Consider the following 72,089-nt stretch of genomic DNA (forward strand, 5'->3'; position numbering starts at 1 on the left):
GGGATGGCACAGGAGCTCTGAAAAAAACCATGCTATCCAGAGCCAGAGACAAAGCATCTGTCTAAAACTTAGGCTTAATCAGTACAATCAAGAACCATCACCTACCCACAGACACCTCTGCTCTATCCCACATCATTGCTGAGTAAGATGCAGTGTAACACTCCTAAAAGAATTACAAGAGCAAGAGAGATCTTCTCGAAGACAGAGAGGACAGAACAGATATTGAGAAAACTCTGTGAACCAGCCCTCACACTAAACAGATGAAGTAAAAAATGATGTCAGTCTTTGACTTAAAATCTTTTAATAGTCAGCCTTATAGTCCACCACTTCCCCACATGCCTCCTTGGTCCCCAGACTACTTGCAGTTCTGAAGGATAAAATATTTTAGGCACCCATGTTTTATATGTTATTTTCTCTCTCGGGATTAACCTGTATGTATGCCGGGCACCTTACCCTCTCTTTTCACTACCTCATTCTTCAGGTGTGGAAGAACACATTGTGAAACTGCAAGCCCCAAACGAGTGATGAGTGTATCTTATTTTTTTTACTGTTAAGTAATCCCTACTATTTATCAAATTATAGGTGATCAGTACATATTAAGTGAATTGTAAGCCTGTGTTTATCAGTTTTCATATGTACAAATAAAGAGCTGTCATATTCTGAAATACATTTCAAACCACTTGTTAAAATCAATATAGAAACCTCTTTTTAAATTGCACTGTGAAATTTCCATAGGAATTTGGTTGTTAGGTTACAAGGAATCCTCCAGTGTATGTAACTAGAGACTTCTAATTCTTTCCGCTGGTACAACCTGAGGAGTTAATTTATATTCAAGGCTATAGATCCTCCTGCTGACAGATGTCATGAGAGTGTCAGAACACTTCAACTGAACTTCATCAAACGAGGTGGCAGATTGGTTTATCTAAATTGAAGGTTTTTTTTATCCTTTACCTTTTAATTGTGGATCCCTCTTAAGGTGTTTTATTATAATTGTTCACAGCTCGTGTTGCTTTATTGATTAAACTGCTGTGAAGCTCTTGGTGAAAGTACAGCATAAGCCATGTGATAGAAGCCTTTTAAAGTTATTGTTATGCTTGTAGTCAGATGGCTGCACTTGTGATGGCTGTGACTGAGACACAAATAAAACGTTTTTGGGAAACTGTAATCACATTAGTCTTGACATTTCGCTTCTTCCCCCTGAATAACTAATGGAGTCTTTCCATTTCTAAAAGAAAACTTCCAAATAAATATTATTTTCCTTCTATTTATTTTTTTAAAAAAGACTTCGGATTCTACAGAGACCTAAGAGCTTATAAGCAAGCTCTTCTTTTCTTCATATTTGAGTTCCTACTATGCTTGACACTAAACCCTATTTCAAGAGGTTCAGGCATAGTTCCTCAAAGCATATGTGCTATAAGTAATTAGATTTTTTTTTTTTTTAGAAAGCACATAGAGAACTAAAATGCGTGGCTCAGAATGAACTTGTTCTTGGTGATATAAAATTACCAACTTCATTGAGTGTGAATAAGAAGCCAACAAAAGAGATGGACTGTGAATTCCTTAGACTTTGTAACACTGTAAGATATTCTACACTTTCTAAGCCAGTACAACAAAACTTTACACAGTCTTGAGAGTCAGATTGCTGGAATTTGTGTTCTTGGCAAATTATTTAACTTTTTATGTCTCCATTTCCTCATCTATAAAAGGAAGCTAACAGTAGTACCTAACCAATATGATCGCTGAACTACTTCAAGTAAAGTATTTAGAACAATTTAATCATTCAGTAAATGTTACTTCTTAAATAGATTTTTATTGTCCATATTTCTCCTCTTCATTCAGCTTACTCTTCATGAATAGACAGAACACCTACCTACAAGAGGCATTATGAGACATAGAAGAAAAGACAGAGAATTTCTGTCCATTGGAGTATTCAATTTCTCATTGAATATGTAACACTGTTCTGAATGCAAACTTGCTAGAATTAAAATATTGGCATCATTTCCCTTGGGCAGAAAAAAACTGTCAGTGGAAGCATTACTAAGTCAATAGCTGATAACTGTGTTGCATATGAATAGTGTTTCTGTTTAAAAAAGACATTCATACTGAGTCAGTAACATTGATGAATAAGTTAAGGCTGTGGCTGGTCAGTATTTTCTTGAGAATTGATGTTACCATTTGCTTTGTATTCAGAGATTATGTGTAAGTAACATTGAACTACTTTTTTGCAGCTCATTACATGTGCAAGTGCATACACATAGTCAACTGAAAATGAAATATTTAATTTTCTCTGGTATACCTATTATGGATGAATCTGACCAGCATTAATTATTGGGGCCATTGTAACATCAATATTCAATTTGCCAATGTTAGGACCCTTCTCAGGAATGAAATAGCCATGATTTATCTCTCTAAATTAAAAAGGTTGAATGGTATTAACTCATCTACATAATTCATTTTAATTAAATGCATATTCTTGAATAGTTTCTTAATGGCTATCTGATGCCTCATTAATCTTAAATGTAACATCCTGAGATCCTTTGGGAGGTCATGTGATAACTCAAAATTCACAAACTTAATGTGTAATGCCCAAGCAGATTGTCTATTAGACAATCTATACAGGCTGAGTATATACTGGCCATGATAGTCATTTCTGATATAGTTAGATCAGGAAAATGTTAAAGAGATAAAAGTCATGGATTCAAAAGAGCTGGTTTTTCTATCATCACCACTTTCAAAATTCTGTTTCAAAATACCAGAGCAAAATATCATAGGGCTGCCTATGCTAGTTTTATTTATCTTCTGTGAGGATAATTTGTGGAAGTTTAGGATATACTGAGTTAACCCAAATTGAATTAGATTTGGTTTGTGAAATAGGGGTTTCCTGCACACATCAGACTATGAATTTCCAAAAGCAGAAATGTCAGTCCATTTTGTGTGTTTCTGTAAAACCAGAAGCTAGAAAATTCCCTGACATATAGGCATTCAACTCCATGAGTGAAACATGAAAGTAGTATTCCATGGGAAGTAATTTGAATAACATTCCTTACATCCATTGTTATGTCTTCCCCTGCAACCTCTGGTGGAATCCATACATCAATTGTGGGGCATCAAACTAAAGAACATGATGGATGACTACATAAACCCACCATCATTACTAAGGAAGAAGAGATGTGACCTGCCAAAATAAAGTAATACAGAATTCTTTTGAACTCTTAAAATAGATGAATTAATCTTTAAACATCTGAGACAAATGTACCTTGCATATTCCTTCAATTTTTTTACAGTGTATGTAAGATAAAACCACAAGATACTGTCTCTCATTATTTTGGCATAGATTTTTCCTACATTCTAGCTTCTTTATTACAAAGAAGATACTTCTGAAAGAAGAAAAACAAGTCTTTGAAGTTTCTCTGATATGTCAGCTATTATTAGGGAAAGCATGAGAGTGAAGCAGAATGCACATACAGCCACATTTCCAGGAGAGCTTCAGAGGATCTGGAGACAGCCAGTCACAAACACTTTGCTATTTACTGATGATAAAATGGCCTTCCTGTAAAGTTTGAGCAATGCATGAGGCACTCTGCTTATTGAAGCACTTTTACTTCATTAATTAGGCAATGCTCAAGGCAATGGTGAGCTGATTCAGAAGCATGATCCCCATTTTACAGATAATGAGCTTGTGACACCGTGAAGTAGGAGCAATTTGTTCAAGGTCATGTGACTAGTAAATTGCAAAGACAGGATAAAAAATTGTGGTCCCTTTAAATATGTATATTGGTAAAGCTATGGATAAAACATAGAAGAGGGTTGTGGTAGAGAAGGAACAGAACTGTATAGGAAGTAGAGATTGATATAGAAGACTGGCGATATGTCATTGATCTTTGTAAAGCTTGAGTGACATTCTAAGGAGGAACTTATGTTGCAAATAGATATTTTAGCCATTCACACACAAAGAACAAAACAGTGAGACTCAAGAGATATGTTTTCTGAATGAAGCTACTCAAAAGACCATGCTTTTAAACAAATTGTTCTTCAGTTTATTTAAGTGTAATAAAAATAATAAATATTTAGGTAGTCCCTACAGTGTGCTAGGAACAGTTATTACTGTTTGCAAGTATTAACTCATTTAATCCTTTCAGCAACCTTATGACATTACTCTCCCCATTTTGCAAATTAGAAGATTGCGGCATAAAGTGATTACTAACTTGTTCAAGGTCATATAGCTGACACTTGAACCTAGGTAGTTTGTCTTCTTACTACTATACTCACCTGCTTCTAAATGACTGAGTTACCCTCTTGCCCATCATCTTGGATCAAGAATTTAATTGAATTGGGCAATTTTAGGGTAAAATGACAGGTTGGAGGCTGATTCTCCTAAGTTCCAGTGCTAGCTCTGAAATGTATTATTTGCATGGTTTTGACACAGTTTTCTCCTTTGTTGGGAATAATAACAGTATGCATAGACTTATTAGAAGACTTAAACAAAAGAATGAATACAAAAATGAGATTAATTCTCCACCTAAAATTGGTTCAGATATTGAAACTGATGACATCACACACAATCAAAAGGTTGTCTAAAAGTTTACTATGCACACAGTGGGATTTTCTGGTGAAAGCAAGACAGGCTCAAGTCAGTTTAGGTGTCTTGAATGAAATAGACAGAGTGGGTTCAGTTTTTACAATAACTGAGAGGTGGGACTGAGCTCTGGTGGTTTGCACATCTTTGCCATTGCACAGGGAGAAGGCCCGGAGGCTTTCTTATTGTCTTGCCCAGAGTTGGGACAAAAGAGGAAGTGGGAGGGCAGGCTTGTAAAATGTGAGTAGTCAAACATCCAAAATAGTCTTTCTCTTTACTACAGCCATATCTATCTCCATCCACTAATTTGATATTGCATTTCATTATTATTTTGATAAAAATATTTTCTAATTTCCCATGTGAGTTCTTTCTTTGACCAATGAGTTATTCAAGGATGAATATCTTACTTTCCAAATATTTGGGGATTTTCTTGGCATTTTATTCTTGATTTCTTATTATAATTTAATTCCACTGTAGTCAGAAAGCAAAACTTTGTTTCAATCCTTTGAAACTAATTGAGATGTGTTTTATGGCCTACCATGTGATACATGTGCACTTGAGAAGAATGTGTATTTTTATGCAGGTGTGTGTGGATTTCTATAAATACCAACTAGTCTAGGATGTTCACAGTGTTGTTCAAATATTCTTTCTGCTTAACAGCATTTGTGTCATTGTTCTCTCAGTTACTGAGAAGAGCATATTAAGACTTCCAATATGATTATATATTTGTCTGTTTTTCCCCTTTTGCTTCATGAATTTGAACTCTATTTTTTAGGTATATGTACTTCTAAGATTGAAATGTCTTTTTATCAATTGATCTTTTTATTTTATCAAATATTTATTTATACTGTATTTGTTCTTCTACATTCAATTTGTCTTAGTCTTTATATCTATACTCTTCTTGTTTCTGCATTTTGAAGATGATATGCCTGTATGTGTGTGTGTGTTTCAAGGGTTTTTTGTGGGGGTTGGCAGAAGGGGGGGAGATACCCTATTTTCAGCTTCTGGAATTTGTGTATTGTCTGTCTGTAATTTTAGAAAAATTCTTGATCATTATTACTTCAAATATTTTTTTCTGTTTTCTCTTTGTTCTCTTTCTGGTGTCAAAATCATGTATATGTTATACCTTTTGATATTGTCTTATGGTTCTTGGATGTTTCATTCTTTTTTTTTTTTTTCATTCTTTTTTCTCTGTATTTCAGTTTGGCATGTTTCTCTCATCCTATCTGCAAGTGCACTGATTCTTTTCTTGGTCATGTCCAGTTTTCTCATGAATTCACCAGACAAATTTTATTTCTGCAACTGTGTTTATTTTTATTTTTTATTTCTAACATTCCTTCTTGATTCTTTCTTCAAGTTTCCATCTCTCTGCTTACATCGTCCATCTGTTCTTGCCTCTGTTGGACATGTCTCTTTCTGGATATTAGCTCGTTTTGATTCCTTTGCATTCTTAGCTCTCTGAAAATTTATTTTTCAGTGTTTGGTAACTTGTTCAGCTTATTTATATTTTTATGGTTGGAGCAACATTATTACATTTTAAATCCCAATTGAAAATAGAAATCCTTTTATCGTTTAAAACATCTTCCTCCTCTTTGGCAGGTGCCATCAGCTAGTTTGTAGATAACCTTTATCATATGCAAATAAAACATTTCTACATCTAGATTTTTTACACACATCTATGCAGAATAAAAGATTAGACCGTGGATGAAGAATCCAGGCCTGTGGAAAGATCTTAGCAATTTAACTCAGAACTACTGCTGGGCTACCACTCAGGATTCATCCCAGCTCATGCCAGTTGTTCAGTTTGGCTAGGCAAGCATACTGCTTTTTATATGAGGTCAGGCATAGGTCCTAAGGCTTTTGGTGTTACAGTCTCAAGGAGAATTATATGAACACTGGACGGTGAGCAGTGAGGGAGAAGTAAAAGCATGAGTTCCTGTCTAGATCTGAACAGGAATAAAGATCAAAACAATATCTGTTTAGCAATCTGCTTAGAATTTCTCAATGTCTAACACCCAGGGAGAAGTGTTAGAAAATGACAGCCCCTAATAATGAACAGCCTTTAGTTTTAAAAATGCACAGCATGACTATGCCCACTCTACCCATCCATGAACTACTCACTGTATAATTACCTTTTATGTGGATGCTTTTTTCATATCCTTTCTCCTCAAGCACTTCTATTTCCTAGTGCTTAGGAGATCTCTTGACCCCCCCCAAGAGAGTGCTGCCCCTACCCCACAAAAAGAGTGTGTGTGAGTATATATTTTCATGAGGAGGCAGTTTCTTATATCTTTTTAAAGTACATTTTATTTTTAAAAGTTTTAGATTTACATAAAAATTGTGAATTAGTGTCCACATACTTAGAATTCAGTTACCCCTACTAACATCTTATGTCACTATATTTGCTACAATGATAAGAATTTAATTAAGGCCAAACTTTATTCAGACTTCCTTAGTTTTCACCTAATGTAAAAATCCTATTCCAGAATTTCCATTCAGGACACCACATTACATTTAGTTGTCATATCCCCTTAAGTCTCTTCTTGGCTGTGACAGTCTATCAGACTTTCCTTGTTTTTGATGACCTTGACAGTTTTCAGGTATATTTTAGAATTTCTCTTCTTTTTACCCGCCTATGAACTTATAACTGGGGTTATAGGTTCTAGGAAGGAAGATCACAAAGGTAAAGTGCCCTTCTCAGTTTACCATCCAAGGATACATAGTATCAACTTGACTTATCATAACTGATGCTGACCTGGGTCACCTGAATGGGGTGTGTTCATCAGGTCTCTCCTCTGTCAGGCTCCTCTTCCTTTTCCCCCTTCACACCCTGTACTCCTGTGGAAGAAGTCCCCATGGGCTGCCCACACTTAAGCTGTTGGGAGTTATGTTTCTCCTGAGGTTTGTGTCGTAGCCTCCGTTTGTTTTTTTACATCAGTATGGACTTTCATATATTTACTGAAACTTCAGGTTATAATCTGATACTATTACATATATTTTGTTGCTCAAATTGTTTCAACTTTGGTCATTGGGAGCTCTTGGCTTCTGTGTTCCTTTGACTTACCTCCACTGTTATGGTTCTTTTCTTTTCTTTTTTTTCTTCAGAGTATCCCGTCAGTGGAATTTGTCTGATTTTCTTTCCCCCATGATTAAATTGGGGTTATAAGTTTGGGGGAAGAATTTTTTTTACATAAGTATCTTTATATATTTCTATATATAATGATTTGTATCTCTATTAAGCTAAACATGATTTCATATTGATGTCTTCAACTCGAATCTATGGCCACATGAACCATTCTTGCCTCTCATTCTATTGCTTATTTAAACTTCTACTTCAACTGTGAGAAAACTGGGTCCCACAATTCACCATCCCTTAACTTAACTGTTCAAGTCCAGTATACATGTATAGCAATATTAGAATTGTTAACCCATATCTGTACACATATGTCATATGGTGAGGCATAAAACACTTCAATACATTTCAAAGGATTGAAACATGCTAAGTATTGTTTTCTGACTGCCATGATATTACATAGAAATCAATAAAAATACCAAGAAAGTCTCAAAATATTTGGAAATTAAGCAACTCTGGGTAAGTCACAGGTCAAAGAAGAAATTACACAGGAAATTAGAAAATATCTTCAATGAATAATAAGAATACAAAATAAAGAAAAGAATAGAAAAAGGCAGAAAAGAAAGAAAGAAAGAAACTCCTGTGCTTTACAAGATTGGCTTTATGTTGGGGGCACGCTTTCAGCACTTAGACATGCAGCCATTTATGACTCTCCCTTAGTCTTTACTTCCTGCTTGCATGGAGACTACAGCCAGAGATGAAAATTTAGGGTCTTCTCAGATCTTCTCTGAATGTGTAACCTGCCCTGGACTTGCGTATGTGCATGGGTTCCAAATACTTCAGCCCTTTTGAATGCCTGAATTTCCCAAAGAAATTCTTTCTCCAGCTTTGCTTTCCAAGATTTCAACACTCTTGTCTGCCTCCACTCTAATATTTTGCCCCAGGAGGTAGCAAGTTGTTCATTCATCTTAGAATATTTGAGGAATAACAAATGAGTCTTCCCTGAGTAAATTCTGAGATAGAAGACACAAAGACATGCACCCTTAGTCCTTAGGTGCCTTCCAGGCAGGTCAGAGCAGACAAATACCATTCTTCAAGGACAAGCTCTGTTCTGCTCCCTCCAGAACCAGAGAACAGGGTCATTGGCATGTGTGTTGCTGTCTTCAAAATTGTGACAGAGGTGAAAAGGAGAGTGTGGCAAGGGAAAGTATAAATGATGTAAAGCTTTCTTATTATTTTAAAGTTGCTTTGCTTTTGTCTCAGCATTTTCTTGCTTGCTGTAAACCTTAGACAATTTTCTAGAATTCTGACAATGTTGATTCTGATTTTTGCTTTATTCATAGGTATTTCCTTGGAGGAATGGGATTGTGGAGTTACTCTATTTTTTGCCAGTACCACTATTTATCCTCTTTTGGTAAGGTGGCTGTTAAAATCTTTTGCCCATTTTCTAATCGTGTTGTTCATTTTCATACTGTTGAGTTCTTTATTTTTGATACAAGTTCTTTCTCAGGTATGTATTTTTTGAACTGTTTTCTTCTAGTATTTGGCTTATCTTTTCATTCCCTTAACAGTAACTTTTAAAGGGAAAATTTTAATTTTAGGGAAGTCCAACTTTTCAATTTTTCTTTTATGAAAAAATCACACTTTTGGTCGTGTATCTAAAAATTCATTGTCAAACCTAGATTGGTAGATTGGTGATTTTCTCTTATGCGATCTTCTAGAAATTTTATAGCTTTCTACTTTTTAAACTTTTTAAAAAAGTGTTGTGTATGTATTATTTTTTATGGAAGTATCATTGATGTACAATCTTACACTGGTTTCAAATGACAACATAGTGGTTCAACAGTTACCCACATTATCAAATCCTCACCCCCTCTAGTGCAGTTACTATTTATCGACATAGAAAGATGTTACAGAATCATTAACAATATTCTCCATGTATAGCTTTTCATTTTACATTTGAATCTATGACACATTTTGACTCAATTTTTTTTAAACTGTAAGGTCTTTGTTTGGGTTTATTATTTTGCATGTCATGTCCAGTTGTTCTAGCATTATTTATTAAAAGAATGCCCTTTCTCCATTGAATTGCCTTTGTTTCTTTGTCTAAGGTCAGTTGACTATATTTATATGGGTCTATTTGTGTGGTCTCTATTCTGTTCCATTGGTTTGTATCTATTCTTTAATTAATATCTCCTATCCTGATTACTGTAACTTTAGAGCAAGTCATGAAATCAGGTAATGTGAGTTCTCCAGTTTTTCTCTTATTTTTGTGTTGGATCTTTTGCTCTCCATATCAATTTCACAATCAGGTTTTTTAAATCTACATATAACTTTCCTGGAGTTTGATTGGGATTGTGTTGAACTTAGAGTTTACATATGAAAATTTTATATCTTAATACTCTAGTCTTCCAATTCAAAAATATGAAATATTGCTGGATATATTTGTATTTCTTTTGTCAGGATTTTATAGTTTTCTGTGTATGCATTCTATATACATATTTTATTGTACTTCATTTTTGAGGATGCTATTGTAAATAATGATTTTTTTTAAATCTCAAATTCCAAATGTTAATTGCTGGGATATAGAAAAACAATTGAATCTGTATATTAACCTTGTGTCCTGTGATCATAGTACACTATTTCTAAGAGTTTTTGTTAAGTTTTTTGGATTTTTGTAATAGTTAATTAGGTTGTCTGCTAACAGAAGCAATTTTTTTCCTCCCAATCTATAAAGCTTCTTTTTATTTTTATCTTATTGCATTAGCTTCTAGTATGCAGTTGAACAGGAGTGGTGAGAGAGGATGTATTTTACGTTTTTCATGCTTTTAGAGGAAAAGCATCTGGAGCCTCACAGTTAGGTATGACATTAGTTGTAGGTTTTTGTAGGTGTTCTTTATAAAGCTGAGAAATTTCCCCTGTCTTTCGAGTGCTTCAAACTTTTATGATGAATGGACATTGGATTTTGTCAAATGCTTTCCTGCATCAGATGATGTGGTCAGCTGACTTTTCTTCTTTAGCCTGTTAATGTGGTAAATCACAATGATTTTTTGCTTTGAACCCAGCCATATATAGCCAGAATAAGTCTGGCTTGATTGTGATGAATAATTCTTTCTATGGATTGTTGGATATGATTTGGTAGTATTTTCTTGAGGATTTTTGCCTTTATGTTCAGAAGAGATAGTGGTGAGATAGTGGTTTGTAATTTTCTTTTCTTGTTAAATCTTTATGTAATTCTGGCATCATGTGATGATGTTCTCATAGAATTAGTTTAGAATTGTTTCCTCTGAGTTTCTTGAAGACTCTAATTAGTATCATTTATTTCTGAAAGAAAAATGCCCCAGTTAGATTTTTTTAAATCCTTTAAATTTCCATGATATCTGTAGTGATGGCCTCTCTTTCATTCCTGATATTAGTAATTTGTGTCCTCTCTCTTTTTTTCTTAGTTAGCCTGTTAAAAGGCTTGTTAATTGTATATTTAATTCTTCTTTCTATTTGTCTTTTGATTTGAGATATTTCTATTGACCTATTTAATGATCACTGATTTTTTTTATTTGGCTATGTCTAGTCTTCAGATGAGCCTCTGAAAGACATTGTTCACTTCTGTTACTGAGTTTTAGATTCATAGAATTCCTTTTGAGTTTTTCACAGAGTTTCCAACTACGTTTTCTTATTACCAATTCATCCTGCATACTGTTCACTTTTTTTCATTAGAGCCTTAAATTATTCATCATAATTATTTTACATATTCTTTCTGATAATTTCAAAATCTGTGTCATGTTTGAGTCTGGTCCATATGGTGCATTAGCTGTCAAAGTGTGCATTTCCTTGCCTTTTAGCATAGCTTGTATAAAAGCTGGACATGATTTATTTGGTAATAAGAATTTATTACCAATACATAGATCTTTAGTGTGAGTTTCTTTCTTTTTCTTCTATTGTCTTTTGACTTTCTTAGGACCTTCTCCTTATAAAACCTTTGTCTTTCAGCTTGCTCAGCTGTTATCCAGTTATACTGAAGCCCTGTGGTTATGAAGGGAAGATATGGGGGACTGTGGGGGACAGTGAGAGTTCTATAGTCTTTGGATTAAATTTCATATTTTCAGTGGGTTGTGACCTTTACAAGTGTTTCTCAGCTTTAATTTTTATTTTTTCCTCCTTTTGGTTGAGACCAGAAGCCTGGATGGGGATAGAATCTAGGAAATAAACTTTCCCCAGGGGGATGAGGTTCTATCTAGTACAGTCTTGCCTTTGGAGAACAGGCTTTTGGTAGGGAGAATCCTCTTGCCGTCTTTCGCGTTGGTTACTCTTCCATCGCCCCACCCACCCACCCAAAGCCATGAGGGATCTCTCTTGGCTTTTTTCCCCTGGGGAACTTAATGTGGTTCCTAAGGTAAAACCCATAAAAGTGTGTGGGTCACCCCCCCCAAGACTGTGTCTTCTAGGAGTTTGTAGTATCATGCTAGTTCATAATCAGCCTGCAGGAATTTATCAAGACTACCATTTATGTGTTCCTATCAGTTTATGTTGTCAGTTGCTTCTGGTTTTGGTAAGCAGACCCAGCTGTAATTCTCTGTGTTTGCCCATTTCTCCAGTTTTTGGGGTGGCCATTTGCCTTATGACCTCAACTCTCTCATAAGTCCAAGAAAAGCTGTTGATTTTAGTTCTGTTCAGCTTTTTTCTAATCGTAAGCATGGAAGTAATTACTTCAAAGCTCTTTGCATGTTTAAGCTAAAAGTGAAAACTAGTATGTGTGTTTTTGAGATGGAAGAAGGGGGCATACTTTTTTACAGTTTTCTCTGCTATAGAGTAAGGTTTTAAAGTCTAAACTTGGGAAAGGGTAAAAAGATTGGAAATAATGTTCTACAAGGCAAGGAATTTATGGCATCTGAAGCAATGCTCTTTGTATTATTTCACTAGAGATTCATGGCTATTGGCTTTATTTCAATAGTTCTGTGTCTACATTGAATTTATACATATCTAATTGCATTACTGAAAATATTTCTCAGTAAATGTCATAATCCCAAAATTAAGTCAACAATAATTATAAAGTGAACTGTTTTGTTAATTTTCTTAGATCAAACTCATAACTTACATTTCTACTTCACATAAACATAATCTACCTCACAAAGATAAACAACCTGCAATATGTTTTCCTTATAGTCATTTTAATTTCATGACTTTGAGTGCCAAAACATAGAACGAAGATTTTATTACTGTAAGTGGTATATCAGTGAACATAAAGGGAAATGAATAAACTGCTTCTAAATTTGGCCTACTTTTCTCCCTTGCCCTAAGCAGTCCCTGTTTCAATAACATCAGATATCTAAAGGGACTCATAAGAATAAAAGGCGTGCACTTTCTTCATAGCTCAACATGTAATGTTGGGACCCTTCATTATCTCAGATGCAAAAGCTGTTTGGGGATTTCCAAAGCAGTGTTATGAAGATATTCAAAATCTGAATATGCAGCTAAAATGCTATGTGGGTCTCTCCAGGACAGCAGGAGAGTGGTGCTGCAATTGAGCTCAAGCTGTCTCTAGTGATGGCAGTATGTGCATGGGGATATGGGGATGTGACAGTGTGCATCTATATGTGTAGTCAAGCTCTTAAAGAAAGAAAGAAGCTCATGTGTTAAAAACTGAGTAAAACGAGATACGAACATATGGGTAATCAAGGAATTACTTAATGAATTTACTCTTAATTTAAGATTTATGTTGGCGATGCAAATTTATTTATAGGTTGGACCTGAAATCTGGTGTGCATCAAATCTGAAAAATGTCTTCACATGGATTATCAGTTCAGTTTTTAGGAAAATTATGTACATACTTTTGTGCATATAAATTTATATAACAGTGGGATAATTGAAGTTCCCATGATCATCAATCTGCCTCTTATCACAAAGGCGAGCTAACTATGCGTAATGAAAGCATTTCTGGTATCCAAAGAGTGGGAAGACGTATCAAGCACAAATAAGTTTTACTAGTGAAATGGACACTTTTTGAGCAGTGAAAAAGTCTGCAGTATGGAGAGACTTATCAAGCTATCTCTTGAAATTAATTCATTTGATCTAGGAGTATCAGTTGAAACTAAAATAAATATTTTAAATGGTAAACAGGAAGAAATGGGTTAAGATTTTACAGGATACATAATGAAAAGGCTAGAGGCTTCTAAAAAGAGTCAAACTAATCTCATTGTCAAGGCTGAGGTGGCTGCTTTTTAGAAAGTACTGCTTAAGGCATACATGAATAAAAATAGGAAGCAAAGATAACCTCAAAAATAATATTTTTAGCATTCTAAATATATGAGATGATTGTAGAATGTAGGGGAAAATTTTGTGATTCAATATATGTTCTTGAGAATCTTAAACAATATGACGTTAAGTTGCAGAAGAGTCTTCCTTTCTTGCCTTGGGGTAGTAAGTCTAGATTACCTCAACATATTTTTGTCAGAGAAATGTATTTTAAACAAAGGCCTGCCTACATGTCATATGTATTAGTCCATTTAAAAAAAATAACATATTAAGCATAGTCTCAATTCTTCTGAACTCCCTTTTTGTATCTTGGCATATAATCTTAACAGGAGGGTAAAATACAGTGTGCTTTAATGAAATATATTAAAATGTAGAGCTTCTAAAATATAGAGCTGCTCAATAAAACGAAGCAGTTTGCTCAAATAAAAACAAAATGTCAAAGGAATCTATTTCATAAGTTTCAAAGCTACTTCTATATTTTAAGCTAGAGTATATTTTCTAATTTTCTTTTGGTGATGGGTAATCCAATATTTACTTGCTGGTTGGAATGATAAAGGGTGTGGTACTAGAATGATACTGATGAGGAAATGAGATACTCTAAAAAAAGTAATGAGAAATTCTATGAATCTTAGCCAAATCAAAATTTGTGATTCTACATAGATCATCACTGTATATTTTATACTTTTACATTTCTACCATGAATGGATGGAGCCCTCTGATTAATTCCACATTATTTTATAACACCAAAGGGTGAATCACAGAAGGATTGTCTATTGAAAGCACAGAATAAAATTTTTATCTTCATTATATTTTAGAACCTTAAAAGTAGATGAAGACAAGGATGGTAGCATTGAAACCAACGTTACTGACTGGCTCTAACCTGCTCCCAGCCTTCCCGCACAATCCAGGCTTTGAGAGAGAAACTGGAGAGGATTCTTCATGTGGTCCACAAAATGGACTTGTATAAATAGGCTTTTCAAAGTGACAAAAGGGAAAAATTACAAATTGATGATACCTAATCTTTTAAGCTCTTTAAAATCCCCAGGAGTTGATCTACTGCCAACAGAAAGACTTGGCATTACATGTTTTTGTAGATACTTGTATCCTCTGTAACATAAAATAGGAACTAAGATGATATATTTGACTTAAGAAAATGTTATTGACTTGTATTTCAATATATATTGATATATATTTCCTATGAGGTTAATTCCTAAGTCTAGAGTTATTCGTAGCTGTTTTTTGAGCAATGATTTCAATAGCAGCATTGTAACGACTTGAATAATTGCTTATCAATATTCCTATTTCTAAGCTGTGATGATTGTTCTCTCTCTGAGCTATGTCCTTAACTGATATCTGGCCCAAAGTATAATTACCAGGACTTCAAAAAAAATGTATCAGGGGGTTTACTTTTTTCACTTGAGTGTCTAAATGTTTTTCTTTAGCAGCCTCAATATTTTCAGCATTATTATAGTTTTTGTGTTAGCAAACATTTCCTGAGTCTCAGTTTGTGACATCATTTTTTTCCTGGAGCTTAGGGTTGATAAAAATGACTATAGCTTGTTTCCTGCTTACAAAGATTTTGGAATTCTGTAGGCAAAACCAAACTTAGTAGTATTATTAGACAGTAAATATTATCAGCATTTGTGTGCAGATTAAATGTTTAAGTATAGACATTAGTATAGGAGTCATTTATTTATTTTTCATATTTTATTTTGAGTCTTTGTTTAGAACTTTTCTAGTCCTCATAAAAGTTACAAAATTATATTATGAACATCTGTGAATCTTACCTAGGTGCACCAAATACAAAATGTTGTCCATTTTGCTTGTTTTATTTCTTTTCTTGTCTGTGCATCTGGCTCTTCTGAAGCATTTAAGAATAAATTGGAGAAAGAGAAAATAATTCACATAAAAAATTCAGCATCCAGCTCCTAAAAACACAAGTATTCTTCTTATACCACAAGACAATTGGCACACTCAAGGAATTTAATATTGTATACAATTATTATTGAATATACAGTCCAACAAAATTTTTCCAGTTTTCTAAATGCTGTCCTTGTAGCTATTTTCTAATCCAGGACTTAATCAGTGATTGTACATTGCATTTCATTGTCACCTCTCTTTAATCTCGTTCAATGTAGAACAGTCCCTCAGCTTTCTATTTGTCTTAGGGCACTGACATTGTAGTAGAGCTCAGGGTAGTCATTTTGCTGAATGAATCTCAGTTTGGATTTGTCTGATTTTTTACTCATGAGTAGATTCAAGTTAAACATTTTGAAAGATAGTATTTGTAGGTGATGCTCTTATCTTCTCAGTGTGTCACATTAGAAGTATGATGCAGTACTGAAAGAGCATGCCAGGTGTGAAGTGCTTAGTGGAAATAAATTCAGGAGCACTGGGAGGCTGGAGAGGAGGTAGAATGAGGGGTCATATTTGATTCAAGATACAGTATGACTTACATTATGGAATTAGATGGACAGGTAAGTATTTGACACAAAGGGTAGAAGAATGGAAGAACAACATTTAAACCAGTATTGAAATGGCTAACTAGTTGAATTCCACACAAACCAATGTGACAGGGCATTGTAAACTTCATAATCTTTTGAGCTGGACTTTAATTTTTCTCACTAAACCCATTGAGATGGTTGGACTCTTGCCACCACTGAAATCTTAATTCTGGTATTTTTATAGTTACAGATACAGGACTGAGTCACGATCCTGAACACAAATGTTTGCTTCCCCTTCCTGCTCCCAACTTCTGGAATTGTAGTTAATATTTACATATTTAATGGTTCAAACTCGGTACAAATTGGAAAAAGACAAAGCTGGAGGGAAGTTGAGTTGGTGGGAACTGTTGGAGTGTGTATCTGCAACAAGAAATTTCAAATAATTTGAGAAAATGAAAGCCGATGTTCTAGTATTTCCCCTATTAAAAACAACAATAATATCAACACAGCCAAGAACAAAAACTAGAGCTCTTTGTACTTAAAACCCTTTCCACTTAGTCCTTATATCTTTCACAGTACAAATTCTTGGAAGAGTTGTCCATAATTACTCTCTTCACTTCATTGCCTCCCATTCTCTCCTTGCCCTACACAGTCTTTCAGCCATAGCATTTCTCTAAAACTGCTGTGCTCAAGGTGTTCAGTGACCATGATCACATGACCGACGATCACTTTCCTGTCTTCATTTTACCCAACTTCTCAGCAACCTTTGATACTTGAATGCTCCCTCCTTCTTGAAATTTTTTTTCATTCTTCTCTCGATTGTTGTGAAATCATGTTTTATAGTTTCCCTCTTTCTCCATTTGCAACTCTTCCTTGTGTTCCATTTTTGGCACCCTCCTTCCCGCTACGGAGTCATGGAGTCTGCCTGCTTTCCTCCACCACTACAGCTATTGTTCTACTCCAAACCACTATCATCTTGGATTGTAAGATATCAAGTGTCTGTTATGCCAAACATGCTCTCTCATTCCCCTAATAAAATTTCTTAAAAGACAACCCATCAAATACAAAATAAATCCAACATCCACCAAGAGTTTACAAGGTCTAGCATCCTCCTCCTGCACCATTTGATTGCAACGTGTAATAGTCAGGGCTCTCCAGAGAAATACATAGTAGTTATGGGGGCTGAGTAGTCCCATGATTTGCCATGTGCAAGCTGGAAAACAAGGAAGGCCGCTGATATAATTAAATCCAAGTCTATAAAGGTTTGAAAACCAAGGGAGCCAATGGTATAGGTCCTGAAGTTTGAAGGCTCAAAACCAAGTGCTCTGATATTCAAGAGCAGGAAAAGATGGATATCCCAGCTCGAGAAGAGAGAGAGGGAATTGCTGTTTTTGGGACCTTCAATAGATTGGATAATGCCAGCCCACACTGGTGAGGGCAATCTTCTTCATAGTCTACTGAATCAAATGCTAATCTCTTCCAGAAAGATGCTCACAGACACACCAAGAAATAATGTTTTGCCCATCTATGTGGGCATCCCTTAGACTAGTCAAGTTGATACATAAAATTAACACCATGCTTACAGTATCAGTGGCCTTTTCTCTCTAACAGCTCAAACCTACTTTCTAAAGCAGAACCTTCATATGAGCTATTTTTTTGCACTAAGTGTTCTGCTCAGAGCTTCTCAAAGCCCAAACTCCTTGTCACCCAAGTCTTACCTTAACTATTATATTGTCAGAAAGGCCTGCACTGACTACTTAACCTAAAGATGTTCCATGGTCTGTTTAAATACTTTCCATGTAACACTTCATTTAATCCTCTTAATAACCCTTTGAAATAGTTATTAACATTCTTGTCCCTATTTTGCAGGTAGGGAAATGCAAGGTCAGAGCAGTTAAAGCAATTTTCTTAAGTGGCAAGACTGTCAGCTATTGAATCGGAATTCTCTATGAGGGAGATTCCTGAACACTAACTTCTAACCATTGTTTTGCTGCCAAGCGATGTCATCTTTTCTTATATTCATTGTAGCATTTAGACTGATGTCTCCTTGTTTATTTGTTTTTTGCTCACTGCTTATTACTTATTGAACATAATCTTCATGATATATTTTTAGTCTTCGTTACCCTAAACTATCAACTAAAATAATTCCTGGAACAAAGAAACTGCCAGATCAGTGAGTCCCATCAATGGGAGGAAATCCCAGTCCAAAACATAAAGAGGATGATGGCTGTGAAACCAGACAGTTTCAGGTGTACCGATTGGAAAACACTGAGAGGAAACTTGGGAAACCTCTCAGCTTCTGAGTAAAAAAAAAGTATAATTGGAATGATTGGCTAGGCTGAATCCTCCTTACTTCTCAGCTTCATTTTTGAAGCAAAAGCCAGCCACACATCTGTCCCCCATGAGCACTCAGGCTGGCAATTGGGGTAAATTAGTTTAATCTGAAATATAAAAAATGGCTTCTACTAGTGATGCTTTTTATTGCATGGCATTCTATAACTTAACATGTTTTTACATGAAATTTTATTTAATCTGCCTAGTAACTAAAGGAGATAGACATTATTATCCTCATTTTATGGATACAGAACAGAATTACAAATTAAGTTCCTTATTCAAATTGTTGGCACATGGCATACCTGGGACTTGAACTTAGATCTTCTGTTGTCAAGTTCTGTGATTTTTTTAAACTATAATATAGCCGCTCCTCTCATGATTAATTTCTTACTTACTATTTTCACCTAGACTGCCTCTTCATAATAACATCAGTGAGAGTATATAGTCAGCTTTTAATTTGCTTTTCTATTTCATTAATTTTTTTCCTGTTTCTAATGAATTTTGGCTAAATTTTCTGTCACAACTGCTTGTTAAATAGAATTGATCATTAATATAATGGAATCAATATGTTCAACGTATTACTGAAACATACTTTTAGAGAGTAAATTCAGAATATTAATCCATTTCTTGAATAATTTACTGAGGCATAATATGGGGTTATTAGAAGTACAAATCCAATATTTGTTTAAAAAGATGACATGATGTTGTGGACGGCTTGGCAATAAATTCTCAAAATATGTGTATTTGGGTAATACAATATTGAATGTTGAAAGAATACTTTGAAAGCAGGTATAAGATTATATCTTTTGATACAAAAGCTGTGATTAACAATTCTGTTCAAAGCAAGGAATTAGACAAAGACTTTAAAAGTGGAGGCATACATATGAGATTTTATGATACAAAAGATTTGCTGATTTTCATCCCCTAGTTTAAATGAAAGATCTTTGCTTGAACCATAGACTGCAGCAGCAAATGGAATCTACATCTTCCTGCCTGTTATCCTCAAGGTGACTGTGTCTATACCAGGGACCACTTCATACCATGTTACAGGCACCATGGTGATATCAGTGTAGGAGAGAAGCATGGACTTTTAATTCAGTCAAACCTGAGTTAATTTGAAAACCACTTTTGCCTTTCAAGTTCACTGACTCTGAACTAGTTTCTTAACTTCACTGAGCCTGTTGCCATTCATAAAATGGAGATCATAATACCATTTCAAATGATTCCTGTGAGAATGAATTTAATAATGAAAGTATCATGAACTGTGCTTGGAATAGTAAGTGTTCTATCAAAGAAAACCAAGTTCCCTTCCTTCCCTACCAACTACAATGCATCCACCATAAATTAGGAAACATGCTGGGCAGGAAAGCATTTAATTTAAAGTTCAAAACAGAAGTTTTCATCTCTCTCTCTCTCTCTCTCTCTCTCTCAAGTCTATTGCTCTGTATTTCATCACTGTATTTATCATCTATCTATATATTTTCTTATAATAATGAAAACTTCCTTCAAATGAAATTTCAATTAGAATGCTAATAAGTAAAACAGTGTAAATGCTCTGATTGACAACTGGTTTTCCAGAAAAAGCTCCACAGACCTGCATGGCACTATGGGGCAGTTCGAAAATCACTGAGCTAAATAAATTCTATGGGTCCTACATCCATTCCAATACAGCAAAGCTTTACAACCTTAGTTTCTCAGACTTCCTTAGCTTATAGAGACAATTGTCACCCGATTACATGAACAATGGCTCAAATTTTATTGGCTCACACATTCAACTTTTTAATGAAGGAACTTACTACCCTTTCCAAATTAATTTTCATGGATATCCAGGAATAAATCACATGTGATAATGGTATGAATATTGTATTTTTTTAATAAGTCATATTCATAGACCTATATAATTAACAGTACTATATTATATACTTAAAGTTGCTAAGAGAATAAATCTCTGAAGTTCTTGTCACAAGAAAAATAATTGTAACTATGTAAGATGATGTGTGTCACCTAAACTAACTGTAATAATCGTTTTGCAATAGATACATATGTCAAATCAATATGTTACATATCTTACACTAATACTATGTTATATGTCAATTATATTTCAGTAAACTGGAAAAAATAATGCAGTAATCAATACAGTTTCATCCAAATAACACCCTAATGTTTTCTCACTGCCTTTCACTCCTTTGCATCTGTTTAAGAAGAAGCATTTACACCTCTCTGGGGGGAGGGGAAGATAATGCCTAGAACACAGATATCATTGCTTTGGCAGAACTCAAGTTTTTAAGTCTCATGGACAGAAAGTTCGATTTTGTTGAGAGAGAAAAGATTTTTCTCAAAAATATCACAGGTTTTAGTGTCAATAGCCAATCCTAAATACTTACAGCACAGTTATTATAATGCACTGTGGAGTAGAAAGGACAAGGTTTTACTCTAGGGAAGTTCCTAGTAGGAAGGATCAGGAAGAAAGAAGAGAGAGAATGAACATGAAGATAGGATGCAGAAACACTCGGTCTACACCTAGTAACAAGTTAACATAAACACGGAATGTCAGGTGAGCTAGGGTACATGCCGAGAAAGGGAGCACAGACATTGAGGTTCCTGGGCCACGTAGAATGAAGTATCCTTCCTGGAGGCTAGCATGGAATCTGTGTCCCTTCCCTGATTCAGAGAAGGGTAATAGCAAGGGGTGAGTGTAGTAGTTGAAAGGCTCCAGAATGACTGTTTTTTCCCTAGTTCCTGAACTATGAAATGGACAGTGACTTGACTATTTCTGACAAACCCCTTGACCATAGTGAATATCCTGGAACAGGACAAGGCAAATGCTTGGCCGAGGGCAGCCTGAAGCTGAAAAGCAAAGTTGCACTCCTTTTTAGGAAGTAGAGACAGTTTATATTTTACAAAATCTGAGACACAGTATGCAAACATGTTTACAATGTACTCATGTACTCTATTCACCTTCTTATCCTATTGCCGTGCTGACACCAAGGCCTCCTAGGGCATCACCACTGTGACTACCAGTAGATGACACCACGTAGGTATCAGTCTCCCACGAATCCCAAATGTGGAGCCTATGATAACCAGTCACTTACTAAGTGACAGTTAACATAGCATAAAGCAATTGGGAGGCTCCCTGGCACTTCATGGAGAGGAGGAATACCTATCTTTTAGGTTACATTTATGGCAAGCAAACTTTACAGAATGTATCAGAACTATTCTTTTAAGTTTTCTTAATCACAGCCCTATTATGCTCCTCCCAGGACAAATGCATGAATTCACACATCCACAAGATGGATTTAAGTGACTGCAACCACATCCAGACCTATTCCTTCTCTCTAATAACCAAACTTTCTTTCTGGATAAAATCCATCATGCTTGCCTCTTTTTCCCAACATGAGCTTTCCCTGGGTTGAGGGAAATGGGGTGTCCTTTAAACTTCTAAAACCATCTTGCAAGTTAGCTAGACAGGTAACCTAGTCATGATCCCAGGTGCATGTCCACTCCAATTTGGGGTTTGGAGTTACATAACAGCATCATTATTAATCTCTATAGGAAAAAAGGTGTCATGATGTCTGGAGAAGAGTCTAGACATTGATTTAGAGAACCCACATTTCTTTCATGTTCTTCTACATATGAGTAGTATGACATTTGACAAGTCATCCATCTTCCTGAATCTTAGTGTTTTCCTATAAAATGCATAATTGTATTGCCCTGTATTCTGTAGGTTTGATGAAAGTAAGATGATCATAAATTATGGGAATATACTTTGCAAAGTGTTTATACACATATGAGTTTTTTTTTATTACTGACCTTATCTCACAGCATACCTCCCATGTAGTCAGAAGTCATGTACCAATGCAGATACCCTCCCAAAGCACTGATGGAATCCACAGATTTGACCATGTCATGAAAATGTGTACACCTTTAAGGTAATTGACATATAATCCATGTACATGATGTTTTTCTTCTACTTCTTAAATATGGGTTCTTCCATTTAAACCTCTATATGTATTCCACAGTAAGTAGGAACAAAAGAAAATATCTTTGTTGTGGCTTAAAACAGATAATTACTCTAGATATGTTTTCCCTGCAATTTGAACATTCATGAGCAACAAGACCACTGAAATCCAGCTAAGCATTATGATAGCTTTTTAGAAGTAATATTATGAAGCAGTATTATAGTGAGTCTTAGTTCTGCTTGGAATACTACATTTGCATGGAGTTTTTATATTGAAATGGAATGTGTGCACATTACAATTTTTTCCCCACATTAAAGAACAGAACATTCTACCTCATTTTCATCTGCTTCACATCCCATCTATGCACAGAGATCCTATTGACTTAAAAAAAAATGATCCAGAGGGCACTGCATTAGATGAACTTTACCAAGATAGGCCTACACTTTCAAGACACTATTCAAATTTTTCTATGTTACTGTGTCTGTCCTGTCATGTTTATTAGTAAAGAAATGGTTTTAGTGTAAATCAGGAAATTCTCAACTCATTCTTAAGAAGATCCATAACCCATATTACATCTGTAAATTGGTCAATTTGATCAATCTTACAGTGAATTATAAAATTAGTGGACAAGATCAGTCTACTACCACCATATTTTGACTACATAATTGTACATACAGAAGACTCATTTTGTTTATATCCAAAATGTCAAAACTGCCTCTATTGTAGGTATAGTAGATAGAAAAAAAAAGCCACAGTTTTAACTTCCTGTATATGCCCTTTGTACTGACTATAGCTCCTCTCATTAAGATACAGAGTCTCTATTTCCCTTCTCTAAAATCTGGACTGACCTTGTGACTTTGGTCAATAGAATGAGGCAGAAGGGATATGCCTTTTCCAAGCTTAGTCCTCAAAAGACCTTGAGCATTTCTGCTCACTGCCTTGTGCCACTAACTAACTAATATGTGAATCAGCTGTGCTGGCATGCTGGCGAAGGAGAGACTATATGGAGCAGAGCTGATCTGTCCTAGCCTGGAGCATGTTGGACCAGCCAATTCAAGCTGACCCGTGAGCTGACTGCAGTTGCATGAGTGAGACTAGCCAGGATCAGTAGAGTTGACAAGTCAATCCACAGACTCATGAGCCATATAAAATAGTGCTGTTATAAGCCACTTAGTTTTGGGGTGTTTTAGTATCAGCAACAGACAACTGTTATAGAAGGACTCATACTCCATCTAGGAGAAGTTATCTCTCACAGTCCTGAAGCCATGATTGAAATTTCATTTTCTCTAAAAAGATATTAAACTCAAGAAAAAACTTTGATGATTTGACAAATTCAAGTATGAAAAAATAGTGTTAAGAATGGTAATTTATATATTCATCTTGAAACTAGTCAATATCAAAATGGCGATTAAACTGATATCTTTCAGCTTATGAATTAATCACAAAAACTTGAAAAGAAAAGAGCAATGAGAAAGTTGACCAGTTTTTGCACAATATTGTCTTTGCACGATAAGTTGGTAAGAGGTAAAGATGCTCTTGGAAGGAATTTTCTACCTGCAGTGTGACATGTCTACTTAGAAATCTGACCTGCTGCTGGTGATCAAGTTGTAAACTTCACATTTTACCTACAGCCCAGGGACCTGTTTTCAACAGTCAAATGTTCATGCCATTTAGGTAAGTGGCTCAGGTGGCCAAGGGAAAAGTACAAGGAGTCTGCTCCCGAATTGCTTCCTTCCACAGTTTCCCAGATACAAAGCATCAGAGCACAGGTCTAGAAGTTTACAAAAGGGCCTGTGAATTTGAATAATTATTAGAGAGAAGTATCTAATTCTCTGTAGAATTAGCACTTGCAAATGTCTGTCATCCCTATATGACCACATATGAACAAATGATGAGTGATTGTTGATTATGATAATATTAGCTGATTTTGATGATACATGATACATTCTTACACAAAAAGGAATGAAATTGTAGCTGCAACTGTGACACTCAGGAAACCACAGTAATCCTGGTTCTCAAATTCTGGTGATTTGAGGGAGAAAAAAGTTACTAACAATGTCTTACCTTGCCTCAGAACTTTCTTAACATAATTGATCTCCTGCATAAAACTAGCTATCCAAACTAGCTGAGGAAGAGAAATTGCATCTAGTTATAGTCTCATGAGTTAGTAACAGGAATACACTTTTCAAAAGTAATGATTACCTGAGAGCTATTCCTTGAGAGCTTGCACGCAATGGCTCACGTGTAACAGCTTCAGGAGAAGGGGGGCTTCTTGAGAAATCTTTCCTCATCAGATATCGGAGCCCCTTGTGGTCTTTTCCTCTCAGCTGATGGATATTGTGAAAGATTGAGGGAAGGGATTGTCAGAGAACAACTTCTAAAAATACTGTTTATCCCTGAAAAGACTTCCTGATATGAAAACAAGATAGTGAGCACGCAGAGTAAGACGCGCTCAGTGCAGGCTGTCTTGATGAAGCAATCATTCAGCCACACTGTATAGTGAGGGTGTGTTAGTGACTGATGAAAATTTAAACACATTTTCACTTAAAAAAAAAAGCAGAGTGGCATTTCTGCCCAGGGGTGACTTCCTTGCAGGGCACATTTGGACACATCTGGAGGCAATTTTGATCACATGATCTGTGGGTGCTCCTGGCATCCAAGGGGTAAAAAGGCCAGGGAAGCTGCCTGACAGTGCACACACAACCCCCGTGACGGGATCGTTGTCCAACAGGTCAGCAGTACCCCTGCTGAAGAATTCCAGTTTACAGCGTATGTTGTTGTTCAGCGCAAATTCCACATCTTTGGTTTAGCATCTGATAACGCTTCCACATTCTCAAGAGGACATACTTTACAGCGTTTAACAGTGAACTCAGGAATAAAACTTTCAGTTTTTAAATCCTGTTTTTAATTGTTATGAAGTGTATGACCTTGGGAAAGTTCTTTGTCCTCTTTATCCCTTGGTTTTTTAGGCTGCAACATTTAAATAATAATAATGAATACCTCACAGAGGTACTGTGGTGATAAAGAAAACATTTAAGTCAAATGCATAAAAGTGCCCAGCAAATAATAACAACTCCATTCATAGTTATTACTGTTATTATTATTAAATTAGAATAATAAAAGCTGGTGAAAATGTAGATAACTATACAGTAATGTTTGTATTCTATTTGAACTTATTTCTCTATGAAGGTTCAACGTGAACCTCAGAAGTTGCAATGATGCTAAACAATTGTCCAAGTATCTCACATATTCAATGGCAAATGCCACATGAGTTCACTTTTTGATTATAGTAAAAGTGAAGCTTTCTTTGTTGAATGGAGGTATAATCAAACATAAACAAAAAGTTGTTAAGATTACTGCAAATCTTTTTGGAGCTAAGAGTGTAGCAAAAAGTATATATAATATCTATGTGGGATAGGTTGAAAAAGAATTTTATCGAATAACTTCAACACATGAGGCTGGATGCTTTATGGGAAAGATAGAGGATTGCTCAGAAACTTCTCTTGTTGCTGGGGAGAACTCTAGCAAAGGCAGAGCTGTGCGCTGAGAAATCCCTGAGCACGACCAGGACCGGTGACACCGATGAACTGTGTGGCTGATCTCTGGGGAGAAATTTCTACCATGACTGGGTGTTGCTCTAAAAATACATATCCAGTACATGGCATTGGCTTGGGGTCCTGGCAGTGCTGGCACCTGTTAACAGGAGCCTGGAAAGACGGTGACCCATGTGTGGTAAAGCATCCAATAAACTGTCTCCTGGGATAGCATAGAAAGCAGGTAATGTAGTTAATAAACTTGTGGCTTTCAGTGCTAGGTTGAGAAATGAGTTGTATGAATAAATGAATGAATTGCTACCCTGACTCTTTAGTTCAAATCCCTAATCTTTTGAATTATTATCTTTGTCTCCCAATTAGTCTCTGTACTATTAACTGCATTTCTATTATCAAATTTATTTTTCACTCGCAGGGAAAATAATCTATTTAATATGCAATTATTACCTTGTATTATACTATATGCAATATTCCGTAGCAAGTCATACAATAATTTGACCTCTGCTTGCCTTTCCTATTTTCTACTCTTTTCCCACATGTAACTCTCTCTTCAGACACATTTAATTCCTTTCATTTCCAGTTCTAAGTGAGAAATTTCCACAGGTTGAAATTATCTTCCTCCATTCTGTCTGGAACAGAGTAGCTACTTAATAAATAGGTGCCAACTTAAGAAACAATGAATTAAAATATGGATCTGAAGATCAAAGAGGAACCTACCACACTCATTGGAAATACCAGTCAGATGCCATAGAAAAATTATTGTTTGAAATGGCTCATATTTAGTGTGCCATTTAATAGGTCACCTAGAATCTTGTCACAATGCTGATTCTGATTCAGTAGATCAGGAGCAGGCATGAGATGAATTTCTAACTACTGTTCTTGGGTGATACCAAAACTGCTGGCCCACAGATCACACTTGGATTAACAAAATCTGAATAGCAGAATTTCCCATAAAAGTAGGAAAAACATAGATTAAAGAACATTTAAAAAGTCACAGAAATAGAAAGTTATAGGTTGCTTTTATCCACAGTGAATTATTTCTATTTTGTGGTCATTTAGGATTTCTCTAGGGATATTGAGGCAATAATGCTGTAAAAAAAAAAGTTACAGCCATATTAGAGGATATCCTCAAACTTACGGTGAGAGAAGTTGGTGGCGACAAAAAAATTACTTCTTTTTTTTTTTTTGAGTAATGAAACTGCAGTGTATATGCATTTATGTGTGTGCATGAGAATTCACTTTTGTTATCTGTGTTGTGAAAAAGAAGTCAAATGGAAAGAATCTTGGCATAGTATCAAAGACGAATCAGACCTAACAGCACCAGAGGGATGAGTTGCTGAAATTCAGTTTTGACGTTCAGTATCCCAAGAGTATCTTCCAATCACTGCAGTGTAATCTGTGAAGCCAACACACTGCTTCCCCTCCCCTCTTCCTCGTGAATTTGGATTCAGTGAAATACCAGTTTGGTTGCAAAAACTAGTTTATATTGTTTTTATGCCTGTTTCATAGAGAAATATGATTTTCTTCTTGCTTGAACTAGTTAGCTGAATTAGAAACGGGTATAAACAAACAAACCTGCAAAAACCCCATTCATTTGCTGGCCTAGTAACAATTTTACATTTGCTCTGGTTAGGAGGAAAGAGCTCAACAATTACACTGAGTTTATTTCTGCTTTCAATTTACTTTTTGGTTGAATCATTCAATACCAACGCCAGACAGAACATCCAGAATAGATTTGGAAGCATGCGCATATACAGTACTACACTCCAAAATCTCTGCACTGAGACTGGGTAATTTGTGGGAGCTTATCTGGTGGCTGTAGTTTGGTGGGGAAATACTGGTGGTCTCTGTGATTCAGTGCCTGGATGTCCATTAGGAAACATGCATGCAGATGCTGCTGAAGCTGTGGAGGGCTGGTAAATGAAGGGAACTTGAGGGGTTGGCATCATATAACAATAATCCACACCCTCCACCTTGTACTATTCATTTAAAAATAAATCAAAGCACTTTTTTTTTAATGCAGCTAAAGCCAAACTTAGCTATTTAATATTCTCTGAAAACATCTTCAACAGGAAAAACAGCCTGGAAATCACCTCAGCAAGGTTGTTGGCTGTGTTACAGGAAGAAAAAATTAACCGATTGTGTGGCATGTGTGTGTGTGTGTGTGTGAACATTAGTTGGTACTCATACTGAAAACAGAATCAGGATGTATGTAGTTGGCTGCTAGAGAAAGAATGTCTGTGTTGTCCACCCAAAAGTTGTATGTAAAACCTTAATCCCCAATGTGATGGATTAGAGGGTGGATCCTCTTGGAGATGATTGGGTTGTAAGGGTGGAGCCCTGGAGAATGGGATAAGTGTTCTTATAAAAGAGACTATAGAGAGAGATCATTTGCTATCTTTCCACTATTTGAGGACAAAGTGAGATGGTTGTCTATGAATCAGGAAGAAGGTTCTCATCAGACCCTGAATATCCTGCACTTTGATCTTGGACTTTCTATCCTCCAAACTGTAAGAAATACATTTCTGTTATTTATAAGCCACCCAGTCTATGTCAATTTATATTAGAAGCCTGATTTGATTAATACATTGAACAATGGGTCAAAACTAAGAATTCACACGTATACATGAACTTCCTTTACTTAGTTTCTAGACTACAAGCATCCTGAACTTATGATGCTGTCATAAATATTTTTTGACTACTCCTACAATTTGCATAATACAGGGCTTGCATGTAAAAAATGTTAGTGGAACTGCATGAAAACAAATTACTAATCATATATACCTTCCTGGGAATTAAAATCCAAATGATTTTCTTCATCACTCTCTAAGTTCCTACGAGGTCAATGTAGGAGTAAAAGAATACAGGCTTTAGAGACAGGCTGACTGTTCAAACTCCAGTTTTCCATTCACTATATTTTATGTTACACTGGGAAAATTAGTTAAATTCTCTGCACCTGATTTTTTCACCTGTAAAATAGAAATAATAATTTTTTTTGACAAATGTCAGTATGAGGATTAGAGATAAAATAATGTAAAGTGCTAACATAGCTCCTGATACACAGAAGGTATTTAGGAACTGTTACATTGAGAATAACCTTTACACCTTTAATATTCAATAAGACCAAGTCACCAGTTCACAGCCAGCAGGGCATTAAAAAAAGAAAGTCATTTCAACCTTTCTTTTTCTTAGTTTATTCAAAGACACCTAAAGCTAAGTTGGGGTGGGAAAGTTGAAAGCTATGAAGGGAAGAAGAAAAATAAACATTTGAATCAGGGCATGTTGTGAGCTCTCAGGAGAAATAAATCCTGGTGGTGATGACCCTGCTCCCTTCTGGCTGGGGATGGCTGCAAGCAAAACACATTTTAAAAGCTTTTCAGTGGGAAAAACAAAACTACAAGCAGTAAATGTGTTGACAGTGTACCTCCAAGGTCAGCATAATGATTTTTCAAAATTTCTGCCAAATTTATATAGGGAAAAGAAAGACCGTGACTCTAAGATCCTCAGAAACCTTCTTACAATTCCAGAATCATCATCCTCTACACAACCTTTCTAAATTTTAGGAAGACAAAGCAAAAGTCACTCTTAATTAAATGTTTGATGCCCTTCCTAGCTAAGCTAATAGGTTTAGGACAAATTTCTGATACAATCGTTACATATTGTATTGCTGTAGGGTTTTTTTCCCCCCACATAATCAATGCGCATATCACATTGATGTTTATTATAAAATAAATAAGTAAGTAAATAAATAAATGTTTATTACAAAATAAATGGTCTAGAGTATGATTCTGATTATTCATATGATTACAAACTTGTGTGGGTTTTCATGCCTTTGCCTATATGACATATGTTAGCTCAGGCCATATTTATTCAATGCTGAGTTCCTGATCAGGAACACAACATCCAATTCTAATGCTTTTATTTTATAACTTGGTTTCTAGGAATGCACTGAGGCAAGAAGCATGAAATGGGTTTTCCTGAAACATATAAACAAAAACATAAACATGCAAACAAAATGTCTAATAGAAATTTATAGATGGTATCTGATTTCTATGGGAAGTGACAATTTCAGAGGTAATTACTGTGTAAACCTATAAAGTTATGAAGAAGTAAGTGTGAATTTTGGCTATTTTTTGATGTGGTATCTTCATGTATACTTATAATTTGATATGATTTGTGGTCTCATTTATGATAACACTCTTATTAAAACTGAAAACTGATTCCTCCATGTAGTCAAACTCTAAATTTTCACTATTAACATGATCGAGTTCAAATATCTATTTTAAATTTACAATCATCATTTTTACTGCTATATAACTTAGAAGAAAAAACCCAAATATGGAAATTCTTAAGATAATTAGTGAAACCTGTGGGCATTTGGAAAACTATAACAAAAATGAGGAAATCATTCCATTTACTTCTTGGCTTTTCTGAGTAAATTCAAGATTCAACAGTATCAGAATAATGTTTAGAAAATATATTACTTTATTTGAGAATAGTTTAATTGAAAAAATTTCCTGATTTATAAATTGAATTGATTAAAGATAACTTGGAAAATAGTTCAGACATTTTGATACTGAAAGGGAGGATTTTATTTTTGAGATTTAAAAAGAAATTCACATGATTTAAAATTACTGATTCATAAATTCTTTGAATATTAGAATGTAGAGGAATTTAGACATCATCTAGTCAAGCCCTGAACAATATATTTTTATATTAATCACATAGAAAAATAATCGGCCTCTTCGGGAACATTTCTAGTGAAAAGGGGTTCTCTACCTCTATTTTTGGAAAGCCCTGTTTACATGTTCTTCCTCATATTGATTTGATATTAAATTCTGTGTGACTTATAACTGTTCATCTTATAAAAGATAGACTATCATGGGCACAGTGTGAACTTCAAACAAATTTTTACCTATGAGAAAATCATTTTTACTTTGTTCTGCAAGTTTCACACAAACAAAAAACTGATTTGTTTTCCATGACAGGGCTTCACTGGCTCTAATATGGCCACAAAGTGTTTTGTCCAGGATAAACACACTTGGAAAAGCAAGATATGAATAGTTTGATAGATAAATCAGGAGATTTACATTTCTGGCAGTAGAGTAGAGGAGTCAGCAGAAATAACCTTTGGAAAAAACACTACAAGACACTGTTAAAAAAATCACTGAGCAGAGAAGAAAAACAAGTATATAATGAGATCTAAAACACTGTGAAAATACAGAGTTGGAAGACGGATATATGAAAGTCATAGGTCCCTTTTGATTACAAGTTTTCTGCTAAACCCTATTGTTCATAAGCAACAGTTTAAACTGTAGAGGCTGTGGAATTATAATGGGGTAGGTTGGAGATAAAGTCTAAGAAAGCCTCTCATGAAGAGAAGACCCAAAAGGGCCATCCATCTGTGCAGAGGTAAATGAAAAATAAATCTATCCCTCCTCCCTCACATGCGACATGATTGAACATGAATAAAGTGCTTTATGCTAAGCAAAATAAGTTAAAGAAAGACAAAATACTGCATGGTATCATTTATATGTGGAATCTTTTTTTAAAGTTTAATTCATAAAAACAGAGTAGGAGAGTAGTTGCCAGGGGCTGGAAGGGGGGGAAATGGGAACAGATTGATAAAAGGGTATAAACTTTCAGTTATAAAATGAGTAAGATCTGGAAGAAGATTAAAGATGGTGGTGTGAGAGGTGAGACAGAGGCTTCCTCCTAAAACCACATATAATATGAAAATATAATTAATACAACTAACCCTGAGAGAGTAACAGGAAAGAGGACGGTGCCAGACTGCATACACCTGGAGAAAAGAGCGGACCTCACCGAACAGGGTAATGTACCAAAGCTGTGGCCCAGTCGGACCCAAGCCCCTCCCCCACCCCAGCTCACTGGTTGGAGGAACAGAAACTGAGCAGGGAGGGAGTGGAGGCCTGAGACTGCTGAATACCTAGCTCTGGAGATCTGCTCTGGGAGCACAAACCTACATTTTATTGTGCTTTCATCATATTCTCATAATTATAGGGTTGGAAAGCTGGGACAGGTGGAGTTCCTGGGGAGACTGGGATTCCGGCCGTTTGTGGAAAGCAGGGATCCATATCTGGCTGCTCTGGGACAAAAGCTTATACCTGTGTGCTCAGCCCACTTGTTCAGGCAGTGGCGACAGGCATAGCAGCCGGGAGGTGGGGAACAGCTCTTTCCTCCCCCCAGGCACCAATACCACTCCCCTGTGACCCCCGACATTGCTTCAGTGGCTGAGCAGCTCCACAGAGTAAAGATTGTCGACACTAGAGGGAGCCATATACAAATAAGAAATGCCAAAGGAACCTGGTCCAGAGTAAAATTATTAACACAACTCCTGATAAAGACTTAAATGACATGGACCTTGTGACTCTTTCTGAAAGGGAGTTCAAAATAAAAATCATTAACATGCTAATGGAGGTACAGAAAGATATTCAAGAACTTGGGAATGAATTCCAGTCAGAGATCCAATCACTAAAGAACACACTGGAGGGTATTAAAAGCAGGCTGGATATGGTGGAGGAGATGATAAATGAAATAGAAACCAGAGAAGAGGAATACAAAGAAGCTGAGGCACAGAGAGAAAAAAGGATCTCTAAAAATGAAAGAATATTGAGAGAACTGTGTGACCAATCCAAATGGAACAACATTCGTATTATAGGGATACCAGAAGAAGAAGAAGAAGAGAGAGAAAGGGATAGAAAGTGTCTTTGAGGAGGTAGTTGCTGAAAACTTCCCCAATATGGGGAAGGAGATAGTCTTTCAGGCCATGGAGATCCACAGATCGCTCAACACAAGGGACAAAAGGAAGACAATACCAAGACATATAGTAATTAAAATGGCAAAGATCAAGGATAAAGACACACTATTAAAAGCAGCCAGAGAGAAATAAGGTCACATACAAAGGAAAGCCCATCAGGCTAACATCAGACTTCTCAGCAGAAACTTTACAGGCCATAAGGGAGTGGCATGATGTATTTAATGCAATGAAGCAGAAGGGCCTGGGACCAAGATTACTTTATCCAGCAAGATTAGCATTTAAATTTGAAGGAGGGATTAAATAATTTCCAGAAAAGCAAAAGCTGAGAGAATTTACCTCCCACAAGCCATCTCTACAGTCTATTTTGGAGGGACTGCTATAGATGGAAGTGTTCCTAAGGTTGAATAGCTGTCACCTGAGGTAATAAAACCACAGAAAAGAATGTAGAACAGGAAATTACTAAGCAAATAGAAAATTAAATTAACTATCCCAAAGTCAATCAAGGGGTAGACAAAGAGTACAGAATATAATAGTTAATATATAAAAAATGGAGGAGGAAGTAAAAGGTGGATAAAAAGCAAAGAACCTTTAGATTGTGTTTGTAATAGCATATTAAGTGAGTTAAGTTAGACTCTTAGATAGTAAGGAAGTTAACCTTGAACCTTTGGTAACCACAAATCTAAAGTCTGAGATGGCAATAAGTACATACCTATCAATAATCACCCTAAATGTAAATGGACTGAATGCACCAATCAAAAGACATAGAGTCACTGAATGGACAAAAAACTAGACCCATCTATATGCTGCCTACAAGAGACTCACTTTAAACACAAAGACATACACAGACTAAAAGTGAAGGTATGGAAAAAAGATATTTCATGCAACTAATAAAGAGAAATAAACAGGAGTTGCAGTACTGGCATCAGACATAATAGAATTCAAAACACAGAAAGTAACAAGAGACAAAGAAGGACATTACATAATGAAAAAGGGGTCAATCCAACAAGATGATATAACCATTATAAATATCTATGCTCCCAACACAGGAGCACCTACATATGTGAAACAAATACTAACTGAATTAAAAGGGGAAATAGAATGCAATGCATTCATTCTAGGAGGCTTTAACACTCCATTCGCTCTGAAGGACAGATCAACCAGACAGAAAATAAGTAAGGACACAGAGGCACTGAAAAACACATTAGAACAGATGGACCTAACAGACATCTACATAGCTCTACACCCAAACACAGGAGAATACACATTCTTTTCAAGTGCACATGGAACATTTTCAAGAATAGATCATATACTGGGCCACAAAAACAGCCTCAGTAAATTCAAAAAGGTTAAAATTGTACCAACCAGTTTCTCAGATCACAAAGGTATGAAACTAGTAATAAATTACACAAAGAAAATGAAAAATCCTACAAACACATGGAGACTTCACAACGTGCTCTTAAATAACCAATGGATCAATGACCAAATAAAAACAGATATCAAGCAATATATGGAGACAAATGACAACAATAATTCAACACTGCAAAATATGTGGGACACAGCCAAGGCTGTGCTAAGAGGAAAGTATATTGCAATACAGGCCTACCTCAGGAAAGAAGAACAATCCCATATAAGCAGTCTAAACTCACAAGTAATGAAAGTAGGAAAAAGAACACCAAATGAGGCCCAAAGTCAGAAGAAGGAGGGACATAATATAGATTAGAGCAGGAATAAATAAAATTGAGAAGAGTAAAACAATAGGAAGAATCAATGAAACCAAGAGCTGGCTCTTTGAGAAAGTAAACAAAATAGATAAACCCTTAGCCAGATTAATCAAGGCAAAATGAGAGTCTACATACATAAACAGAATCAGAAATGACAGAGGAAAATAACATTACAGACACCACAGACATACAAAGAATTATTAGAGACTACTATGAAAAATTATATGCTAAAAAACAATTACCTAGAAGAAATGGACAACTTTCTAGAAAAATACAACATTCCAAGGCTGGCCAAGGAAGAAACAGAAAATCTGAGCAGACCAATTACCAGCAACAAAATCGAACTGGTAATAAAAAAAAACTACCTAAGAACAAAACTCCTGGTCCTGATGGCTTCACTGCCATTTTTTCAAACATTTAGTGAAGACCTAATACCATCCACCTTAAAGTTTTCCAGACAGAAGAAGAAGATGGAATACTTCCAAACTCATTCTATGAGGCCAGCATCACTCTAATACCAAAACCAGGCAAAGACACCAGAAAAAAATAAAATTACAGACCAATAACCCTGGTAAACATAGACACAAAACTACTCAACAAAATATTAGCCAACCAAATTCAAAAATACATCAAGAAGAATATCCATCATGATCAAGTAGAATTTATTCCAGGGATGCAAGGATAGTACAACATTCAAAAATCCATCAACATCATCCACCACATCAACAAAAAGAAGGGCAAAAACCACATGATCATCTCCATAGATGCTGAAAAAGCATTTGACAAAATTCAACATCCATTCATGATAAAAACTCTTAACAAAATGGGTATAGAGGGCAAGTACCTCAACATAATAAAGGCCATATATGACAAACCCACAGCCAACATCATACTTAACAGCAAGAAGCTGAAAGCTTTTCTTTTAAGATTGGGAACAAGACAAGGATGCCCACTTTTCCCACTTATATTCAACATAGTACTGGAGTTCCTAGCCACAGAAAACAGACAACACAAAGAAATAAAAGGCATCCAGATAGGCAAGGAAGAAGTTAAACTGTTCCTGTTTGCAGATGACATGATATTGTACATAAAAAAACCCTAAAGAATCCACTCCAAAACTACTAGATCTAATATCTGAATTGAGCAAAGTTCCAGGATACAAAATTAATACACAGAAATCTGTTGCATTCCTATACACTAACAATGAACTAACAGAGACACAAGTCAGGAAAACAATTCCATTCACAATTGCATCAAAAAGAATAAAATACCTAGGAATAAACCTAACCAAGGAAGTGGAAGAACTATACCCTGAAAACTACAAGACACTCTTAGGAGAAATTAAAGAAGATACCAATAAATGGGAATACATCATGTGCTCATGTATAGGAAGAATTAATATTGTCAAAACAGCCATTCTGCCTAAAGCAATCTATAGATTCAATGCAATTCCTATCAAAATACCAACATCATTCTTCAACAAACTAGAGAAAATCATTCTACAATTCATATGGAACCACAAAAGACCTCGAATAGTCAAAGCAATTCTGAGAAGGAAGAATAAAGCAATTCTGAGAAGGAAGAATAAAGCTGGGGGCATTACATTCCCCACCTTCAAGCTCTACTACAAAGCCACAGTAATCAAGACAATTTGGTACTGGCACATGAACAGACCCATAGACCAATGGAACAGACTAGAGAGCCCTGATATAAACCCAACCATATATGGTCAATTAATATATGATAAAGGAGCAATGGATATACAAAGGAGAAATGACAGCCTCTTCAACAGCTGGTGTTGGCAAAACTGGACAGGTACATACAAGAGAATGTAACTGGATTATTGTTTAACCCCATACAGAAAAGTAAACTCGAAATGGATCAAAGACTTGAATGTAAATCATGAAACCATAAAACTCTTAGAAGACAACACAGGCAAACATCTCCTAAATATCAGCATGAGCAACTTCTTCCTGAATGCATCTCCTCGAACAAGGGAAACAAAAGCAAAATCAACTCATGGGACTACTTCAAACTAAAAAGTTTCTGTACAGCAAAGAACATCATCAACAGAACAAAAAGACATTTTATAGTATGGGAGAATATATTTGTAAATGACATATCCAACAAGGGGTTAACATTCAAAATATATAAAGAACTTACATACCTCAACACCCAAAAAGCAAATAACCCAATTAAAAAATAGTCAGAGGATATGAAGAGACAGTTCTCCAAAGAAGAAATTCAGATGACCAACAGACAAATGAAAAGATGCTCATCATCACTAATCATCAGGGAAATGCAAATTATAACCACAATGAGATATCACCTCATAACAGTAAGGATGGCCAGCATTGAAAAGACTAAGAACAACAAATGCTGGCAAGGATGTGGAAAAAGAGGAACCCTCCTACACTGCTGGTGGGTATGTAAGCTAGTTCAACCATTGTGGGAGCAATATGGAGGTTTCTCAAAAAACTAAAAATAGAAATACCATTTGACCCGTAATCCCACTCCTTGGAATTTACCTAAAGAATACAACTTCTCAGATTCAAAAAGACATGTGCACCCCTATGTTTATTGCAGCACTTTTTACAATAGCCAAGATATGGAAGCAACCTAAGCATCCATCAGTAGATGAATGGATAAAGAAGAGTGGTATATATTTACAATGGAATACTATTTGGCCATAAGGAAGAAACAAATTCTACCATTTGCAACAACATGGATGGAGCTGGAGGACATTACGCTCAGTGAAATAAGCCAGGTGGAGAAAGACAAATGCCAAATTATTTCCCTCATTTGTGGAGTATAACAATGAAGCAAAACTGAAGGAACAAAATAGAAGCAGACTCAGAGACTCCAATAATGAACTAGTGGCTACCAAAGGGGAGGGGTGTGGGAGGGTGGGTGGGGAGGGAGGGAGAAGGGGATGGAGGGGTACTATGTTTAGTACACAGGCTGTGGGGGGATCATGGGGAGAACAGTGCATCACAGAGAAGGGACATAGTAGAACTCTGGCAACTTGCTGCACTGATGGACAGTGACTGCATTGGGGTGTGGGTGGAGACTTGATAATGTGGATGAATGTAGTAACCAGAATGTTTTTTCATGTGAAACCTTCATAAGATTGTATATCAGTCATACCTTAATAAAAAAAAAGAATAAGATCTGAGGATTTAATGTATACCATGGTCACTATAGTTAATAACCCTGTATTGTATGATAAAAATTTGCTAGTAGGACAGAACTGAAATATTCTCACAAAAGAAAAGGTAAACATTTGAGGTGATGGATATATTAAATAATTCACCTCGATGGGGGAAGATCCTTTCATAATTTATATGTATGTCAAATCATCATGTGTGCTTTAAATATAACAGTTTTATTTATCAATTATACCAATAACTGAAATTAAGTAAAAAAATATATACATAATTTTAGAATAACTAATGCCATCTCATGAACATGATTCTCACATGTTTAAATGAAAATGACCGATTTGACTCTTCATCAGTAAACAGGAATACTAACAATATGAAGTTTTTTCTCCCCAAGGAATGGTGATACATTTCAGATACATCCGTTCTTCTTACCTAGAAGTCATATAAAAATTGAATTCTTTTATCTTGTATTATGGTACTCCATGGCAAAACAAAATTGCCTTCAGTGAGATTAAATCTTGGTCTACTTGGCTCCTGTTCATGAGCATTTTGGTTTCCGAATACAACAAATGAAGTAACTTATTGGTTCTCTCAAACCCATTCCAATCTCTTTTTCTGGAGTGCAGAGGCTAGAGATACAACATGTACTGTTTCCAGTTTCCTTGTCGCTATTATTCCACATGTGATCTAGGTTTGGCAGGTCAGGTACAACACTAATACAATATTGGGGTTAGGATGAGTCATGTGGGAAGCGAGGGGGTTTTGGGCACCCAGTTTCTAGGCATGGATTATGACAGGGAGCCTCCTTGGGGCTCTGCACCACTGTGGTATGAACAGTCATTTTTGGAGGCCTATTCAAGTGAGTATTCTTCAGCCCTCTGAGCAATTTATGCACTGTGTCTATCTATACCCAGCCTTTTGTACTTTTCCAAGTGTGGGGTCTTTTGTTCATAACTTCTTCTTATGTGCGACGAGGATATATCTGGGTAGAGAATCTACAAATTAAACAGAAAACTAAATGCAGTAACACTTTTACTAAGGCCAAAATAGTCAGTTCACCAATGATCTAGACATTTCTATTTAATTACATGGACTGGGTAATTCTTCATTTTTCTAATTTTATTATTTTTATTTTGGTATCTTTAATCTACAATTACATGAGGAACATTATGTTTACTAGACAACCCCTATCACCAAGTCCCTCTCCCATACCCCCTTACAGTCTCTGTCCATCAGCATAGTAAGATGCTATAGAGTCACTACTTGTCTTCTCTGTGTTGAACAGCCCTGCCTGTGTCCCCCCCTCATTATACATGGTAATCATAATGTCCCCTTTCTTTCCCCATCCCTCTTATTCCTCCCTTCCCAAACATGCTCCCCAGTCCCTTTCTATTTGGAAACTGTTAGTCCATTCTTGGATTCTGTAAGTGTGCTGTTGTTTTGCTCCTTCAGTTTTTTCTTTGTTCTTATACTCCACAGATGAGTGAAATCATTTGATACTTGTCTTTCTCTGCCTGGCTTATTTCACTGAGCATAATACCCTCAAGCTCCATCCATGAAGTTGCAAATGGTAGGATTTGTTTTCTTCTTATGGCTGAATAATATTCCATTGTGTATATTTACCACATCTTCTTTATTCATTCATCTACTGATGGACACAGGTTGCTTCTAATTCTTGGCTATTGTAAATAGTGCTGCAATAAACATAGGGGTGCATCTGTCTTTTTCAAACTGGGCTGCTGCATTCTTAGGGTAAATTCCTATAAGTAGAATTCCTGGGTCAAATGGTATTTCTATTTTGAGCTTTCCGAGGGACCTCCATACTGCTTTACACAATGGTTGAACTAACTTACATTCCTACGAGGAGTGTAGGAGGGTTCCCCTTTCTTCACGAAATTGCCAACATTTGTTGTTTGTCTTTTGGATGGTGGTGATCCTTACTGGTTTGAGGTGATATCTCATTGTGGTTTTAATTTGCATTTCTCTGATGACTAGCAATGTGAAACATCTTTTCATGTGTCTCTTGGCCATCTGAATTTCTTCTTGGGAGAACTGTCTGTTCAGCTCCTCTGACCATTTTTTTTTGGAAAATTTGCTTTTTGTTTGTTGAGGTGTGTGAGCTCTTTATATATTTTGGATGTCAACCTTTATCAGATCTGTCACTTATGTATATGTTCCCCCATACTGTAGGATGCCATTTTGTTCTATTGGTAGTCTCTTTTGCTGTACAGAAGCTTTTCAGCTTGATATATTCCCACTTGTTCATTTTTGCTTTTTTTCCCCTAGCCTGGGGAGATATGTTCATGAAGAAGTTGTTCATATTTATGTCCAAGAGATTTTTTGCCTTGTTTTTTTCTAACAGTTTTATGGTATCATGACTTACATTCAGGTCTTTGATCCATTTTGAATTTACTTTAGTGTATCAGGTTAGACAATGATCCAATTTCTTTCTCTTATATGTAGCTTTCCATTTTTGCCAACACCAGCTGTTGAAGAGGCTGTCATTTCCCCGTTGTATGTCCATGGCTCCTTTATCATATATTAATTGACCATGGACGTTTGGGTTAATATCTGGATTCTCTATCCTGTTCCACTTGTCTGTGGGTCTGTTCTTGTGCCAGTGCCAAATTGTCTTGAATTACCGTGGTTTTGTAGTAGAGTTACCCACTCCTTTATTCTTCCTTCTCAGGATTGCTTTGGCTATTTGGCATCTTTTGTGGTTCCATATGAATTTTAAAACTATTTGTTCCAGTTCGTTGAAGAATGCTCTTGGTGTTTTGATAGGGATTGCATCAAATCTGTATATTTCTTTAGGCAGAATGGCCATTTTGACAATATTAATTCTTCCTAGCCCAGAGCATGGGATGAATTTCCATTTATTAGTGTCCTCTTTAATTTGTCTTAAGAGTGTCTTGTAGTTTTCAGTGTATAGGTCTTTCACTTCCTTGGTTAGGTTTATTCCTAGGTATTTTATTCTTTTTGATGTAATTGTAAATGGAATTTTTTTCCTGATTTCTCTTTCTGCTGGTTCATCATTAGTGTATAGGAAAGTAACAGATTTCTGTGTATTAATTTTGTATCCTGCAACTTTGCTGAATTCCAATATTAGTTCTAGTAGTTCTGGAGTGGATTCTTTAGGTTTTTTGTGTACAATTTCATGTCATCTGCAAATAGTGACTGTTTGACTTCTTCTTTACTAATCTGGATGCCTTGTATTTCTTTGTTTTGTCTGATTGCCATGGCTGGGACATCCAGTATTATGTTGAATAACAGTGGGGACAGAGGGCATCCCTGCCTTGTTCCCAATCTCAGAGGAAAGGCTTTCAGATTCTCTCTGTTAAGTATGATGTTGGCTGTAGGTTTGTCATATATGGCCTTTATTATGTTGAGATACTTGCCCTCTATACCAATTTTGTTGAGAGTTTTTATCATGATTGGGTGTTCAATTTGTCAAATGCTTTTTCAGCATCTATGGAGATGATCATGTGGTTTTTGTCCTTCTTTTTGTTGATGTGGTGTATGATGTTGATGGATTTTTGCTTGTTGTACAATCCTTGCATCCCTGAGATAAATCCCACTTGATCATGGTATAGGATCTTCTCAATGAATTTTTGAATTCCGTTTGCTAATATTTTATTGAGTATTTTTGCATCTATGTTCATCAGGCATATTGGCCTATAATTTTCTTTTTTGGTGTGGTCTTTGCCTGGTTTTAGTATTAGAGTGATGCTGGCTTCCTAGAATTAGTTTGGAAGTATTCCCTCCTCTTCTGTTTTTTGGAAAACTTTAAGGAGAATGGGTATTATGTCTTCTCCATATGTCTGATAAAATGCAGTTGTAAATCTATATGGCCGGCGGTTTTGTTATTGGGTAGTTTTCTGATTACTGATTAAATTTTTGCTGGTAATTGGTCTGTTTAGATTTTCTGTCCCTTCCTTGGTCAGTCTTGGAAGGTTGTATTTTTCTAGGATGGTGTTCATTTCTTCTAGGTTATGCAGTTTCTTAGCATATAGATTCTCATAGTATTCTCTAATAATTCTTTGTATTTCTGTGGGGTCCATCCTGATTTTACCTTTCTAATTTCTGACTCCATTTATGTGTGTAGATTCTCTTTTTCTCTTAATAAGTCTGGCTAGGGGCTTATCTATTTTGTTTATTTTCTCAAAGAACCAGCTCCTGGTTTCTTTTAATTTTTTCTATAGTTTTATTCTTCTCAATTTTATTTATTTCTTCTCTGATTTTTATTATGGCCCTCTTTCTGCTGACTTTGGGTCTCACTGGCTCTTTTTCCAATGTCAATAATTGCAAGTTTAGACAATTCATTTGAGATTGTGCTTCCTTTGTTAAATAGGCCTGGATTGCTATATACTTTCCTCTTAGAACTGCCTTTGCTGCATCCCACAGAATTTGGGGCTTTGTGCTGTAGTTGTCATTTGTCTCCATATGTTGCTTGACCTCTATTTTAATTTGCTCATTGATCCATTGATTATTTAGCAGCATGTTGTTAAGCCTCCATGTATTTGTGAGCCTTTTTGTTTTCTTTGTACAATTTATTTCTAGTTTTATACCTTTGTTGTCTGAGATGTTGGTTGGTAGAATTTCAATCTTTTTGAATTTACTGAGGCTCTTTTTGTGGCCTAGTGTGTGGTCTATTCTGGAAAATGTTCCATGTGCACTTGAGAAGAATGTGTATCCTATTGCTTTTATATCTAGAATTTGATAGATGTCCGTTAGGTCCATCTGTTCTAGTGTGTTGTTCAGTGCCTCTGTGTCCTTATTTTCTGTCTGGTGGATCTGTTCTTTGGAGTGAGTGGTGTGTTGAAGTCTCCTAAAATGAATGCATTGCATTCTATTTCCTCCTTTAATTCTGTTAGTATTTGTTTCACATATGTTGGCGCTTCTGTATTGGGTGCATATATATTTATAATGGTTATATACTCTTGATGGACAGACCCCTTTATCATTATGCAATTTCCATCTTTATCTCTTGTTACTTTCTGTGTTTTGAAGTCTATTTTGTCTGATACAAGTATTGAGACACCTGCTTTTTTCTCCCTATTGTTTGCATGAAATATCTTTTTCCATCCCTTGACTTTTAGTCTGTTTGTGTCTTTGGGTTTGAGGTGAGTCTCCTGTAAACATCACATGGATGGGTCTTGCTTTTTCATCCATTCTATTACTCTGTGTCTTTTGATTGGTGCATTTAGTTCATTTACATTTAGGTTGATTATTGAAAGATATGTATTTATTGCCATAGCAGGCTTTAGATTCATTGTTACCAAAGGTTCAAGGGTAGCTTTTTTACTATGTAATTGTCTAACTTTACTCACTTATTAAGCTATTATAAACACAGTCTGATGATTTTTTATTTCCTCCCTTCTTATTCCTCCTCCTCCATTCTTTATATGTTAGGTGTTTTAATTTGTACTCTTTTGTGTTTCCTTTGACTGCTTTTGTGCATAGTTGATTTTATTTTTTGCCGTTAGTTAGTACTTGTTTGGTCTGCTTTCTTTGGTGTCATTTTATCTTATCTTATTTTATTTATTTATTTTTTTAAATAAATTTATTTTGGTATGATTAATCTACAAGTACATGAAGAACATTATTTTTACTAGGCTCCCCCCTTCACCAAGTCCCCCCAACATAACCGTTCACAGTCACTGTCCAACAACATACTATGATGCTGTAAAATCACTACTTGTCTTCTCTGTGTTTCACAGCCCTCCCTGTGCCCCCCCACTATACATGCTAATCATAATGCCCCCTTTCTTTTTTCCCACCCTTATCCCTCCCTTCCCACCCGTCCTCCCCAGTCCCTTTCCCTTTGGTAACTGTTAGTCCATTCTTGGGTTCTGTGCCTCTGCTGCTGTTTTGTTCCTTCAGTTTTCTTTTGTTCTTATACTCCACATATGAGTGAAATCATTTGGTACTTGTCTTTCTCCACCTGGCTTATTTCACTGAGCATAATACCCTCTAGCTCCATCCATGTTGTTGCAAATGGTAGGATCTGTTTTTTTCTTATAGCTGAGTAATATTCCATTGTGTATATTTACCACATCTTCTTTATCCATTCATCTACTGATGGACATTTTAGTTGCTTCCATATCTTGGCTGTTGTAAATAGTGCAACAATAAACATAGGGGTGCATCTGTCTTTTTCAAACTGGAGTGCTGCATTCTTGGGGTAAATTCCTAGAAGTGAAATTCCTGGGTCAAATGGTATGTCTATTTTGAGCATTTTGAGGAACCTCCATACTGCTTTCCACAATGGTTGAACTAATTTACATTCCCACCAGCAGTGTAGGAGGGTTCCCCTTTCTCCACAACCTCGCCAACATTTGTTGTTGTTTGTCTTTTGGATGGTAGCCATCCTTACTGGTGTGTGATGATATCTCATTGTGGTTTTAATTTGCATTTCTCTGATGACAAGCGATGTGGAGCATCTTTTCATGTGTCTGTTCGCCATCTGAATTTCTTCTTTAGAGAACTGCTTATTCAGCTCCTCTGCCCATTTTTAATTGGATTATTTGCTTTTTGTTTGTTGAGGTGTATGAGCTCTTTATATATTTTGGATGACAACCGTTTATCACATCTGTCATTTATGAATATATTCTCCCATACTGTAGAATACCTTTTTGTTCTATTGATGGTGTTCTTTGCTGTAGAGAAGCTTTAAGCTTGATATAGTCCCATTTGTTCATTTTTGCTTTTGTTTCCCTTGCCCAAGGAGATATGTTCAAGAGGAGGACACTCATGTTTATGTCTAAGAGATTTTTGCCTATGTTTTTTTCTTAGAGTTTTATGGTTTCATGACTTACATTCAAGTCTTTGATCCATTTCAAATTTACTTTTGTGTATGGGGTTAGACAGTGATCCAATTTCATTCTCTTACATGTAGCTGTCCAGTTTTGCCAGCACCATCTGCTGAAGAGACTGTCATTTCCCCATTGTATGTCCATGGCCCCTTTATCGAATATTAGTTGACCATATATGTTTGAATTAATGTTTGGAGTCCCTGTTCTGTTCCTTTGGTCTTTGGATCTGTTTTTGTGCCAGTACAAAATTGTCTTGATTACTGTGGCTTTGTAGTAGAGCTTGAAGTTGGGGAGTGAGATCCCCCCCCACTTTATTCTTCCTTCTCAGGATTGCTTTAGCTGTTTGGGGTCTTTGGTGTTTCCATATGAATTTTTGAACTATTTGTTCTTGTTCATTGAAGAATGCTGCTGGTAGTTTGATAGGGATTGCATCAAATATGTATATTGCTTTGGGCCGGATGGCCATTTTGACAATATTAATTCTTCCTAGCCAGGAGCATGAGATGAGTTTCCATTTGTTAGTGACCTCTTTAATTTCTCTTAAGAGTGTCTTATATTTTTCAGGTTATAGGTCTTTCACTTCCTTGGTTAGGTTTATTACTAGGTATTTTATTCTTTTTGATGCTATTGTGAATGGAGTTGTTTTCCTGATTTCTCTTTCTATTGGTTCATTGTTCGTGTATAGGAAAGCCACAGATTTCTGTGTGTTAATTTTGTACCCTGCAACTTTGCTGTATTCCAATATTAGCTCTAGTAGTTTTTGAGTGGAGTCATTAGGGTTTTTTATGTAGAATATCATGTCATCTGCAAATAGTGACAATTACTTCTTCTTTACCAATCTGGATTCCTTGTATTTCTTTGTTTTGTCTAATTGCTGTGGCTACAACCTCCAGTACTATGTTGAATAACAGTGGGGAGAGTGGGCATCCCTGTCTTGTTTCTGATAGCGGAGGAAAAGCTTTCAACTTCTCGCTGTTCAGTATAATGTTGGCTGTGGGTTTATCATATATGGCCTTTATTATATTGAGGTACCAGCCCTCTATACCCATTTTGTTGAGAGTTTTTATCATGAATGGATGCTGAATTTTGTTGAATGGTTTTTCAGCATCTATGGAGATGATCATGTGGTTTTTGTCTTTGTTTTTGTTTATGTGGTGGATGATGTTGATGGATTTTCGAATGTTGTACCATCCTTGCATCCCTGGGATGAATCCCACTTGGTCATGGTGTATGATCCTTTTGATGTATTTTTGAATTCGGTTTGCTAATATTTTGCTGAGTATTTTTGTATCTACATTCATCAGGGATATTGTCTGTAGTTTTCTTTTTCTTGTGGTGTGTTTGCCTGGTTTTGGTAGTAGGGTGATGTCAGCTTCATAGAATGAGTTTGGGAGTATTCCCTCCTCTTCTATTTTTTGGAAAACTTTAAGGAGAATGGGTATTATGTCTTCTCTGTATGTCTGATAAAATTCCGAGGTAAATCCTTCTGGCCCGGGGGTTTTGTTCTTTGGTAGATTTTTGATTACCGCTTCAATTTCTTTGCTGGTAATTGGTCTGTTTAGATTTTCCGTTTGTTTCCTGGTCAGTCTCAGTCTTGGAAGGTTGTATTTTTCTAGGAAGTTGTCCATTTCTCCTACGTTTCCCAGCTTGTTAGCATATAGGTTTTCATAGTACTCTCTAATAAATCGTTGTATTTCTGTGGGTTCCGTCGTGATTTTTCCTTTCTCGTTTCTGATTCGGTTGATGTGTTTTGATACTCTTTTCCTCTTAATAAGTCTGGCTAGAAGCTTATCTATTCTGTTTATTTTTTCTAAGAACAAGCTCTTTGTTTCATTGATTTTTGCTATTGTTTTATTCTTCTCAATTTTATTTATTTCTTCTCTGATCTTTATTATGTCCCTCATTCTGCTGACCTTAGGCCTCATTTGTTCTTCTTTTTCCCATTTCGGTACTTGTGACATTAGACCATTCATTTGGGACTGTTCTTCCTTCTTTAAATATGCCTGGATTGCTATATGTTTTCCTCTTAAGACTGCTTTTGCTGTATCCCACAGTAGTTGGGCTTTGTGTTGCTGTTGTCATTTGTTTCCATATATTGCTGAATCTCCATTTTAATTTGGTCTTTGATCCATTGATTATTTAGTAGCATGTTGTTAAGCCTCCACGTGTTTGTGAGCCTTTATGCTTTCTTTGTACAGTTTATTTCTGGTTTTATGCCTTTGTGGTCTGAAAAGTTGGTTGGTAGGATTTCAATCTTTTGTAATTTACTGAGCTCTTTTTGTGGCCTACTATGTGGTCTATTCTGGAGAATGTTCCATGTGCACTTGAGAAGAATGTGTGTCCTGCTGGTTTTGGATGTAGAGTTCTGTAGATGTCTTTTAGGTCCATCTGTTCTAGTGTGTTGTTCAGTGCCTCTGAGCCCTTACTTATTTTCTGTCTGGTGGATCTGACCTTTGGAGTGAGTGGTGTGTTGAAGTCTCCCTAAATGAATGCATTGCATTCTATTTCCTCCCTTAATTCTCTTAGTATTTGTTTCACATATATTGGTGCTCCTGTATTGGGTGCATATATATTTATAATGGTTATATCCTCTTGTTGGACTGAGCCCTTTATCATTATGTAATGTCCTTCTTTATCTTTTGTTACTTTCTTTGTTTTAAAGTCTATTTTGTCTGATACTAGCACTGTAACACCTGCTTTTTTCTCCCTGTTTTTTGCATGAAATATCTTTATCCATCCCTTGACTTTTAGTCTGTGCATGTCCTTGGGTTTGAGGTAGGTCTCTTGTAAGCAGCATATAGATGGGTCTTATTTTTTTATCCATTCTATTACTATGTGTAATTGGTGCATTCATTCCAATTGCATTTAGGGTGATTATTGAAAGGTATGTACTTATTGCCATTGCAGGCTTTAAGTTTGTGGTTACCAAAGGTTCAAGGTTAGCTTCTTTACTATCTTACTGTCTAACATAACTCACTTATTAAGCTATTATAAACATGGTCTGATGATTCTTTATTGCTCTCCCTTCTTATTCTTCTTCCTCCCTTCTTCATATGTTGGGTGTTTTCTTCTGAGCTCTTTTTAGGAGTGCTCCCATCTAGAGCAGTCCCTGTAAGATGCCTTGTAGAGGTGGTTTGTGGGAGGCAAATTCCCTCAACTTTTGCTCGTCTGGGAATTGTTTAATCTGTCCTTCATATTTAAATGATAATCGTGCTGGATACAGTATTCTTGGTTTGAGACCTTTCTGTTTCATTGCATTAAGTATATTATGCCATTCTCTTCTGGCCTATAGGGTTTCGGTTGAGAAGTCTGATGATAGCCTAATGGGTTTTCCTTTATAGGTGACCTTTTTTTTTCTCTCTGGCTGCCTTTAATACTTTGTCCTTGTCTTTGATCTTTGCCATTTTAATAATTATGTGTCTTGGTGTTGCCATCCTTGGATCCCTTGTCATGGGAGTTCTGTGTACCTCTGTGGTCTGAGAGGCCATTTCCTCCCCACGTTTGGGGAAGTTTTCAGCAATTATTTCTTCAAAGACACTTTCTATCCCTTTTTTCTCTCTTCTTCTTCTGGTACCCCTATAATGCGGATATTCCGTTTCGGTTGGTCCCACATTTCTCTTAAAATTCTTTCATTCCTGGAGATCCTTTTATCTCTCTCTGCATCAGCTTCTCTGCGTTCCTGTTCTCTGTTTTCTAGTCTATTAATGGTCTCTTGCATCTCGTCCTTTCTGCTTTGAAGTCCTTCTGGAGTTTTTTTTATTTCTGTGTTCTCCCTCCTTAGTTCTTGCATATTTCTCTGCAAGTCCATCAGCATGGTTATGATTTTTGTTTTGAATTCTTTTTCAGGAAGACTGGTTAAATCTGTCTCCCCAGGTTCCTTCTCAGGGGAAGATGTAGAAGATGTCGAAGCTGTCTGGGTTAGTCTTGTCTGGATCAAAATTTTTGCCTTTTCATGTTGATAGGTACAGTGGTATGCTATTGACACATCTGTCAGCTGGGAAAGCCTAGACTTTTTCCCTTTGCTCCTGGCCTTTCTTTACTGGGAAAACTGTGACCCCTAGCGTCTTGTGCTGGGCAGTTGCGTGTAGACTGGGTCTCTGTATCTTGCCTGGCTGGTATGGAGTAAGCTCCCTTGCTGTGGGTGTGCCCAGCCTCGTGCGGCTACTCTGCTATGGCGGGACTCTGGAGGGGTAATGGACGGGAGGCTGTTTGGCTGTTTACCTCCGTGAGGGGTCTCAGAGCTGTTGCCCAGGGGGTTAGTGCACCCGTAGTTTCCTGGCATTTCCAGTTGCTGGACTGTGACCTGGGATGCTTCTGTCCAGCAGTGGTGTCCCTGTCCCTTTAAGACTTTCAAAAAGCACTCATTTTTCTTTGTCCCAGGATTGCTGGCTGCAGGACCCGCTCACAGGTCTTACTGTCCTGCTTCCCTCGTTTCCAGCACCCCACGCATGCACTGTGTGTCTGCGCTCTGGTTTGGATGTCTTGGGCTGGGTGTTCAGCAGTCCTGGGCCCCCTGTCCCTCCCTGCTCCTACTCCTCTCCTCCCACCGGGTGCTGGGGTAGGGGGCCTCGGTTCCCACTGGGCTGTGGCTCGTATCTTACCCCTTTCACCAGGCACTGGGTTCTCACAGGTGTGGATGTAGTCTGGCTGTTGCCCTGTGTCTTCTGTTCTCTCTTTTAGGGATAATTGTATTTGTTGTATTTTCAAAAATATATATGTTTTTGGGAGGAGATTCCCACTGTCCTTCTCATGCTGCTATCTTGGCTCCACCCTGGTGTCATTTTATTTTCTCTGGTGACATCTATTTAGCCTTAGGAGTGCTTCCATCTAGAGCAGTCCCTTTAAAGTATCCTGTAGAGGTGGTTTGTGAGAGGCAAATTCCCTCAACTTTTGCTTGTCTGTGAATTGTTTAATCTCTCCTTCATATTTTAATGATGATCATGCTGGATACAGTATTCCTGTTTTAAGGCCCTTCTGTTTCATTGCATTAAATATATCATGACATTCTCTTCTGGCCTGTTAGGCTTCTGTTGAGAAGTCTGATGATAGCCTGATGGGTTTTCCTTTGTAGGTGATCTTTTTTCTCTCTCTAGCTGCCTTAAATACTCTGTCTTTGTCTTTTATCTTTGCCATTTTAATTATTATATGTCTTGGTGTTGTCCTCCTTGGGTCCTTTGTGTTGGGAGATCTGTCGTCTTCCATGGTCTAAGAGACTATTTCTTCCCCCAGTTTGGGGAAGTTTTCAGCAATTATTTCTTCAAAGACACTTTCTATCCCTTTTTCTCTCTCTTCTTCTTCTGGTACCCCTATAATGTGAATATTGTTGCTTTTGGGTTGTTCACACTGTTCTCTTAATATTCTTTCATTCCTGGATATACTTTCATCTCTCTCTTCCCAGCTTGTCTGTATTCCTGTTCTCTGATTTCTATTCTATTAACGGCCTTTTCCACCTCATCCAGTCTGCTTTTAAGTCCTTCCAGGGATTGTTTAATTTCTGTATTCTCCCTCCCAACTTGATCCTTTAGCTCTTGCATATTTCTCTGCAGGTCCATCAGCATGGTTATGACCTTTATTTTGAATTCTTTGTCAGGGAGATTGGTTAAATCTATCTCCCCAGGGCCTCTGTCAAGGGTTGTCTGTGTGATTCTGGACTGGATCAAATTCTTCTGCCTTTTCATGGTGATAGTGGTAGTCATAGGCAGGTAGTGTATCTGTTAGCTGGGAGAACAAAGTCCCTTCCTGCTTGCTGGTTGTCTTGCCCTTCTCTGTTGCCTGTGCCAGTTACCTGCACACTGGGAGCAGGCTCCAGCTTAATTTCCTGTGCCATGGCGGTGTGGTGGGTGCAGCCCAGAGCCCTGTGGGGAGAGACAGGTTTGCCGGGTGTGCTCTCCTGCGAGAATGGTGCTCCTTCGTGCCTCTGCCTCCATTGGGTAGCTGCTCACAGGCAGCTGCCTGGGTCGGGCCTGGGCGGCTGTGCACTGAGGAGGCTTTGGGATGCTGCTGTGGGTGTGCTGCTCTCAGGCTGCTCTGCTGGAGCTGCGTGGGATGAGGAATGAATGGCAGGCTGTTTATCGCTGTGAGGGGCTTCAGAGCTGCATTGCTACCCAGTGGTTAGGGTGCCTGAAGTTCCCTGTGATTCCCAGCTGCTGGGCTGAGTGTGCGGGGATTGTTCCATCCAGCTGTGAGGCCCCTGTCCCTTTAAGACTTTCATAAAGCACTCACTTTTCTTCTGTCCCAGGGGAACCCACTGCGGGGGCCCACTTACAGATTTTACTTTTCCTCCTAATATCCAGCACACCATGCAATGTGTCTCTGCACTCCCTATGTAGATGACTAGGGCTGGTTATTTAGCAGTCCTTCACTTCCACTCCCTCCCCACTCTGACTCCTTTCCTCCCAACTGGGAGCTGGGGTGTAGGGAGTGCTCAGGTCCCTCCAAGTGGTGGCTTATATCTTACCCCCTTCATGAGGTGCTGAGTTCTCACAGGTATAGATGTAGCCTGGCTGTTGTACTGTATCTTCTGTTCTCTCTGTTAGGTGTAGTTTTATTTGTTGTATTTTCAAAAATATATATGGTTTTGGGAGGAGATTTCTGCTGCCCTACTCATGCCGCCATCGTTCCCTCTTTAATACTTCATTTTATCAAATAAAATACACTATTTTAACACAAACAACATATGTGGAAATCTGTTTGAGGAACGCATTTTATATTTACCTTACTTGCGAAGAGGAAGTGAAGGTTAGTTTTATTAGCCTTTGGTAACTATAACAAAAACATTTTTAAAGTGTTTTTGAACCTTGTTTATTTCTCAGTGTGAAATGATTATTCTTTCTTTATGAATGTGAATGGCTAATACAATATGTTGATTTATGTTTCCTATTGTATCAGTGCTATTCTAATAATACGTGGGAAGTTCAACTTTTATTTACTGGCCTCCTTTCTTTGACTGCTTTGCTGGTTTATCCTGTTAACTGAGCTAATCTGATATTGTCAGAAAAAAAGACAAAGTTAATGTTGACAGATGTCCATGAATTTTATATTACACCTAAGACAATACGAACACCCTGCTAATCATAGCAAGTTTTCTTCCCTGTTTCTATATGAGCTGCATCTATATATATGTTCCTCTTCTAAGTCATCTCAGTGTCAATTAGTTGGTGTAATTTTCATGCAGGAAAGTATATTCATGGCAGAAGTATTATCACAGTTGAACTAAAAAAAAATGATTGTTAGCGATGCAAAGAAACGTAACACAAAGTAAATTTAGTTCAACAGTCTGATGACCTTTTCCCCATGACCAGTATGTTCTTTTTACTCATTTCAATATCCAAACAAGTGTGTAGTGTCCAGTAATCAGTACAGCTATCTGAAGAAATGTACAGCTCTGAATTTCAAGTACTATATTTGATTAGCATCTAAAATCTCAGTTTATCCCTTATTTGATTGGCATTTCCACCTTATACTTATTTGAACAATTAGAATCTCAACATACATAATTCTAGAGTAAAAAAAAAAAAAACCAAACAAAGATCTATTTTGTAAATTAAAAGGGTGAGGAATTTTACAACTGACCTCTATTTTTCCTGAAATGCCCTCGTAAACCTATGTGGGTGTTTAGTTGTGGGTCCATTCAGGCAGAAAGGGAAAAAAATAAAAGGAAATTACTTAATAATCTATTTTAGAAAAAACAAAAGATTAAGCTTTGAATGTGTCTCTAAAAATGAACTAGGATCAGCAAGCATTCTTATGTTATCTAAAATAGTTTCCTTAAAGCTTGAGTATTTCAAATATGTCAGATTCCACCCCCTTGAAAGTTTCTTCTTATTAAATCAATGTCTAAAAGCCAAGGGATGCTAGAGGACAGCTCTACAAAGAGCATTCTGGATAACTTTAATTAAATCTCTGTTCTATGCTTTATGTTGATGAATATTTATAAATTCTCCTTTTGTTAAGGAACACTGAACCCAGGAAAATTCTTTTTTTCTGAAAAAAATTTTTAACTTTTTTTTCCCTTTGGACCAATGTTAGTATGTGTTGTATGCAAGACTTTAAACAGACCTAGTTTACTTAAGTTCCATATAAACTATTGGAGTGATGAGAAAATAGGTGTTTTGCTTCAAATGATAAAGCTTTATAGCAAGAGAACCAATAAATAAATTTATGTTTTTAAAAGCTATGTTTTAATAAAAATTAGTTTGTTTAGTTATATGTTTAAAGTATATCAATAAATGATAATGTCATAAAATGAGCTAGAGATGCTGATATTAATAGGTTTTCCCTGGTTTATTAAAAATGGTAAATGACACTGAAAGTGGAAAAGGAGCTATTTTTAGCAGCAGCTTCTGTTTCACTCACACTCTGGTCACGGGTTAATGTGCACTTTTTTCAGGTGAAGCTAACTTAATCCAGCATCACTTTCTCATTTCCTAGGAAACAGGACAGTGGTCAGTAACCCCATTAGCTCTGAGTGCCATATGTGGGCCTACAAAATGGCCATTGGTGTCATTGTTTTTATCATAGAAAGGCACAGTTAGAAACGAAGGAATAAAAGAAAGAGAAGCAAAGGTATACAATGACAAGAGATTGGTGGAAAAGAGTAGATGGTAGGGAAAAATTTAATATTTGGGAGAACCAATAACAACTGACTTTGGGCTACTTAGATTCCCCAGAGCTAACACTTACATTTATAATAATTAGTTCTGCTAAGTAATCACTATTTTTGAGCCTGTTGTAGGCAGGTAGAAGTATGTTATATAAAAAAAGATGAAGGATAGCATTCTTGCCTTCAAATGTATAGTTTAGTTAAAAATGTCCTTCTAGCTCCTAAAAAAAAAGGCGGGTCTTTCATGAAAATATCTATTGAAACTAACACATTTGATTAGACTGCAAAATCCACTTTGAAGCTTTGTCAAGTGTATAGTTAACATTTTTGTGGATCACAGCTGTTAGTCCCCAGAATTAATTCTGGTGGGGCATATATCTAAGTACAGCACTATCCGAACAAAATGATGCTTATTCCATTGAAGATATTGTGGCCATTTTATTTCAGACCAAATGTAGAAACAACATGGCAAAGCTGGTCATAATTTTTCAATATTTAACCACTGGTTAATTCTCATTCTCTGCCTTACCTTAAAGGGCTAATTTTAAGAATGTTTAGAGGGAAAGAAAGATGTCACCTTCCAACGTGAGTGTTATGAAGGAATAAGTGGTGAATTTATAAAGCACTTAGAATGGAGAGATCAGAACTTCAAACTATTCTATATTTTATGCATTGCACTCTATAGCCACAGTATCAGTACAGAATCCCAGGCTGTGGACATAATCTGTTATTGCTTATTAGTTTGTTGTGGGTAATTTTGTAAAAGGAGTCTTAACGTGACAGCAACGAAACACTGTGGTTGCTACCAGCACGTTTTGGCAGTCTCTGGTAATATTGGTTCTGGTCCTAGCTCTGTTTATATTTTGAACAATGGGAAATAGGATGATTGCTCTTATCACAAACAACAGAAGGACACAGAGAGCCAAGCTGCACATACAATGGCGTAATTGTATTAGAGATGTGTCATATTAGTAGAGCTGATCTAATGCAGCTGATCAGTAAACTGGGTCCAGTATGTTCATTCACATTTTCCGTCTGATAATCTCTTGGTATTTTTTAAAATCAAGTATTTTCCTTTCTTTATACTTCCAGGCTATTTCTCCAAAGTACAATAGCATACACATACTGAATTTTTACCTGATCTAGATTTTTTCTTTCTTAGGGTTCTCTCTCCATTATTTGTTCCATTCTATATTATCTATAGAAAATTACAATTTCCCCACATTTTCTTAATAAGTCCTTTTTAGATTCCTATTAATTCTCCTCCCATGTTAAAATTGACCTCCACTACCATTCATTAAAAATGAAGAAGTGTAACAATTTTACCTTGAAATTCAGTTGCTTTCAGAACTTTCAAATTTCCCCCTCTGGGAACCTACAGACATTTTCCCACCAAAGCCAAGGGGCTGGCAATAAAGTTCTCCTCTGGCATGAAAATGAGTACAAAGACTAATTATCATCAACCCAAACCCCATAATTTTTCTCACTGCATTTCCTAACAAACCTTAACAGTTCTTGGGCAAGGGAGTCTTTCACTGCGAAATATCTGCTGGAAATCATTTTGTTGGCAGAGTTGTACCATAAGACTAGGTGCACTCTCCCTGTCTGTCATCGGAGTGAAAGGGTGCATGAGGAATATAATACCAGGTGTGGCCTCTGTGCCCAGGTCATCTGCTCACAGTGACAGGCTTGTCCCCAGCAGTCTTCTGTGTGTTGCTAATTGGTATAATCTCCTATTTCCCAGGCCGGCATACTCTCCTTGTTCTCCATACATGTCCCTTCAAATTCCTAGGAGGCACCTTAGAAAAGTTCCCCTTAATTTGGTGAGAAAATATTTCTTTTTTGGTATATGATCTTTTCAGACCAGAGAGATTACTATTATGTATACCTATGTACATTTAGTCATTTTAGCATTAACCCATACTTAGAGGATTTCTATCTATGTTTGATGGAACACTTTATATTATCCTGAGCTTGAACTGAGCATCAATAGGACATTCCTTAAAACTGGTAAGAAAAGTACAATAAATTAGTGTTTATTGAGCAGAAATTTTACATCATATATTTTTACATATATTATTTCATTTAATTCTCAAAACAACTTTGTGAGGTAGACATTACTATTCTTGGTTTTACACATGACAAACCAATGCTGAGAAGTAAATGATGGGATCGGACCTAAAAGTCCCTGCTTACATGACCACAAAGCTCAAGACCCTTTCTTTTGTTACCAAGAAAGTAGCAGAAATTTTCTTGCCATCCACGTGAGAAGACCAAGTTGCATATCCTTTCACTAGGAAACAATTCCCATCTCACTTCTTCACTTGGCAGATTATCTTGGTTAGTAAGGCCTCTCATCCTAAAACTGTTCTAACAGGTATCCACAGAAATCAGCATCTCCTAGTTTTACCCAGCCTTCTTCCAACAACTTTTATGTTCCTAAGCAATGAGGGATCTATTTCCATGTTTGTTCTAAACTAACATTAGGAAATTTTATTCTTAATTGAGTTACATATAATTTTAGGTTGAACATCGCAGCGCGCAACCTACCTTATGTTAAAATCACAGCAGATAACATTTCTGGAGCTTATTGACACTATTATTTTAAAATAAGTCATAATTTCTGTGCTACCTATGTAATTATAATTCCCATTTATTTTGAATACATACATGCTTGCAGGATCAGATTTAAGTAATCATACATTAGATGAAAAGGTAACCTTCTGATTTGACAAAGACTCAAATATTTCAGGAATTATTGCAAGAGGGATTACCTTCAGTATTAAGAACTACAGCTGGTTACTGGGTGTCCATGTTCATGCCAGGCATGGTCCAAAACAATAAGTACCTTATCTCTAATCCTTTTAAAACCCTGCAAGGCAGATGTAAATAACCTCATTTGCTAAATGTGGAAACTCAGGCTTAGTTTGTTTAAATAACTTGTGTGAGGTCACAGAGCTAGCAAGTGGCAGAATCAAAAAGCAAACATAGTGCTGGTTATGAAACTCCAACATATGCAGTAAGACATCCAGGTAGGTCTTTTCAATTGGTTCCATCTTTCGTCCAGGCCTTCAGTGGGAGTCAGGGACACTGGAGCCCTGAGGCCCAGAGTCAGGGATAGGAATGTAAAGCTCTGTTGAGTTGTGTACCCCAGCTTCATCTACAATAAAACACATGATACTTTCTGACACTTTATTTGGTCTCCAGTGTTTGTCTTTAACATGGCAGATGGTGGTAAGCATTTAGCATCTGCAAAACTCTACAACCAAAATCAACTTTTCTAATTCCAAACGTCAGCCTTTTTCATTACCCTGTCCTGTCTCAGTGAAATTTAGTCTTTTTTACTTTTTTTTTTTCATTTCAGGTGAGAATAATTATGATGGCATAATTAAATCATATTGAAATATATAGAATAGTATAACAAAAACTCATATCCTCATAATTAAGCTTATCAAATTTTAGCTTTTTGAGGTCACATATTTTATTTAAAAAGTAACTTATAGAGCGTGGAGCCAAGATGGCGGCATGAGTAGAGTAGTGGAAATCTCTTCCCCAAACCATATATATGTTTGAAAATTCAACAAATAACAACTATCCCTTAAAGAGAGACAAGAAGATACAGGACAACAGCCAAGCTACATCAACACCTGTGAGAACCCAGCGCCTCATGAAGGGGGTAAGATACAAACCGTGAACTGGCAAGACCCAAACGCCCCTCATTCCAGCTCCCTCTGGGAGGAGGGGAGTCAGAGCGGGGAGGGAGAGGGAGCCCAGGACTGCTAAACACCCAGCCCTAGCTATCTGCACATGGAGCACAGACACACAGTGCATGGTGTGCTGGATACTAGGGAAACAGGACAGTAAAACCTGCAAGTGGGTCCCCACAGCTGGCTCCCCTGGGACAAAGAAGAAAGAAAAGCAAGTGCTTTTTGAAAGCCTTAAAGGGACAGGGATCCCACAGCTGGATGGAAACGTCCCGGGACAATTAACCCAGCAGCTGGGAATCCCAGGGAACTCCGGGTGCCCTGACCCCTGGGTGGCAGTGCAGCTCGGAGGCCTCTCACAGAGAGAAACAGCCATTTCCCCTCTGATGGTGCTCAACCATAGTTGAGCAGCCGCCTGAGAAAGCAGGGCAGAGCTTCTTGCACTGCAGTTGGGCAAGAATCAGAAACCCCATCTGTGTGCCACCACACAGCACAAGCCACTAGGGGTCGCTGTTCTCCCAGGAGAGGAAGGCCACAACTAGCAAGAAGGGACATTCTCCCAGTCAACACATGCACCAGCTCCCCACAACTACCTCTATCGCCATGAAAAGGCATAAGAATTTGATACAGACCAGACTAACCCAGACATCCTCCCATGAGAAGGAATCTGGGGAGATAGACCTAACCAATCTGCCTGAAAAAGAATTCAAAATAAAGGTTATAACCATGTTGATGGAGCTGCAGAGAAACATGCAAGAGCTAAGGGATGAAGTCCGGAAGGAGATCACACAAATGAAACAATCTGTGAAAGGATTTATAAGCAGAATGGATAAGTTGCAAGAGGCCATTGATGGAATAGAAACCAGAGAACAGGAATGCATGGAAGCTGAAGCAAAGGTATAAAAGGATCTCTAGGAATGAATCAATATTAAGAGAACTGTGTGACCAATCCAAACAGAACAATATTCACATTATAGGGGTACCAGAAGAAGAAGAGAGAAAAAAGGGTTAGAAGGTGTATTTAAAGGAATAATTGCTGAAAACTTCCCCAAACTGGGGGAGGAAATAATCGTTCAGATGACGGAAATACACAGAATGCCCAACAGAAGGGACCCAAGGAGGATAACACCAAGAGATACAATAATTAAAATGGCAAAGATCAAGGACAAGGACAAGGACATAGTTTTAAAGGCTGCTAGAGAGAAAAAGGTCACCTACAAAGGAAAACCCATCAGGCTATCATCAAACATCTCAACAGAAACCTCACAGGCCAGAAGAGAATGGCATGATATATTTAATGCAATGAAACAGAAGGGCCTTGAACTAAGAATACTGTATCCAGCACAATTATCATTTAAATATGAAGGAGGGATTAAACAATTCCCAGACAATCAAAAGTTAAGGGAATTTGCCTCCCACAAACCACCTCTACAGAGTATTTTAGAGGGACTGCTCTAGATGGGAGCACTCCTAAGGCTAAACAGATGTCATCAGAGAAAATAAAATCACAGCAAAGAAAGCAGACCAACCAAATACTAACTAAAGGCAAAAAATAAAATCAACTACCAACAAAAGCAGTTAAAGGAAACACAAAAGAGCACAGAACAAAACACACAACACATAAAGAATGGAGAAGGAGGAATAAGAAGGGAGAGAAATAAAGAATCACCAGACAGTGTGTATAATAGCTCAATAAGTGAGTTAAGTTAGGCAGTAAGATACTAAAGAAGGTAACCTCGAACCTTTTGTAACCACAAATCTAAAGCCTGCAATGGCAATAAATACATATCTTTCAATAATCACCCTAAATGCAAATGGACTGAATGCACCAAATAAAAGACACATAGTAATAGAATGCATAAAAAAACAAGACCCATCTATATGCTGCTTACAAGAGACCTACCTCAAACCCAAGGACATGCACAGACTAAAAGTCAAGGGATGGAAAAAGATATTTCATGCAAAAAACAGGGAGAAAAAAGCAGGTGTTACAGTGCTAGTATCAGAAAAAATAGACTTTAAAACAAAGAAAGTAACAAAAGATAAAGAAGGACATTACATAATGATAAAGGGCTCAGTCCAACAAGAGGATATAACCATTCTAAATATATAGGCATGCAATACAGGAGCACCAACATATGTGAAACAAATACTAAAAGAATTAAAGGAGGAAATAGAATGCAATGCATTCATTTAGGGAGACTTCAACACACCACTCACTCCAAAGGTCTGATCCACCAGACAGAAAATAAGTAAGAACACAGAGGCACTGAACAACACACTAGAACAGATGGATGTAACGGACATCTATCAAACTCTACATACAAAAGCAATAGGATACACATTCTTCTCAAGTGCACATGGAACATTCTCCAGAATAGACCAACAGCTAGGCCACAAAAAGAGCCTCAGTAAATTCAAAAAGATTGAAAGTCTACCAACCAACTTCTCAGACCACAGAGGTATAAAACTAGAACTAAATTGTACAAAAAAAGCAAAAACACCCACAAACATATGGAGGCTTAACAACATGCTGCTAAATAATCAATGGATCAATGACCAAATTAAAATAGAGATCAAGCAACATATAGAAACAAATGAAAACAACAAAAACCCCAACTTCTGTGGGACGCTGTGAAAGCAGTCTTAAGAGGAAAGTATATAGCAATCCAAGCATACTTAAAGAAGGAAGAACAATCCCAAATGAATAGTCTAACATCACAATTAACAAAATTGGAAAAAGAACAACAAATGAGGCCTAAAGTCAGCAGAAGGAGGGACATAATAAAGATAAGGGAAGAAATAAATAAATAAAATTGAAAAGAATAAAACAATAGAAAAAATCAATGAAACCAAGAGCTGGTTCTTTGAGAAAATAAACAAAATAGATAAGCCTCTAGCCAAACTTACTAAGAGAAAAAGAGAACCAACACACATCAACAGAATCAGAAAGGAAAAATCACGACAGACCCCACAGAAATACAAAGAATTATAAGAGAATACTATGAAGACCTATATGCTAACAAGCTGGAAAACCTAGAAGAAATGGACAACATCCTAGAAAAATACAACCTTCCAAGACTGACCAAGGAAAAAACACAAAATTTAAACAAACCAATTACAAGCAAGGAAATTGAACCGGTAATCAAAAAACTACCCAAGAACAAAACCCCTGGGTCAGACGGATTTACCTTGGAATTTTATCAGACATACTGAGAAGACATAATACCCATTCTCCTTAAAGTTTTCCAAAAAATAGAAGAGGAGGGAATACTCCCAAACTCATTCTATGAAGCCAACATCACCCTAATACCAAAACCTGGCAAAGACCCCACCAAAAAGGAAAATTACAGACCAATATCCCTGATCAATGTAGATGCAAAAATACTCAACAAAATATTAGCAAACCGAATTCAAAAATACATCAAAAGGATCATACACCATGACCAAGTGGGATTCATCCCAGGGATGCAAGGATGGTACAACATTCGAAAATCCATCAACATCATCCACCACATAAACAAAAAGAAAGACAAAAACCACATGATTATTTCCATAGATGCTGAAAATGCATTTGACAAAATTCAACATCCATTCATGAAAAATGCTCTCAACAAAATGGGTATACAGGGCAAGTACCTCAACATAATAAAGGCCACATATGATAAACCCACTGCTAACATCATACTGAACAGCAAGAAACTGAAAGCTTTCCCTCTGTGATCAGGAACAAGACAGGGATACCCACTCTCTCCACTGTTATTCAACATAGTACTGGAGATCCTAGCCATGGCAATTGGACAAAAAGAAGAAATACAAGGAATCCAAATTGGTAAAGATTAAGTTGAACTGTCACTAATTGCAGATGACATGATATTGTACATGAAAAACCCTAAAAACTCCACTCCAAAACTACTATAACTGATAGCATAATACAGCAAAGTTGCAGGATACAAAATTAACACACAGAAATCTGTGGCTTTCCTGTATAGTAACAATGAACTAATAAAAAGAGAAATAAGGAAAACAATTCCATTCACAATTGCATCAAAAAGAATGAAATTCCTAGGAATAAAACTAACCAAGGACGTGAAAGACCTATACCCTGAAAAGTATAAGATACTCTTAAGAGAAATTGAAGAGGACACTAGCAAATGGAAACTAATGCAGCTAAGGGTTGCCAATTGTAGAATCAAAGTGTAAAGAGTAGTTTCACAGTGAGACTTCCTGTCTTCCCTATTTCATTTGCTTAGCATTCAGTCAGTGACCCAAGGTGATCTTAATTTCACGGGGAAGAAAACTATGTGCTGAGGATGTTGGAGAAGGAAAGTAAAAGGAAGCTGATTCCTTACTGGTATTGAATTACTACTCTTACCTGCTCTTCTTTTGGATGACATAAACTCTTTCATATTTATTTTACTAGTAGTTTTGGCGATTACATTTGGGTATTTTAATTTTAGAGGATTCATGAAATATCCTATTATAGGTCTTTTTGTGTACATGCATGAGTGGAATTGATGAGGAATAGGGCATGCAAACTCTTACTTTTACTAAGAATGCGAAACTGCTCTACCTGAGCATGAGTCCAGATTTTCTCACATCTTCATCTGGACTTCAAACTGTCAATATTTTCCTTTTTGTATTTATTTATTTATTTTTTAACTCAGTATTTTATATATATATATATTTTTATTTTGTTATCATTAATCTATAATTGCATGAAGAATGTTATGCTTACTAGGAACCCCCTTCACCAAGCCCCCCCACAAACCCCAGTACAGTCACTGTCCATCAGCATAGTAAGATGTTGTAGAATCATTACTTGTCTTCTCTGCGTTGCACAGCCCTCCCTATGTCCCCCCCCAACATTATACATGCTAATTGTAATGCCCCCTTTCTTTTGACCCAACGTTATCCCTCCCTTTCCTCCCGTCCTCCCCAGTCTCTTTCTCTTTGGTAACTGTTAGCCCATTCTTGGGTTCTGTGATTCTACTGCTGTATTGCTCCTTCAGTTTTTCTTTGTTCTTATACTCCACAAATGAGTGAAATCATTTGGAATTTGTCTTTCTCCACCTGGCTTATTTCACTGAGCATAATACCCTCTAGCTCCGTCCATGTTGTTACAAATGGTAGGATTTGCTTTCTTCTTAAGGCTGAATAATATTCCATTGTGTATATGTACCACATCATCTTTATCCATTCATCTATTCTTGCTTCCATTTCTTGGCTATTGTAAATAGTGCTGCGATAAACATAGGGGTGCATCTGTATTTTTCAAACTGGGCTGCTGCATTCTTAGGGTAAATTCCTAGAAGTGGAATTCCTGGGTTAAATGGAATTTCTATTTTGAGCTTTTTGAGGAACCTCCATATGCTTTCCATAATGGTTGAACTAATTTACATTCGCACCAGCAGTGTAGGAGGGCTCCCCTTTCTCCACAACTTCGCTGACACTTGCTTTCGTTTGTCTTTTGGATGGTAGCCATCATTACTGGTGTGAGGTGATATCTCATTGTGGTTTTAATTTACATTTCTCTGCTGACTAGAGATGTGGAGCATCTTTTCATGTGTCTGTTGGCAATCTGAATTTCTTCTTTGGAGAACTGTCTGTTCAGCTCCTCTGCCCATTTTTAAATTGGATTATTTGTTTTTTGTTTGTTGAGGTGTGTGAGCTCTTTATATATTGCATGTCAGCCCTTCATCGGATCTGTCATTTATGAATACATTCTTCCCTACTGTAGGATACCTTTTTGTTCTATTGATGGTGTCCTTTTCTGTACAGGAGCTTTTCAGCTTGATGTTGTCCCACTTGCTCATTTTTGCTTTTGTTTCCCTTGCCTGGGGAGATATGTTCATGAAGAAGTCACTCATGTTTATGTCCAAGAGATTTTTGCCTGTTTTCTTCTAAGAGTTTTATGGTTTCATGACTTACATTCAGGTCTTTGATCCATTTTGAATTTACTTTTGTGTATGGGGTTAGACAGTGATCCAGTTTCATTCTCTTACATGTAGCTGTCCAGTTTTGCCAGCATCATCTGTTGAAGAGACTGTCATTTCCCCATTGTATGTCCATGGCTCCTTGATCATATATTAATTGACCATATATGTTTGGGTTAATGTCTGGAGTGTCTATTCTGTTCTATTGGTCTGTGGCTCTGCTCTTGTGCCAGTACCAAATTGTCTTGATTACTGTGGCTTTGTAGTAGAGCTTGAAGTTGGGGAGTGGGAACCCCCCCACACTTTATTCTTCCTTTTCAGGATTGCTTTGGCTACTCGGAGTCTTTGGTGTTTCCATATGAATTTTTAAACAATTTTTTCCAGTTCGTTGAAGAATGTTGCTGGTAATTTGTTAGGGATTGCATCAAATCTGTATATTGCTTTCGGCAGGATAGCCATTTTGATGATATTAATTCTTCCTAGCCAAGATCATGGGATGGGTTTCCATTTGTTACTGTCCTCTAGAGTGTCTAGTAGATTTTATGGTATAGGTCTCTCACTTCCTTGGTTAGGTTTATTCCTAGGTATTTTATTCTTTTTGATGCAATTGTGAATGGAATTGTTTTCCTGATTTCTCTACTAGTTCATTGTTAGTGTATAGGAGAGCCACATATTTCCATGTGTTAATTTTGTGTCCTGCAATTTTGCTAAATTCTGATACCAGTTCTAGTAGTTTTGGAGTGGAGTTTTTAGGGTTTTTCATGTACAATATCATGTCATCTGCAATTAGTGACAGTTCAACTTAATCTTTACCAATTTGGATTCCTTGTATTTCTTCTTTTTGTCCAATTGCCATGGCTAGGATCTCCAGTACTATGTTGAATAACAGTGGAGAGAGTGGGTATCCCTGTCTTGTTCCTGATCACAGAGGGAAAGCTTTCAGTTTCTTGCTGTTCAGTATGATGTTAGCAGTGGGTTTATCATATGTGGCCTTTATTATGTTGAGGTACTTGCCCTGTATACCCATTTTGTTGAGAGCATTTTTCATGAATGGATGTTGAATTTTGTCAAATGCATTTTCAGCATCTATGGAAATAATCATGTGGTTTTTGTCTTTCTTTTTGTTTATGTGGTGGATGATGTTGATGGATTTTCGAATGTTGTACCATCCTTGCATCCCTGGGATGAATCCCACTTGGTCATGGTGTATGATCCTTTTGATGTATTTTTGAATTCGGTTTGCTAATATTTTGTTGAGTATTTTTGCATCTACATTGATCAGGGATATTGGTCTGTAATTTTCCTTTTTGGTGGGGTCTTTGCCAGGTTTTGGTATTAGGGTGATGTTGGCTTCATAGAATGAGTTTGGGAGTATTCCCTCCTCTTCTATTTTTTGGAAAACTTTAAGGAGAATGGGTATTATGTCTTCTCAGTATGTCTGATAAAATTCCAAGGTAAATCCGTCTGACCCAGGGGTTTTGTTCTTGGGTAGTTTTTTGATTACCGGTTCAATTTCCTTGCTTGTAATTGGTTTGTTTAAATTTTGTGTTTTTTCCTTGGTCAGTCTTGGAAGGTTGTATTTTTCTAGGATGTTGTCCATTTCTTCTAGGTTTTCCAGCTTGTTAGCATATAGGTCTTCATAGTATTCTCTTATAATTCTTTGTATTTCTGTGGGGTCTGTCGTGATTTTTCCTTTCTGATTCTGTTGATGTGTGTTGGTTCTCTTTTTCTCTTAGTAAGTTTGGCTAGAGGCTTATCTATTTTGTTTATTTTCTCAAAGAACCAGCTCTTGGTTTCATTGATTTTTTCTATTGTTTTATTCTTTTCAATTTTATTTATTTATTTCTTCCCTTATCTTTATTATGTCCCTCCTTCTGCTGACTTTAGGCCTCATTTGTTGTTCTTTTTCCAATTTTGTTAATTGTGATGTTAGACTATTCATTTGGGATTGTTCTTCCTTCTTTAAGTATGCTTGGATTGCTATATACTTTCCTCTTAAGACTGCTTTCACAGCGTCCCACAGAAGTTGGGGTTTTTGTTGTTTTCATTTGTTTCTATATGTTGCTTGATCTCTATTTTAATTTGGTCATTGATCCATTGATTATTTAGCAGCATGTTGTTAAGCCTCCATATGTTTGTGGGTGTTTTTGCTTTTTTTGTACAATTTAGTTCTAGTTTTATACCTCTGTGGTCTGAGAAGTTGGTTGGTAGACTTTCAATCTTTTTGAATTTACTGAGGCTCTTTTTGTGGCCTAGCTGTTGGTCTATTCTGGAGAATGTTCCATGTGCACTTGAGAAGAATGTGTATCCTATTGCTTTTGTATGTAGAGTTTGATAGATGTCCGTTACATCCATCTGTTCTAGTGTGTTGTTCAGTGCCTCTGTGTTCTTACTTATTTTCTGTCTGGTGGATCAGACCTTTGGAGTGAGTGGTGTGTTGAAGTCTCCCTAAATGAATGCATTGCATTCTATTTCCTCCTTTAATTCTTTTAGTATTTGTTTCACATATGTTGGTGCTCCTGTATTGCATGCATATATATTTAGAATGGTTATATCCTCTTGTTGGACTGAGCCCTTTATCATTATATAATGTCCTTCTTTATCTCTTGTTATTTTCTTTGTTTTGAAGTCTATTTTGTCTGATACTAGTACTGCAACACCTGTTTTTTTCTCCTTGTTGTTTGCATGAAATATCTTTTTCCATTCCCTGACTTTTAGTCTGTACATGTCTTTGGGTTTGAGGTGAGTCTCTTGTAAGCAGCATATAGATGGGTCTTGCTTTTTTATCCATTCTATTATTCTGTGTGTTTTGATTGGTGCATTCAGTCCATGTACATTTACGGTAATTATTGAAGAATATGTACTTATTGCCATTGTAGGCTTTCGATTTGTGGCTACCAAAGGTTCAAGATTAGCTTCTTTAGTACCTTACTGTCTAACGTAACTCACTAATTGAACTATTATAAACAGTGTCTGGTGATTCTTTATTTCTCTCCCTTCTTGTTCCTCCTCCTCCATTCTTTATATGTTGGTTGTTTTATTCTGTACTCTTTTGTGTTTCCTTTGACTGGTTTTGTTGGCAGTTGATTTTATCTTTTACCTTTAGTTAGTATTTGTTTGGTCTGCTTTCTTTGCTGCTCTGGTGACATGTATTTAGTCTTATGAGTGCTCCCATCTAAAGCAGTCCCTCTCAAATACCCTGTAGAAGTGGTTTGTGGGAGTGAAATTTCCTCAACTTTTGCTTGTCTGGGAATTGTTTAATCTCTCCATCATATTTAAATGATCATCGTGCTGAATACAGTATTCTTGCTTCAAGGCCCTTCTGTTTCATTGCATTAAATATACCATGTCATTCTCTTCTGGCCTGTAGGGTTTCTGTTGAGAAGTCTGATGACACCCTGATGGGTTTTGCTTTGTAGGTGACCTTTTTACTCTCTCTAGCTGCCTTTAAAACTCTGTCCTTGTCCTTGATCTTTGCCATTTTAATTAGCATGTGTCTTGGTGTTGTCCCCCTTGGGTCCCTTCTGTTTTGAGTTCTGTGTACTTCCATGGTCTGACCGATTATTTCCTCCCCCAGTTTGGGGAAGTTTTCAGCAAATATTTCTTCAAATATATTTCCTATCCCTTTTCCTCTCTCTTCTTCTTCTGGTACCCCTATAATGCCGATATTGTTCCTTTTGGATTGGCCACACAGTTCTCTTAATATTGTTTCACTCCTGGAGATCCTTATATCTCTCTCTGCGTCAGCTTCTATGTGTTCCTGTTTTCTGGTTTCTATTCCATCAATGTCCTCTTTCATCTTATCCAGTATACTCTTAAGTCCTTCCAGAGATTGTTTCATTTCTGAAATCTCCTTCCAGACTTCATCCCTTAGCTCTTGCATATTTCTCTGAAGATCCATCAGTATGGTTATGACCTTTATTTTGAATTCTTTTTCAGGAAGGCTGTTAAGGTCTGTCTTCTTTTCAGTGGTTTACTCTATGATTTTGGTCTTGATCAAATTCTTCTGCTTTTTCTTCACGATAGAGGTAGTTGTGCGGAGCTGGTGCATGTGTCCACTGGGAGAACATCCCTTCTTGCTAATTGTGGCCTTCCTCTCCTGGGAGAACAGCAACCCCTAGCAGCTTGTGCTGGGCAGCTGCGTGAAGACGGGGTGTCTGATTCTTGCCTGGCTGCTGTGGAAGAAATTCTGTCCGGTTACTGTGGGCATGGCCACTGCTGCTATGGCAGAGTCATGCTGGAGGGGGAATGGGCAGGAGGCTGTTTATCACCGTGAGGGGCCTCCAAGCTGTTCTGCCGCCCAGGGGTTTGGGGCGCCTGTAGATCCCTGGGATTCCAGTTATTGGGTTGACTGTACCGGGGTGTCTCCATCCATCTGTGAGTCCCCTGTCCCTTTAAGATTTTCAAAGGGCACTCGCTTTTTTGTCCCAGGTGTGCCAGCTGTGGGGACCCACTCACTGGTTTTACTGTCCCATTTCCCTAGTATCCAGCACCCCACGTGCTGTGTGTCTGCGCTCCGGTGCGGATGGCTAGTGCTGGGTACTTAGCAGTCCTGGGCTCCCTCTCCCTCCCCAAGCTGACTCCTCTCCTCCCGCTGGGAGCTGGAGTGAAGGGCGCTCCGTTTCCACCAGGACGCCGCTTGTATCTTACCCCGTTCGCATGGCACTGGGTTCTTGATGGTGTAGATGTAGTCTGGCTGTTGTCCTGTGTCTTCTGGTCTCTCTTTTAGGAATAGTTGTATTTGTTGTATTTTCAAAAATATATATGGTTTTGGGAAATTTCTGTTGCTCTACTCATGCTGCCCTCTTGACTCCACCCCCCTTTATGTATTTATTTTGTTTTACTTTATAAGGAGGCCTTTCCTAGTCAAAACTGATGAATGCATTCTTATATTCTGTATTTTTTTTTTAGCACTAGCAGAGGTTATTTAATGTTTTAATTATGGGGATATTATGGTTATTTACTTTAGAGCTTCTCTTATAACTCAAAATGATTATATTTTCTTTTCTAATTTTCAAACACATAGGATTTTATGTCATTTGGGATTTATTACTGTAAAGAGTTTGAAGATGTGGTTTAACTTTAAAAATTTTCCTAAATTGACCAATTGTAGACTTAATGCTATTTATTGAATAATCCACCCTTCCTACTGACTTGAAATGCCTTATATTACTTACTTAATTCTCATTTACACAACTTTTATTTTGCTCTCTTTTTGGTTTTATTGATTGGTTTATTAGTGTGCTGCTATCATAGTCTTAAACTACCACAACTTATAAATAATAATAATTATAGTTAATTGAATACTCAAAATATGCCACTTCTAAAAATTATTTACATAATCTCAATTAATCCTTGTAATAAAATTAAAAGGTAGCAACTATTGATATCTACATTTTATAGATAATTCAACTTAATTATAAAAGCTTGAGGAAAACACAAGGTTACATATCCACGAGAACATTTTTCATTTCTTAAGTGTTTTTTGTAAATTCTATTTAAAATAAAATTATTTTATCATTTAAAAAGTGTTACAACTGTAATGTATGATATTCTTAAGTGATCTGGAAACCAGAGTTCCTGAAATTCTAAAAAGTGACTCTTGATTGGTAATTGGTACCATTTACTATCAGATTTCAAAATATGTGGCAAATCTACATTACTTAGGGCATTGTGGAACTGTTTTGAGGATACAAAAAGAGACAAATAGCACAGGAACAAGAGTTCAGTAATAGATGTACATAAATATGGTCATTTGATTTTCAGTGAGGGTGCCTCTGTGGCAGTTTGTGCATGTATGTCATTGGTTTCATTAAGTACCTGTATAGGAAAACAAATTATCTTTGACTCTTGCCACTCATCCTAACCAAAGACTTCAAATGGGTCATAAGCCTAAATGTGAAAGGCAAAATAATAAAGCATCTAGAAGGAGGCAGAGAGGAATATTTGTATTATTTTAGAGTAGAAATTATTTCTTCATCATGAAACAAAAAGCATTAAATATAAAAGAAAATAATCAATGTATTGGACATTACTAAAATAAAAGTATCTATTTATCAAATACACCACTAAGAGAATAAAAAAGGCAAATTGTATACTGGGAAAATGTTCAAAAATATACCCAACAAAGACTCCGATTGGTAATATAAAAATTGCTCCTTTAAATCAATAAGAGAAAAACAAAAAGCACCATTAAAAGAAAGCAGACACACATTTAAGTCTTTGATAAAGGAAGATATTTAAAAGCCTTGATGTTGTTTTTCAGGGAAATGCAAATCAAAACCACAGTGAGATCTCAATTACTGTCCATTGAAATTAGCAGGTAAAAGAAAGAAAGAAAGATTGTTGACTCCAAGTTTTGGTGAGGATGTGGATTAGATCAAATGGACAAGGAAATCATAAACATTGCTGATAGGAGTACAATGTGAACAATCACTCTGGAAATCTATTCAGCAGGATCTATACCAGCATTACAGATATTTCTATACCATAATCTAATAATTCTATTCCTAAGTATATAGCCAATTTTCAACATATGTGTGCACATGTTTAATAAAATAAGTAATATGCACAAAAGCTTTATTTATAATATAAAAAAAAACTGAACACAAACCAAATGTCCATCCAAAGGAGAACACATGAATATACTGTACTATTATGTTAAGTTCACACAATGGAATATAACTCAGCTATGAAAGTGAAGATAGCAGTGATATACTCAACAAGGATGAATCTCAAGATATAACACTGAGAAAGAGAGGCCAGAAACAATTTTGTTTCTTCAGTACATACTCCAAGATTCTATATATATGAAATTGAAGGACAGGCAAAATAATTTTTACCAGTTATGTCTAATTCAACCAGAGAACTCTCTCTCTCTCTCATCATCACCTGTCTAATTGTCTTATGCATTTGCAGGGGCCAGCTACGAAATTTCAATGTCGATAGGCCACCTACTCACAGGGAAGATCACCGGGAATCTAGTGGGCTGGGTCAGAGCTTGTCTATTGTCTACAGTTGGGAGCTTCTTTTACCCTACAAGGAAAGCCTAAACTCTCTTTTAAATGGCCTCTAGTTGATTAACTCAGAATGACACAGGATAATCTTCCTAATATAAGGTCAACTGCTTGGGGACTTTACTTACATCTGCAAAATCCTTTTACAACAATATTTAGATTGGCATTTAATTGAATAACTGTGATACAAAATGGCTGCTGTTCTCTAACTCTCACTTAAGAATATCTTTTTTGTCTACCTTATCTGGAAGCATACTAAAAATTGAATTTTAGGGAACGTAGTCTAGCCTAGTCAAGTGACACCCCACAAAGCTGACACATTCTTTGTTGATGATAGAAGTCATAAAAGTATTCCCTTGTTGAGGAATAGCCATTGACTGGGAAGGAGCAGAAATGTTTTTGGAGTACTGAAAATATACTTTGAGCTAGCTTGTAGTCATGTAGGTGTATGTAGTTATTAAAGTTTGGCAAGCTGTATACTTAAGATTAGTAAACTTTATGCTCTTTATTTTATTCTTGTTATAGCTCAATTTAGAAAAAAATGACAAAACAGTAGGTATAAACTAGACAAAGGAATTATGAATGCCAGATAAAGAAGTAAAAGATATCTCATAGAGTGAACATCTTGTAAAATGGCTTGAAAGTGAGAGAAATTTCTCTTATATTAGGGGCTTCAGTACAATGAGCATAGAATTGGGAGCAAGTGAAGGACAGAACACAATAAGATGTGGTTCTGGGTAAATGAGAAGAGCCCAGAATTTGAAATCCATGTTAAGGAATTTGGACTTTCTCCTAGGGATAATAGAAGAATATCAAACTATTTTAGCTAGGGTAATCACATAATCCTAGTAAGATTTTTATAAACTTACTCTGACTCTTGTGTTTTGAATTGATTGGTAAGGAGTAAGAATAGTGAGAGAGACTAATTGGGCCTCACAAATCTGCAGCACTGTTACTTTCCAGATGTCACTTAACCTGTCAATGCCTCTATTCTTCTCATCTCTGAAAATACATGTTATCACATCTGTTTACTTACCTCATAGGATTGCTCCAAGGCTTGGTGGGTGGTATGGGTATTTACAAACTGTGTAAGCATTTGTTTAATGGAAGGGAAGGAGGGAGGGAGAGAGGGAGGGAGAAAGGAAGGAAGGAAGGAAAGGAAGGAAGGAAGGGAAGTGAGGGAGGGAGGGAAGAAGAGGGAAAGTAAGAAATAGAGAAAGGGGGAGGGGGAGGGGAGGAGGAGAGGAGGGGAGGGGAAGGGAGGGGAGGGGAGGGGAGGGGAGGGGAAAGGTGAAAGAACTTGCCCAAGTGATGCCCAAATTGTTAATGAAATTGTAACATAGCACTAGCTACATTGCTCTGTGTCAGAAACTGTTTCCCAAAATAGTTTTCTCTCCTGTTTTCCAAAATGATAGCATATTTAGCCAGCCATGTGTACACCTAGAGAAAAGATCCTATCACTGAAGCATCTTAAAGGTAGGTGTTTCCATGTGACTAAGTTCTCTCCATATGGAAATTAAGCATATGTGACCTGTAGCAGTTTCTAAGAACTTCCTTAGACATTTAGAGCAAACCATTCACATTCCCTTCTTTTCTCCTTCTACCTTGTTTCCTGGAATGCATATAAGGCCTGGGATAATGAAGACAAAACCACACACTAGAAGTGTGCTGGAAGTGTCCAGAGACCCTAAGCTACTTTTCCACTGCTGAGGCATAACTGCTGACATTATCACAGCTGAAAAACAAATCTCTCTTATTTAAGCTGCTTTTATTATAGGTTTTTATGTTAGTAGCTACTAAAAATAATGTTCAGAAATAAAGAATTTGGTACGAACAGTGCAGTGCTCAGATTAGTGAATTCAGAACATTTTTCACTGGCTTAATGACATCATCATGTGGCAACAACTCAGATATCCAAAGCTCAAAAAGCAACCTCATTCTTTTTTTGCAATAAATTTTGTGACACTATCTCTTGAATTTTCTTAGGAGGCTGTAGTTGACAACACTATAGTGTTAGGGGGGCCAATAGGAATAAGTTTAAATTTTGGTGTGTTTCTGTTACTTTTGTCGCTTTCCCAAAATTCTTAAAAAGTGAGATGAACATGAGTATGTGAGTAGAAATCAAGAGAAACAGAGTTCCACCAAAGACAGCATGCTCTGCCTG

This window comes from Manis pentadactyla, chromosome 10, assembly GCF_030020395.1.
Source record: "Manis pentadactyla isolate mManPen7 chromosome 10, mManPen7.hap1, whole genome shotgun sequence".
Classification (NCBI taxonomy): Eukaryota; Metazoa; Chordata; class Mammalia; order Pholidota; family Manidae; genus Manis; species Manis pentadactyla.